Source organism: Cyprinodon tularosa, unplaced genomic scaffold (assembly GCF_016077235.1).
Source record: "Cyprinodon tularosa strain WSP-4 unplaced genomic scaffold, ASM1607723v1 ctg359, whole genome shotgun sequence".
Classification (NCBI taxonomy): Eukaryota; Metazoa; Chordata; class Actinopteri; order Cyprinodontiformes; family Cyprinodontidae; genus Cyprinodon; species Cyprinodon tularosa.
The window spans coordinates 1,746,944-1,818,826 of NW_024039073.1; the positions used below are offsets into that span (position 1 = coordinate 1,746,944).

At 37.3% G+C, this 71,883-nt stretch overlaps 4 protein-coding genes across 5 annotated transcripts in view; 1 reads left to right on the forward strand and 3 right to left on the reverse strand.

Moving 5' to 3' along the window:
* LOC119790256 (monocarboxylate transporter 12-B-like) overlaps positions 1-13,273 on the reverse strand; it is a 23,641-nt gene extending 10,368 nt beyond the window's left edge. Inside the window, exons 1-6 of the mRNA XM_038295728.1 lie at positions 13,115-13,273; positions 10,674-10,964; positions 5,648-5,751; positions 5,212-5,355; positions 3,683-3,778; positions 3,357-3,513 (exon numbers count right to left, since the gene is read on the reverse strand). Of these exons, the coding sequence (XP_038151656.1) occupies positions 3,357-3,513; positions 3,683-3,778; positions 5,212-5,355; positions 5,648-5,751; positions 10,674-10,810 (638 nt within the window). The 5' untranslated portion in view covers positions 10,811-10,964; positions 13,115-13,273. The remainder of the gene's footprint in view (positions 1-3,356; positions 3,514-3,682; positions 3,779-5,211; positions 5,356-5,647; positions 5,752-10,673; positions 10,965-13,114) is intronic.
* A 4,666-nt stretch (positions 13,274-17,939) lies between these two features.
* Positions 17,940-44,215, reverse strand: LOC119790235 (pantothenate kinase 1-like). Of its 2 annotated transcripts, none has more exons than XM_038295690.1 (8): positions 43,381-44,215; positions 32,150-32,296; positions 31,768-31,973; positions 30,738-30,991; positions 27,746-27,922; positions 26,704-26,827; positions 22,861-22,986; positions 17,940-20,962 (listed from the first exon to the last, which is right to left on the reverse strand). In XM_038295690.1, exons 1-8 carry the CDS (start codon positions 43,664-43,666, stop codon positions 20,903-20,905), a joined length of 1,380 nt encoding a protein of 459 aa, XP_038151618.1. In that variant the 5' UTR covers positions 43,667-44,215; the 3' UTR covers positions 17,940-20,902. The 2 variants fall into 2 exon arrangements, with proteins under 2 accessions (XP_038151618.1, XP_038151620.1); XM_038295692.1 differs by lacking the exon at positions 43,381-44,215 and adding an exon at positions 42,699-42,951.
* Positions 44,216-45,923: 1,708 nt separating this feature from the next.
* zgc:65997 (uncharacterized protein LOC794398 homolog) lies at positions 45,924-50,874 on the reverse strand. Its single transcript, XM_038295731.1, has 4 exons — positions 50,509-50,874; positions 47,798-47,975; positions 47,559-47,653; positions 45,924-47,237 (listed from the first exon to the last, which is right to left on the reverse strand). Exons 1-4 carry the CDS (start codon positions 50,833-50,835, stop codon positions 47,046-47,048), a joined length of 792 nt encoding a protein of 263 aa, XP_038151659.1. The 5' UTR covers positions 50,836-50,874; the 3' UTR covers positions 45,924-47,045.
* A 4,673-nt stretch (positions 50,875-55,547) lies between these two features.
* On the forward strand, positions 55,548-63,874 carry nphp1 (nephronophthisis 1). The gene is made up of 20 exons (XM_038295717.1): positions 55,548-55,904; positions 56,151-56,212; positions 56,353-56,413; positions 56,557-56,690; positions 57,271-57,472; positions 57,662-57,763; positions 57,903-58,036; positions 58,182-58,224; positions 58,333-58,420; positions 59,524-59,618; positions 59,737-59,865; positions 59,948-60,022; positions 60,140-60,250; positions 60,378-60,460; positions 60,612-60,688; positions 60,783-60,882; positions 62,440-62,552; positions 62,631-62,704; positions 62,827-62,871; positions 63,026-63,874. The coding sequence occupies exons 1-20, from the start codon at positions 55,839-55,841 to the stop codon at positions 63,302-63,304; spliced, it is 2,073 nt and encodes a 690-aa protein (XP_038151645.1). The 5' UTR covers positions 55,548-55,838; the 3' UTR covers positions 63,305-63,874.
* The last annotated feature ends 8,009 nt before the right edge of the window (positions 63,875-71,883 follow it).

The following is a 71,883-nucleotide window of genomic DNA, read 5'->3' on the forward strand; positions in this document are numbered from 1 at the left end:
ATGGAAACCATATTTCTATTAATTTATATAAGGGGATGTAGCCAAATCTCCAATAGATTCAAAGCTGGTGTTAACATTTAGAAAAGCTATCTTCATGTTATAACACAAATCAAATAAATTTCACTTTAAAGTTGCTGTTATTCTTAGACCACCAAGTTTACGACCTTTCCCTGATGCAATATGCAGAGTTGTTGGGAAAATTCCCTTCCATCAACAGAGTTTCCTCCCCATACACTTATGCAGTTTGTGCATGTGGAATTTGAAGCGTAACCATTTGGGTGTTAGCTCTTTTTTTGTCAGTATCAATGATGCTTACAGCGAGCTGGAGGATGTGTCACTTCAGTTATCCAGCCAAGTGAGGTCTCATAACATATGAAAAAGAATTGAATACTGTAGAACTCTTGTTATTTGGTGCTGCAATTAATGTTCTCTGTGAAAATACTTTGTCCAGGATGGATTGGGTCTGCTACTGTATGTGGGTTCGTTGCCTGTTTCCCAACATTAAGCCTTTATAAATATTGCATAAAGAGAAGGTGACATTAGCATTAAAACATTTTGTAGACCCGACTATTTCCTGCTGTCTGGTCGTACCCTGCTGTGGCAAGAACAGGACAGAGTAAGTTTTAGCGGTGAAGCAGCTCCTGAGAAGGTCTTCTAAAGGACCAACAGGAAACACAACCGTTGTTAATACATTCTTTTAGACTGTCTCCATTAGACTATTTTACAATTTAGAGCAAACTTTGAAAATATTGAAAATAACAAAATGTGAATTAGATGTATTCCATCTATTGGATACAATTAACCCGATGATGCAAAGCATGATGTTGTTACATGTTTAGGTTACATGTGGCTGTAATAAACCACAGATTAGTAATGGTGCGTGGATTTAAGGACTGAGTTGCAATCGGGCAAGTTATATTAAATTTATCAAGTAGTCTAGTATTAGCGATGGTACTTAACAAAACTTGTATCCAAGACCCCAACAGTGGAAACAGCTGATCAGTCCTTCAAGGTAAATGTTCACAACAAAAAACGTATAAGTTTTGGTGTCAGTCTTTGGAGTGTACTCTTTTTAAAAGAAGTCAAGAGAATCATCTCAAGAAAGCATAAATAACATTATGGTGATATTTAGTAAGTTGAATCAAATTTTTGCTGTTTTCATCTTTTCTAATGTAATACTTCCGAATGCATATAAAAAGAAGTTAAAGAAAGCACGTCTCATATATCAGAACAAACTCAGATCCCAGAGAGATACCATATGTCCTAAGCATTTGACGTAATCCCAAATAGACAGCGTTTTGTTTAGGATGGTAAGAGGTGGGGTGTGGGGAAAACGTTTACATCCCCAACTCTCCCTCTCTCCCTGTATTCTCTACGCAAGTTGATCCCGGAAGTTGTTAGCAGAAACCAACAAAAGTAGCAGCTATAAATCTGGCTGTGAAATTCATCTATACATATCAATTTTGGCTCTGTATGGATGCAGTACAGGATGCAGATTCAGACAGATAAAATAGTGAAACAATAACGCACACTGACTACGCCCTGGCTTGCTTTCATATTACTCTCTATTGTTTACTTTCCTGATATCTGTCGCACTGGTGTTATCATCAATGCTAACACAGCGTGATGATGTCACTCTCCAGTGGCACAATCGGTCAGCGCACTGTAATTATAAAACAGTACACCTGAGCAATGCCGAGGTTGTGAGTTCAACCCTCACCTGGAGTATTCCATTAATTCTAGAGGGGAGTGGAGGCCTAGTGATTGGGGCATAGAGCTTGGAATCCTGAGGTTCTGAGTTCAAGCCCCACTCCCACAGACTGCCAGTCTGGGTCTCTGAGCAAAAGACCCTTAACCCCACACTGCTCCACGCGCATCGCACAATGGCGGCCCATTGCTCCCCAAGGGGATGGGTTAAATGCAGAGAGTTAATTTAGATGTTCTGTACTTATGACAGTGTTATGACAATAAAAAGCTGAGGGGGAAAAAAAGAAGCCACACAGCTTGCCAGCTAGGGGTTAGACCCAGCTTTTATAGGCAAGGGGAAGAGAGCCCAATGCTGAATGTTGGCAGGTCAAGCCTTGTTTGGAAAACATGTGCTAACCTGGTGTTTTCAGTCGGGAAGAGGCCCAGATCCTTAGTACAGGTAGGGGGTCAGAGTATTGGGGGGGTTGGCTGATGCTGATAAAAGTTTGGGAGGAGTTGATTCAGTCACAGATGGAAAGTTACTGTTGGGGGTAGCATTTTTCTTTGTGTTTAGGTGTGAGGTGTAGTTGTCCAGGCAGGAGGTGTGAATGGCCATTTATCAAGCTACAAAAATCTAATGGTGGGGGATGTGCAATCCAGTATGTTCTACAGCAGGGGTCCCCCACTACAGCGATGAGAGCCACTGCCATGCAGTTTAAAGATGCATCTATCAGATGTAGGGTTAGACATTTTTTTTATTGTTGTCTGTGCAAAATGTCTTGGTCTGAATGCTTGTGCCTCGCAAAAATGAATGTATAATCAGCTCAGTGGCTGCAGTTTCCTTGAATATTACAATCTTTACATGTAAAGCAGCCTCATTAACTTGCTTTCTTAAAGTCACGAACCAAGACTTATTTTTTTTAGTTTCTGCATGCTGGCAACAGATGAAGAAGACGTTGTTCAGGAAGTCCTGAAGCTGCACAAAAAATGGCTAATAGGGATTCTTTAAGATTCTATAGGAGTGGTCAAGAGTGTTAGTGTCCATTGTGCAGGACTTATCAAACTATCTGTATTTTAGAAGTTTATAAGAGAGATTTATTCTGCTGAAAGAATAGTGATAAATGGAGTTTGTGTGGTTGTTTTTCCTCCACATCTGCTAATATGGCAAATAGCTTTTTTTAGTCCAAACAAGGAAAGATTCCTTGCCGATTAACAAAGCTTATACCATATACAGTACATTGCAGATAAGTGACATCGTAACCCAAGTTTGCGCATCTTGAGGATACCTGCATGTTTCTCTTGTGTACATCTGTTGTAAATCCTAAAAAGAGCCATTGTGCTTCCAACTAGAATCTCTGTTCTGCTGTCTAGCAAGAACTGGCAAGAAAAACCTGCTTGAAGTTTAGGAGTTCATTCAGAGTAAATTAAACTGAACAATAGCAGGAAGCACAAAATAAGGACACAAAGTTCTAGCAAGAAAAGTATTGAGGTTGCCATCTGGGGTGTGTTACAGTAAGAAAAAAAAAACTCACAAATCAGAGCTGTGATTTTTTAGAGTTATATCTAGTGCAGTAGTTTGTGACAGAAGACACAAACTTCCATGCCTTTACTTGAATTTTCAATTGAGGAATAATTCACATGGGAAATATGTAATGTTCCAAAAAACTGACCTTCCAGCTTGGTTGTTTTCCAATGGCCTCATCAAGGCAGCACAGATGCACAGGTTGGAAACAAATCCTCCCAGGATAAGCAGAGCTCCTCTCCAAGAGTAATGCTCGATAAGAAGCTGAACTGCAGGAGCCAGAAGAAAGGTACCAATGCCACTCCCTGAAAATAAGTTGAAATTGGATTTGATGGGATGGTTGGATTATTTAAATGTATACCAGAGAGATATAAAAAGGGGAAAAAAACTAATTCAATAGCTTTGAAACAAATAGGAGCTTATTCAAATAAAACAAACTGAAAGACATATCAAAAAGGCAAGTAAAATTAGTACCAGAAAGAGCGATGCCATAAGCTAGAGCCTTCCTCTCATTAAAGTACCTTCCAACCATGGCTATAGCTGGCGTGTAGCTAAGAGCAAAGCCAAGACCTGTGGAAATTAAAAAATAAGAATAATCAGCTTTAATGGTCATTGCAAAAGTACATTACAAAAACAGGAAAAAATGTCTCCTGCATTAAAAAATTCATTTGGTAGCTGTTAGCAGTTTACATAATTCTCAAAGCAATCTGATTATAAAGGTTCCTCAGGGATCCAGAGTGGCTGAACCAGTGTGGTTTGAACCAGGTACTTGTTGCATTCCAAAAAAGGCAAACCCTTGCTCCAGCCATTAATCTACTACTCCTCTAAAAGTGTTTGGAGTATCACAAGCATAATTACTTAACAATTATTATAGGCTTAGGGCCTCCCAACCATTAACCATTATGCGCTTCCTATCAACCATAAATGCGTACATTTAAACGCAGTCAATTCGACTTTTGTTTCTCTAGAATAAGAATAATATGTCACTGAAAACTTCATCATGAATATATTTTAGGAGTCAAGCAATATTTCATTTCCAGTTGTTTTAGTCTGTAAGAAGGCCATGTTCTCTGCATCCATTGTCAATGCAGCCACCTGTAGCTGTGGCTGTAAGGTCTGCGGTGCATGATGTGACAGCAATCCCTAAACCCGGTGGTGAACACAGGCAGTGAGGGATGTTTTCACTCTGAAGATGCAGTCTTATCAAGCCTTGCTGTCTTTTTTAACTCCTAAAGCAGCAAGATGGTATTGTGAGGCCTGAAATGCCACTGCCCTGTTGGTCGCAGAGGCACAAGTTTGGAGAGGACACAGAGAAAGACTATTTGTAGGCCTCAAAGTGATTCTGGCAAACCCTGTGAAGCTTATGTAAGGGAAAACAGACCTGTTCATGAATGAGGGGAGAATGGAGTGGGAGATTGATAGACAAACCAGTGCTACTGCTGCTATAACGAGGACACTGCACCAGTCTGTTAAGGTGAAGAGAGAGCTTAGAGATAATGCATAGCTCTCGATTTACCAGTCAGTCTAGGTTCCCACCATGAAATTTGGTCATTAAAATCTGTATCATGACAATAGAACAAGATCAGGGATACAAATGGACGAAATTAGTTTTCTGCACAGGGTGGCTGGGCTCTCCCTTAGAGATGAAGAGCTTGGTCATTCGGGAGAGGCTCAGAGTACAACCCCTTCTTCTCAAAATATACACAAAACACATAATTATATAATTTTCAGGTTAGGAAAATGGCTTTTTGGGTGCTATTTTCTATGCATACACTCCATGCATAAATGTGTGCAGTTTGGTCATCAGAATGTGATCTTCATATTTATGAAAGTACAAACAAATTTTTTGGCCACTGCTTGCTGATATTACACCTACTTTGGACGTAGGTTTTCAATATAAATTTTTGTTCTAGAAACTTTGTGAAGATTATGCCCTTAGTGAGCACTAATAGGTAGTAATGAAGGTTCTTCAGTGTGATAAATAATTGTTTGTTCATCCATACCTGTTATTACTCCCAGAGAAGCATATAAAAATTCTAGACTGGAGGCAAAGGAGCTTAGGATCAGGCCAGCAGTTGACAGAAGGCCTCCCAGAAAAACTGTTGCTTTGCAGGACAACCGATTTCCAAGAAAACCACCAAGAGGAGCTGGAAAAATAAAGTATGAGTGGGTTACTGGGATTTTCAATTGCTTTTGATATTCTTCACATATAAGCCTAAAGTGATTTGCAAAAAAACAAAGTATGGATACTTTTAGAGAGACATCTGTTTGTTTGATTCTAACCTCAAACCTCTATATATTTTAAGATGATTTATTACGATACACTAAAACAATTAAACAAAATGTGACAAAATTACCCTGGTGTGAAAATTTTTTCATGGCACTACACGTACAAAGTTTCCATGTGCCTAAATATTCTGGAAGAGATACATGTCTTACCACACAGCATGGTGGTGCAGTCAATAATACTGTGAATCCAAGCAGTGGTGGAATAATCCTTTTCAAAGTACATCTGGAACTCCACAAAGAACATGGAAATACATCTGTTTGAACAGAACACAAGAGAAGAGTTTACATTCCAACCAATTCTACCATTATTTATGTGGTCTATGTTTGGTTTTTTCCTGTTGAAAAAGGCAAATTTCAACAGCTATATTCCTTCCTAACAATAAGTGCTTTTATGTCTTCCAGTCAGACTTCCATGATTGATTGACAGATTGACTTTATTGATCTCACACTGGAGAAAGTCACCTCTGCATTTGACCCATACCCTTTGGGAGCAGTGAGCTGCCATTGTGCGTCGGCCGGGGAGCAGTCTGGGGTTAAGGGTCTTACTCAGTGACCCAGAGTGGCAGTTTGTGGGAGTGGGCCTTGAATCAGAACCTCTGGATTTCAAGCGGAATGCCCTAATCTCTAGGCCACCACTCCCACCACACCTCAGATACTGCCTTGTTAAGGTGTTCAATGACATCAGTTTAAATGCAATCTGTGCAATAACCACACTGCTGGTATTATTAGCCATTAGTGCAGCATTTGACACTGTTGATCAAAGCATTTTATTAGAGCACTTGGAGAACTGGGAGGGCCTTTTTGGACTGGTTTAAAAGCTACTTGAAGGAAAGGGCTTTTTTGTCAGTAGGTAACTTTACACTAGAGACTACACAAATAAAGTGGTATTTCCAAAGGGTCTGTCTTTGTACCCCTTTTATTCAATGTCTACATGCTTCCTTGAACTCACATCTTAATAAACGACAAAGTAGGTTACCATAACTATGCAGACGACACGCAGCTGTATGTTACGATGAGGTGGGTGACCATGAACTCATTCAAATGCTGGGTACGTCCATGGAAGAAAGCAATGCATAGATATGCCAAAATTATCTTCAGCAGAGTGCTCCAGTTATGACAGCTAGAAACCACCAATCAGGCTCGAAAATCTGGTTCTAGTGATGGACTCAGACCTGAAGAGAAGCTGATCATCTCTGAGTGGATCGAGCAAAATGAGCAGTAAAATATGGATATATTCAGGGCAACAAGTTTAGCAGAGTTGGCAGAACTGTCAGCAGCAGCAGCTGAGATGTGAGCAGATCAGACTGTCATGTGGGAGGAGGAGGTAAAGTTCCAGGTTTTCACTGAAGTGTTGATATGTTTTATTTAGACATCCTTTTCCTGCTTCATCCATCTCCCCTACATCCGTCTATGAATGGTTGCTATTTGACTCTCTCAGTTAACCAATCATGCTGGAGACAAATGTTAGAACCATGCACCTCATTAACAGAGGCAAAAATTATAAATAATTATACAAATAAAGAAACAAATGTGGTAAAAAAAAAAAATGATGGTGCAAATAGAATAGAAATACAAGAAAAAAAACAAATTAGCTTTTTTTCATGACCAAAATAAAAAATATTCATTTGTATTTATTTTTATATTTATTTATCATTATTCATATTTTCATCTTTTTAGTTTTCTCATTTTTTTGTCCCTCATACGTTTCCCGTGCAATGTACTTTTCTTTATGGTTTATTCTATTGTACAGCTTTTCGAATTGTCTTACCTCTGAAAAGCAAAATAAATATCAAAGCTGATAAACTTGCTTTGCCTCAGTATCATCGGCCAAAATCTTTTATATTGGTTGTGAAAATAATTTACGCCTTAGAGAACTCTTTGGTCCGACTCTTATCCTGTAATCTCTGAGTTCTGCACCCACTGAACTCGTTCACATTGGTATCTGTCTCAGTTATATAATGGTGTCATTACAAAGGGCATACAAAGCATTTGTTGAATGGCTCTCCGGCAGTAAGGTGATCTTCTCAGTAATTATTATGCCAGTTATTAATCACTGAAAATACAGAGGGCATTCTTTTGTTTACTAACTGTCCTTTATTTTATTACAATGTATTTAGAGGGATATGAGGTTCATGAATTTACAAAATCTTAATCTCAAATGATAGCTCTCTGGATTTCTGACTGTCTATCAAACTTTTTCTATGGACTTTGGCAGGGTTGCAGTATATAATGTCCAGTCCTTGCACCTAACTGTGATAATATAGTGCATAATGTGCTGAAAAATAAGGAGAGTGGATAACAACAGGTGTGTTGTGTTTAAGAGGGAAATCTGCTGCGGAGGTTTGACAAAAACCTTCAGAAGTAGGGGATTACATAAGTAAAGGTGAGGCACAGAATCTGATCATCTGTTACTGTTTTACATATTAGCCCAAATGAAAATGCAATTCATGATTTTTAGGACATTAAAAATGTTGTATTGGTTGTTGGTATTAAAGTGAATTAATATCCATTTCAAAATACATTTAAAAGTGCTGTGGGTAAAAAAATCAAAACATTTTGAATATGTGTAATATTTATTTCTGAGATTATAATGTTCAATAAAGTGCCTGACAGTCTTTGTTTCTTTTTTGGTCTGATTTCCTCTTTTTTTTTCACATTCTGGCGATGTGGCAATAAGAATAATTGTCTTGATGCCAAAGAGAGCTAAACAGATTTTGCTGTCACAAGTGGACCAGTAGGGCTATTACCATAGTGTTTCGCTTGTTTTATACATATAAATTGCTTTATTATAATTATGCAGAGAGTTTTACAGATTATATGGACACTCCAATGTAAGAAGAACAGGAAAGGAAAAACAGAAAAAAAAGAGAAAATATGAAAGAAAGAGGAGATAAAAGGTAGATAATGATAAAACATCTTCAGTCTGTTTCATCACCTGATTTTTTATTTCTGGTCTGATTTCCATTAAACAAGTGTTTCTGTATAAGGCAATATTTTTAGTAAGCTTTGTGGTGTTATCTGTGCCATAATGTTTCCGTATGAGCTGGTGTGATAAGAAAATATATTAAGATTTTAAAAATCCACAGGACTGGGTGGTAGATCAAACAAGTAAAAAATCAAAAAGGTTAACCCACTCAGACAACAAAGTGTCATTAAACGCCTCTGGATTTTCTTCTTCTTTGAAGTCTTTTTATTATCAGGCTTTTTATGGTAACTCTTCCTAATCATTCCTTACCTATTTTTTTATAGTGATTTTATATTCTTTTCTTTATTACAAATAGGGCTTTCATATCAAAATCTTGCCCTTATCATGAACTCATTTAAACCTGAATTCCCAGCATGATAGGCCTATTATTATATATTTTAGTAAATATCTACATACAGTGTTTTAATTTGCACATAAAACATGCAAATAATGAGGTGAAGTTAAAATGTGCAGAGGCATCTTAAAATATATACAGGTGCTGGTCATAAAATTAGAATATCATGAAAAAGTAGATTGATTTCAGTAATTCCATTTAAAAAGTGAAACTTGTATATTATATTCATGCATTACATACAAACTCATATATTTCAGATGTTTATTTTGTTTAATTTTGATGATTACAAATGACAACAAATGAAAATCTCAAATTCATCATATCAGAAAATTAGAATATTGTGAAAAGGTTCAAAATTGATGGCCCCTGGTGCCACACTCTAATCAGCTAATTAACTCAAACCACCTGCAAAAGCCTTTAAATGGTCTTTCAGTCTAGTTCTATAGGCTACACAATCATGGGGAAGACTGCTGACTTGACAGTTGTCCAAAAGACGACCATCGACACCTTGCACAAGGAGGGCAAGACACAAAAGGTCATCGCTAAAGAGGCTGGCTGTTCACAGAGCTCAGTGTCCAAGCACATTAATAGAGAGGCGAAGGGAAGGAAAAGATGTGGTCGAAAAAAGTGTACAAGCAAGAGAGATAACCGCACCCTGGAGAGGATTGTGAAACAAAACCCATTCAAAAATGTGGGGGAGATTCACAAAGAGTGGACTGCAGCTGGAGTGAGTGCTTCAAGAACCACCACACACAGACGTATGAAAGACATGGGTTTCTGCTGTCGCATTCCTTGTGTCAAGCCACTCTTGAACCACAGACAGCGTCAGAAGCGTCTTGCCTGGGCTAAAGAGAAACAGGACTGGACTGCTGGTGAGTGGTCCAAAGTCATGTTCTCTGATGAAAGTAAATTTTGCATTTCCTTTGGAAATCAAGGTCCCAGAGTCTGGAGGAAAAGAAGAGAGGCACTTCATCCACGTTGCTTGAAGTCCAGTGTAAAGTTTCCACAGTCAGTGATGGTTTGGGGTGCCATGTCATCTGCTGGTGTTGGTCCATTGTGTTTTCTGAGGTCCAGGGTCAACGCAGCCACATACCAGGAAGTTTTAGAGCACTTCATGCTTCCTGCAGCTGACCAACTTTTTGGAGATGCAGATTTCATTTTCCAACAGGACTTGGCACCTGCACACAGTGCCAAAGCTACCAGTACCTGGTTGAAGGACCATGGTATCCCTGTTCTTAATTGGCCAGCAAACTCTCCTGACCTTAACCCCATAGAAAATCTATGGGGTATCGTGAAGAAGAAGATGCAATACACCAGACCCAACAATTCAGAAGAGCTAAAAGCCACTATTAGAGCAACCTGGGCTATCATAACACCTGAGCAGTGCCACAGACTGATCGACTCCATGCCACGCCGCATTGCTGCAGTAATACAGGCCAAAGGAGGCCCAACTAAATACTGAGTGCTGTACATGCTCATACTTTTCATGTTCATACTTTTCAGTTGGCCAACATTTCTATAAATCCTTTGTTTTTATTGGTCTTCAGTAATATTCTAATTTTCTGATATGATGAATTTGGGATTTTCATTTGTTGTCATTTGTAATCATCAAAATTAAACAAAATAAACATCTGAAATATATGAGTTTGTATGTAATGTATGAATATAATATACAAGTTTCACTTTTTAAATGGAATTACTGAAATCAATCTACTTTTTCATGATATTCTAATTTTATGACCAGCACCTGTATATACTGGACTTTTTACTATTTGTTAACTGGATGTTAAGAGATCCAAGTTATTTTGCAAACTGTAAGGATGCAGGATGCAGTATTTATTACAAACATGCCTTACCTGGTCACTGCCCGAATGCAGATGGTGGCAAGGAAACAGCCAATGACGACCATCCAGCCCCAGCCGCCCTCTGGTGGGGTTTTGACCCCAGTGGCCTTCTTCCCTTCTTCAAGCCTCTCCCCCCTGATAACTGCCATCACTCCAGAGATTCACAGCTGATGTCCTTCTGTCTGTTTGGGTGAAGCACCTCTTTTCTGGCTGGATTTGTGGTGTAAGAATCGAAACTGTTTGCTCTTCATGTCCTTCCTCCCTTTTTTAGTGCTTCTCCAACCATTTTGACTTCTTGGTGCACTAAAAAAAAAGAAAAAGTATGGAGACAAACCACAGGAAAACATATTATATCTAACATTGTCACCAATACAAAATAGAAAGTTTGTTTTTTGAACTATGAAGGATATAAATAAGGCTTATCCTTTTACAATTTGTGTCTTTAGACCCTTGGTGTTGTGCCCACTCTGCTTTGCAAAATACCTCAAACTTAACCTGATTGCATGGAGACTCTATAGGCATGTTGCCAGGCATAAGGAGTAGGAACCAGGCACAAACAAGAGCCTCATATTATAAGTAATATTAGTTTAGACTAAGAAGCTGTAAAATCAAACCGAAGGCATGGGAATAACAGGAGAACATTGGCAATGACAACAAACAGGGTGAACATACCCCAGTAACAGCAGGACAGGAAAACAAGGGAATGATCTGACAAGGACGCAAAGAAACTAACTGGATTATAACTGATGTGGTTAGTGACCTAAGAACAAAGGGAAGTTTTACAAAGGCGTCCAAAAATTTTCAAAATTCAAAAGCTAGAAACTAACATCTAAATAAAAACCAATACAGGAAGAAGCAAAAGTTGCAACCAAGAGTTAAACACAGAATCAAGTGTGGAAGACTGGAGATGACATAAAAGATGACAATGGAGATGACGACATAAGACAAATAATCGAAATACAAAACAAGTAATTCAAAAACATGATATTGCGTTATGTTTTTTTCATTTTCCTATTTGTTTTTGTGCTTTGTTACATGATCTTAACAAAACTATATGTTTCCAAATACCTCTGAGGCCTTTATACTGACAAGAAATTATGCAAACATAAATTACCCATTAAATGATTTCTGTAGAAATGGTTCCACATAATGATGTCTAGAGCTATCATATTAGAGAACTCGATGTATATGCATATTTACAGTTCTGTGCTTTTTTGTTCTTTCAGATAAAGTCCCAGTTACATGGATGTTGTAATGTGGGAAAATGGGAAAAAAACTCAGCACTTAAATGGGTGTGACTATCACAAACACATAACACGCATCGGAGAATCGAGTGGTACAACCGCCCGACCACCCCTCCCTCACACACACACTCATTTCCATTCTAAAAAAAAAGGTAATAGCTTAAACTTCTGCCTAAAGGCATCGCTATTGTTTTTCATTCCCTTAAATTCATGAAACAAGTAGAAAAAAAATGCTAAGCCAGCCCCTTCAAGAGAACAAAACTTATCTAATTCAATCCTAACTCAGAATTATCCAAAGAATCTTTTTTTTTCTAAAGTAAAACTAAATAAGGTATAAAGTTGGAATAATCCATCTCTATCAACAGTCTTTACCTTCTACAACTTTTTGCTTTCCCTCTGTGACTTTAGCCCAACAAAGAAGAATTGATTCAATATTTTTATCAAATCTAGATACTTCATTTTCGTTTTCAAAAGGTAATTAATAAATAAAACCAACATTTAGTGCTATACAATAAGGTATTTTCTAAAGCCCTGGGTTTTTTTCAAACCAAGAGGTGAAAAGTTAAACAAATGACTAAAATATGTAAGATGACATACTAACCAAAAATATATTTAATATGTTAAAATAAACAAGAAAGGAAAACAGAATCAATTATTCCTGTCATGTTGAAATGTTCATTTCTGTCCAAAGGTTTCTGTGTACTTTTTTCTGCATCGTCATTTATTTCAAGAAAGCTTATCTCTGCGAAGAGATGGGCCTTGAGGTTATTGTGTGTTGACTGACTGCATGTGTGCATGAATGTGACAGCTTTCTCTGTCCATGAGGTAAACTGGCACCGTGCCATACGTTTATCACCTTTTGCTGTATTTTATCTCAAAATGCCACCAGTTACTGTAAACTCAGTGTAAAAGTACAGTATTTGTGTGGGGGGGGGGGGTCTGTTACATGTTGCCGTTTACAGATAGCCTATAATTGCATTTTTAAAAACAAACAGAAAATACCTTCTGCTTTTTATTGCAAGAGACCTTCAAACGTGGAATATTAGAACATTTATTTAGGAAAATATGCCCTTTTTTGTACTTTTAACAAACTGTAAAGAACAAATCAACACAAAAAGAGTAAACAGAGTCTTTGGAAATAAACAGAAGGGCCAGTGCATCACAAAAAGGAGTACAAAAACTAAGAGAAAGCAAGTGAATTGTACTTACATCAGACAACAGCAACTTTCTTCTGCTTTAAATTACAGCCTCATTGCTTCATTTGCTTTTCAGATCAGTCAAACAATGGAGGTGTTTCTGCTTCTGCATGTTCTCCAAACACCCAGAAGGTGTTTAGCAAGACAAACAGGCCTGAAAACCTAAAGATATGAGGGGAGGACAGAGGGGTAGGAGGAGGAGGAGGAGCAAGAGGAGGGTTTCCTGATGCTGGTGTTCCTTGTTTTTGAACACTTTGTTCATTTTTTATATAGAAAAGTCTTACAATTGATGAAACAGTTAGCCAAAACTAAAAATAAAACAGATATCCAGCCATTGATGTTAGTGTCGTAACTTTTTTCAAAAAGTAACAGTTTCAGAAAAGCTATTTATAATATTTGGAAAGCAGTCTTAAAATAATTGCAGGAGGGGAAAAAAAAAAGGAGGCATGTCTAACAATGGGTTAAATCGTCTGTTTCTGAAGTGTGACGATTTGGAGCAACCCTTTCCCTCCTCCACCAGGCAATCAGAACAATCCATTTCTAAACTATAGGCCACAGCAGGTCATTAAAAACCAGATAGATAGATTTAGCTCAAATACCAACAATTTAAAGGTATAAATAGCACAATATTTCAGATTTTTAAAATAAAGAGAAAGATTTGCCTTTTTGGGATCAGTCCTCTATGACGTAACTGTGTCTATTGTTTAGATTCACTCATTCTTAACATTAACGTCAAATGTGGATTTTAATAAATTTTATAAACAGTTCAATGAACTGTGATGGTGTCCTGCCGCAATTTTGGAAGCTAACTCTCAGTACATTTATCCAATTAAACCAGTTTTGATTATTTTGTCTCAGGACCATGATCCTCCATTTGACCCCAACTGTTGCAGTCAAATGAAATAAACAAATCAAGAATCATTAAAGTTTGCTCTTTTGAAAAGATGATTCAGCAGCACCTCCACATAGATAAGCCAAAAGGCAAGGCTGAGGACCTTATGTCAAGCATGGTGTTAGTACTATGATGCTGTGGGACAGTTGTGCAGCTGTGGGGTAAACCCTTGAAAAGCCTCACATTAGATTTCTGCTCGCCCAGATTCGGAATTGTATAATTAAATCAACTAGTCCTGTTTTGCCCAATATGTTTTGCAGAGCAACAAGTTTTAGATCTAGAGTCTTTAGACTTTGCAGCATTGGATGCAGGTCATGCAGATTCCACAACACTTTCTTCCCACTGCCATTAGAGTGCTGAATGTTTTGTAAAATGGGTTATTGTATTGTATTTTATTATATTTTATCATTATATTAAAAAAAGTTTAGAACTGTAAATTTACAGTCATGTTTATATTACTGTTATATATATATATATATATATATATATATATATATATATATATATATATATATATATTTACCATTTTTCAAGGCTGCACTTTTAAAAAAGATGAAATTGTCCAGAGAGCTGTTCCAAACCGAATTTCTTTTTGTTTTACATTTGTGTAAACAAAATGAGAAATAAATCTGTCTAAGTCTAAGGTCTGTCCTTTACGATGTGATGATCAACTACGTCAAGTGTAGCACTAAGAAAAAGTTAAAGATTGATTTCTATTGAGACACAATTTATTACTGAATTAGGTTCCTTCATTTAAATTTGCTAATACCTAATTTCATATTAGTATTATGTTTTGCTTTTTTGAAGTAAGAACTTGTAATATTGTAAATATGGCTGAAAAGATGAATCAATTCTTAAAATAACAGTTGACGAATTTGGTAATGAAACTGAAGAGTGAAGTGATACACAGAGTCTAAAACCTCTCATTTACAGAAAGAATATCCTACTTGAAGGAGTTAATAAGACAAAACTATGTATATATTCATTCAAATAGCTAATAGAGTATTTTATAAATCAAAAGAACATTTAGATTGATGACTAAAATAATAAATAATGCAGATTTTGTCTTTATAAGATACATTACTAACAAAAGTTATTTGCTTTCATACGAGTTTAAGAGGCATACAATTCTTAATCCATAGCATTCAACATCATGTCTGTCACCTCTTTGCAGCGATTACTTCCTCCACTCTTCTGGGAAGGCTGCCTATAACAGGTTTAAGTGAATTTTTAACAATTTTCCAAAAGCACATTTGTAGGTCATCTTCTTGGATCTTGAAGCCCTTGTTCTCAATCTTCACACTAATTAGTCCCAGGTATTCTATTGGGTTGAGAGCAGGACTCTATGCAGATCAGTGTTTTGCACCATGCTCTGTGCACTGATCAAGCAATGTTGGAACTGCTCCAACAAGATGTCCAAACCGTCTTTTAATGGAAATACGAAGCCACATTTTTAAACATTATACACTTGATACTTTTACTGAAATGTCTGTGCCTGTTAAATAAACTAAAGACTGTAAGCCCTCTTAAAAATAATTCCCTTTTGGTAACAGCCAACAAGACTTGTCCATCAAATTGCCAGATGAAGTGTGAGAGAATGCGTGCTTCACCGCTGCAGTAATTTCTTTGCACTTATTGTGTGGGTAAGATGCAGCTGCTTGCCAAAGGAGATCTAATGTCATGAAGCAATCTATACATTGTTCTTCAGCTAATCTGGAGACCACTTGAAATTGAAAGGGTTTTATGAGTGACACAGCATGAAGTTGGTGCCCTATGAGCCTAATGACCATCAGCTTCCACTTAAAGGATGAGTTGCTGTCCTTCCCAATTCATTTTTTTAAATACCACTGACTGTTAAAGCAAAAACCTATTGTCAACGATTATGGTCTTATTGGCTTTCTTTTGCATTTTAAATGATTATGTATAAAACAAATGTTCTTGTTTGAAGTTATAGCACTGCTGCCTCAAAGTAAAAATGTCTTCCAGTTAAGTTTTTTTAATCTAACTTCTGTTTTAAAAGGTAAAAACAAAAAACAAGGAAAACATTCTTTCAAATCCAGTTTAAGTTTAATTTTGTTAGAAAAAAAAAATCTCTTCACATTAGTACATACGCATTGCACAAAGGCAAGGAGCCTCTTATCGTCTTGTTTGTTTCCACGACTAAATCCTTTCTTTTTACCAGAAGTAAAAGCAGCAGCCAAAACTGACCCAAACAACCAGCACTGGTTTTCACAAACCTTTCCAAGACCCATTAGGGCCAAGTTGAACAACCTGCACTAAAACCCAGCAGACAGAAGGCAAAGCATCCTGACAGGAAAACACACCCAAACAGGTTGGATTACAGCTCTGTCATCATTTTTCACTAACTTTTCAAACTGTTCCAATTCTATCTGTTCATGGATTATGAAAACATTTGAACATAAATGTAATAACTGGCATAAATACACAGAGAACACCTAAGTTACAAGTGCTTTATGACTCAACACGTAGATATAAAATAAGTAAAACTATCAACTCAGCTCTTTCAAACTTTTGGTTCAATGCATCTTCTGTCTGCGTTGGGATTTCGTACAAAGTGCAGAGTTGCGCTTGGAGAAACCAGGCTCTGAACATTTAGAACCACTTTAGCAACAGACAGATTGCTGGTGTTATAATGCGTCATATTAATTTTTTTTATATCCACAAATCTCTGTACAATCAAATACATAAAGGTGATCATCTTTGTCCCGCCAGTCAAGCATTCAAAAGGACAGTTTAAAGGCAGGATATGCTTAAGCAACAGCATGTGAACAGATTAGAAACCTCTCAGAAACATGACAGGAAAAACATCGAATCAGGCGAGTAAAGACAATAAAAGGACGATCAATTGGTCCAACCTAATTCAAAGATCCCATTTCCCCACCTTAATAATTAAAAAGCTAATCTCACCCCTCTGTTATCTCAAAGATCCAGCTTTATCACGACTTAAACACTCAAAAATAATCTAATCCTTATAACATGGATCCAAATGAACATGAACAACATCCTGTTACAAGCATTAACAGAAACTCAATCAGGTCTCACTAAGGATTTGACAGGAAGGACACACTAACTGGGTTGCATATAAAAAGTATTTACATGCAAGTCAACTCTTATTATCTTAAGAAGAGACAGAGCAAAGATGAGTTAGTTACTGCATAGGTTTTCAGTTAGAGTTCATCATTACTGAACATTTGCAGTTCAGCTATGGTACCAATAAATGGTCCCAGCAGAATATGGACCCTAAGCTTTGCAATGTCCAAAGAAGGAACCTTCAACACACCCATGCATCACTACAGGTACATCCAAAATACTAAAAGCATCACAGCTTCCCAACATCTTTTAGACGGACTTGGGACCAATTTGGATTGGTAAAAAAAAACTAATGAAACAAATCAGTAGAGGCTGGAAGTAAAAATGGCATTTGTCATACAGGGTCCATTTCAGAAACTTGCAAAAACAAAAGTTGCAATGTGACATCAAGGCCAAGGCTGAGAACTAAAAATAAAAAAAGCACAAAATGAACCATTCATGTTGATCCTCTGTTCAGGAAAACAGAGATGCGTTCAAATTACTGCAGATCACAGGATGTTTGGAACATTTTTTTTACCTCAACCATTTAGGTTTTCAAAACAATCACACAGGTTCTGTTTCGCCAACCAAAAAAATAAATAAAAATAAACCACAAAAAACATGTTTTTAAATCATAGAAATCAAACAATTTGTACATAAAAGATCAAAGCTCACACCTTATATGATGTTCCCAGTGTTTTTCTGTAATGCACAATTGTTGTTTTTTCAATGCTTTTTTCAGATTCAAAGAAAACTTCAGAGGAACACATTTCTACAAAGACATATCTGCAGAAAACATTTCCATAATTTTCAGATGGAGAATATTGTTTTTTTTCCATTCCCATCCAGCAGGTGAGTGTTAAAGATAAGGATTTAGTGAAAAACCTAAGATTAGTTTTCCCCTTCACCATTCATTTCCTGCATGTCTGATGTGTCTCATCCAAGTAACCTTATTCCATACCAGTAAACAATCAGATTAAGCTTTTTCATTGAATTACTTACTTAATTTATGTTGATAAAAGAAACTTTGCTTTACATCACATTTCCATCTATTTTGGAATGAAGTACAGGACAAAGTATTCCTTAATTATTTGTAAGGGGCTCATGAGACTATAACAAATTATGCTTGACCATCGGCTGATGATTTAGGTACATGAGACACCACTGTCAGTTATGAACTAAAGCATGGCTGGTTTGTAATCTCCTGTAAAAACTAAATAAAAAAATTACTAAAAACTTGAAAGGTCTGCGATGGCGAAGGGGAAAAATGACCAGCATCCTTCCAATTATTAAAAGCTGAATATAATCCGTAACACATAAAAACAAACAGAACACAAGCACTTTTAAACCCCTTTAAAAGCTTGAAAATGAAAGAAGTCGAAGGGCACAGAACGGCAAAACCAGGCTAACACGCAGGAAAGGCAACAGATCAGGGTTTTCAGGTAAACAACAAAAAAAGGTGGCACAGACCCCAGCTTCATCTACAAACAGAATGGTACCCGATAGACTGAGGAGTCTGTCATCATCCAAACATGAGTTGGAACAAGGCGAACAAAGGAAAAATAAAATAAAAAGTTTGCTGCGTCATCACAGCAGGGTAGAGCACATTGATGGTTCAGCGTCAGGTGATGGCAAACACACCTCATCAAAGTCCTGCGCAAATATCGATGGGTTTTCACAGCAGTCTCTCCATTAACACTTGCACAAGTGAAGGCGCTTAAGAGTTTTTAATGCAACAGGCTGTCAGTGAAGTCTATTTCCCTTTCTCAAATTGTAAGTTGTGGATTGAGTTACTGCGGATATAATCAGAGTATGTGGGGAAAACAAGGGAACAACATAGCAGCAAACATGTTATTTAGTTGGGTGGGGGTCAAAGTGTAGTCCAAGTCTGTGTTAGATAACAGCAATCACTCATTTGTGTCGATACACAGAATACCTGCTAGGCTAACAAGAGAGAACACAATCAGGGGATTATTAGTGAAGCATGGGGTATGAAAACAGTGAGGAAAAAAGGCAATGATACAAACAAAATCTAATTCTGGGTGGAAAGTATGTAAACTGTTTTTTTTTTTTTTTCATAAATTCAAAGTCATGAAACCAGTTTTACAGTGCAACGTCTTAATCAGCACAAAGAGATGAAAGGTTGTAAAGGTCCAAGATTAAACAGTGATGTGTGCTAGCAGCCTGTCTATGACATCACAGGACGAATTCATAAAATATACGGTATTGGGCTATTTTAGGAGCAATGGGATTACTGATGGTTTTATAAATGAAGATCTTTACAGCATAACTGGAATGACAGGATGACAGTTATGTGCCAACATGGAGCAGTTATTAGTAAAAACGCTATAGATTTTTAAAGTCTAAAATAATTTTATAAGATGGCAGAGACAGCTGCCTGTATGAAGCTCAGAGCAACACATAAGAGTAAAGTAGTTGCTGTGCACTGCTGGCCAGCTGACAGAGGCTTTGAAGCTTTCACCTCTATTTGGAAAATATTTCCGGTTGCAAAAGCAGACAGCTCAACTAATTACCCAGCTAATATCAGCTCCTAACATTCGCAGCGCTATGTAAAGAGCACAAGGGCGAAATTTGATAATATGAGCAAATGGCACATAATACACCTAAATTTAACAGGGTTTTACTTACAAATGTGCTTCATTAAATAACATCAATACATGTTTTCAACATTACAATTGGAATAATCAAGAGTAGAATGGCCAATTACTGATAAAATACCTGTACCTGAAAATAACAGAGTCTGAAAGGATAAAATTCACCTGATTAATTAAAATTTCCTTGCATTACTTTTTTCTTCCTTAGCCAGTGAAGTGCAAGTATATCTTGCATAATGGGGGGCTTTAATTAGAAAGCATCAGGATCTGCATCGTTTCTATTTTGTTTTATGTTCAACAACAGCTTAAGTGATGAATTTCTAATGAGGACATCCCTCTGCACAAAAAAACATCAGAGTACCGCACTCAGATCTACTGGAAAACAAGGCTTTGGTCCCGTCATAAAGGACTGAACACATGAGGCTGGGGATGCATGCTTGGCAATACGGCAGAGTTGGTGTTAGTTTACAAGTAAGGAGACACAGAGAGGACAAAAACAAAACAAAACGTAAAGGCAGTGTGCAGAGGAGCAACACAGATGTCAGAACAGCTTATCTGCTTCCCATTTGACAAGGAGGTTGCAGATGAATCTCTACAGGGTTTGGCTTCAGTGCACTCCTTCAAAGACAGTAGAATGGTGCATGACTCTTTGAGCAACATCAGGTTAGCAAACTTACTTCCCAGAGTTGCATGTGGTAAAAAAACTGAAAGGTTTTCCGGGTGAAGAATGACGTCTTTTATGTGCAGACATCCTCTTCTGAACACAAGCTGCAAAAATAGTCACCTTTTTTTAATGCAGGATGTAATGCTACAGTAGCTATACACACAAACGCAACGCCCCCACCCCAACCCTCCCAGTAAAACCCTAGATTACTAAAATACTTTGTTTCTGCAGTTCCTGATAGCAGGAACAAACAGAAAACCATAAATTAAAGATCACAATATTAAAACTCTATGATAGAGGGAAATCTGGGAACGATTGTTAGAGGCCATTTTTATGTACAAGAGTTAAATTATTAAAATGGCTTTTCTCAGAATCTGAGTCTCTCTTAGTGTTCCTTTAGAGGTCTCCGATTAGGACCTTTCAGTAGTGTCATGTGCTAATGACGTCACAGCATTTAGAGTCGAGGACATTGTGGTGTTCACGAGAGAGGCTGACATAGATTTTTCTCCAGAGGCGGCGGCTTTGGCGGCAGAACTTCCTTCACAGGTCCTCCGATGTCTTCAGCAGCTCCATCAGTGCTCCAACTGCTCCAAAATAACCCTGAAACCAAACAATGGATGCATTAGGACACTTCTCGTACAAGCTTTAAGCAAAAAAGGCTGTTTAAGCAAGATAAAACGAAAAGCTGCAGATATGTGGAATCTAAATGTAGACTGAGAATTAAATTCAATTGAGAAATACTTTATTGATGGTAAAGGGAAATTAAATAAAATGTACAATTTTAGGATTTTAAAATCTTTTCTGGAAGAGCAACTACTAAGTAACAATGTTTAATAAAAGATTTAATATGAGAAAATATTGAAATTATGTATAAAATACTGCTGCTTTTTTTCAAAGGAGAATGCATTTATTTATAAGGGATATATACGTTCGTAATTACTACATACCTGTCCACTAGTCAGTTTTATAAATTTCTTTTCTTGTATGTAGATTTAAATTTTTTTCTTAATAGAAATTATTCATGCTGGAAACCTTGGATTTATGTTTTCATCCAAAAGGTTGGTTTTTGGTCAAAAATTTGTAAATTAAAAATAAGTTTCTAATCAAAAATAAATCTGTTAAATAAAGTAGAACAGGTACTGCCATGTCAAGAAGGATTTCTACTGTATTAAACCCCAAAGTTGCGAGTAGCGAGATGGAAGCTACATTGTAAGGCCTCCTTTCCATTCCCCTAATTTGTAGCTCCCTGAACAGATTCTACATCTGATTGAAGAAGAAACTGTGGCAGACTCTTTCTAAAAACGGCATATTATTTATATTATTAATATCAAATCATATTACTTGCTGTTGGAGGAAATAGGTCTGTCCACTTTAAATGTCAGTTAAACTTAAACTTGCCAGGAGTATAAATCATTTTGGGCTTAATTGCATCTTTCCAATCTGGCACCAAAAACTGGCCCTAATAGAGCAATGCTTAAATCTGAAAGAGTATCTATGAAGGGAGATAGAGCAGATATAACAGTTGCCACTTAGCAATTGTAAGATATTGATTATCAAAAGGGGTTTAAATAATTTTGGACAAGAAATGTCATATTTAATTGAAATAAATTATTATTTTTTGCCAAAAGTCATACCTTTCCAACATAGAAAGGTATGACAGATGGGTATCTTGCAATATCATCATCATATTGCAAGATACCCATCTGACAGATAACATGATCAACATTTAAAGAATATTTTAAATCCCGACCTGGGATTTTTTCCCCCAATTTGCTTAGTTTAGAAGGATTTTTCTCACAAACATTTACATAAATAAATAAAACAAATTAAACTAGAGCTAAATTATGCACACATTCTATTAGACTGAATCTGCAGACTTAGAAAGTGGGATACATTTTCTGCTGATCCATGTTCTATGAACTATGGCCCCCTCTCTTAGGACTGACCACCAATTTTAACTAAAAAAAAATAACCTTCAGTTATTTGCAAATCTAAGCCGAATGTAGATATATTCAAGCATTAGAACATGTGTCTTTCTTCACGTCCACAGTAAGGTATCTTTGTGAAGGGGCTAAACCAAATGAGGTAGTAAAGACAATGTCTTGTTCTTTTTTAGTTGTTGACATTTTTTGTAATGAAGTTGGGGCTTATGGTGCCGTGAACAATAGAACATTGCTTGGTTAAATCCTATTTTACCCAATGTGAGACCTATAGCACTGAGAGCTTCTGAAGTATTGCTTTGATTAAAAAGTTTATCAAAAGTCATTTTCACTGAAACTAAAAAGTAAAATGGCTCCAAAAAAACCCTATAATAACTGATTTAAAGCCTCTCCATACCAGTCATGCGTTATTCTCTAAATAAACGATATGAAATATTTGCTTAGTCTCAGATGTAACACACATTAATGCTTATAGTTAGATTCACTATAAATGAAACCCATTTATTAAAAAAATAAATAAAAATTAAAGTAATGTAATTTTTGTTGGGTGGTACTGACCTCGTGCTCCAGGAAGAGGGCTCTCAGCTGACCTTTGGACCAGAAGTCCATAGCATAGGCTAGCAGCTTTGTGGATAATGTGTTGATCCGAAGGAAGTTCCCAACAAACACCACTCGCTCAATTTTCTGAAACAAAGATAAACATGGAGAAAAATCTAATAGCAGGAATAAGTCAATGCAGTTACATCCCGAAATTAAGAACTATATGAACAGAAGAGAAAAAATCTCTTAACACTGAATAACAAAAAAGGACAATCCTTTTTTCCTGATTGTCAAAAAAATTTCAGAAACCTGCAGTAGCTCTTTTATCCACATGGTGGTGCTGAAGAGCTGATGTGAACCTCAGAGTCTGCCTGATTCACATAATCCTAAATCTATTGAAATGATTTTAAATATTTTTTTCATTTTGCAGCAGGTCTGCATGCAATGATAGCCCTGTACAATGCTGCTTGATCGCCATGCCACAAGGCAACACTGTAAAGAAGCTCACAGCATGCAGAAGGACTCCTAAATGAGCTCCTACTCCAAAGAAACGTCTGCTGAGCATGTGCCCTTATAAGCCACCTTCACTGAAATATTACAGCAGGGGTGTCAAACTCATTATATATCGGCCCAATTCAACATAATCAGGTCTTTAAAGGGACTGTTGAGTCAGAATAAATAAAACCTGTAATTTCACCATTTGATTTATACAGAACACAACAATGGTATAACAACTTTATTTCCAACTATTTTGCAGTTTTAGATACTTTGTGCACTTCTTTTTAATGACATTATATGCCTGTTTTACATCAAGGGCCAGATAAACTGCTTTTAACCAGCAAAACCCAATAACTCTTTTAATATAAGCTTTAAACTTTTCTTTTTTTTTTCTTTTTTGCAGCTACTTCGTTAAGAATGTGAAAATATTCTCCCAACTGCAGATTTCCATGCATGATTAAAATCTTGTGAGGTGTTGAACTGATTGTAGTCTTGGAAACAAATTTTAGCAGAGGCTGTAAGCTCAATGAATGTAATATCTTTATTAAACTTTAAAAAATAATATTGTTAATATGATGAGTGAAGGTTCGCCAGAACATTATTAAAAACATTCAACGCAGTACTTGAGTCAGATCAGCCTAAAACTTAATAGAGGGAATAAAGTATATTTTATTTTATTAACTGATCACCCTAAAAATAAATAAAAAACATAAAAATCCTGTGCACTGTGGCATTTTAAACAGAGTTGGGAAAATGGTCCCAACTCCCAAAAGAATTAAAGGTACACTATGCAACCGGTGTTGATTTTCCAGCGAGACTCCCCCCAGAGGGCGAAAGTAAAAGTGCACTGTCGTAAATATGCACAGCTGTTCTCCTGGTTTCTCCGTCAAGCCAGGCGCGGTGGTTTTGAGCTTAGCAGACAGGCGAACGCAGCGAATGACTAATGCTGCGTTCACACCGCAGCTGGCGCGACAGAAGCAGCGAGTTTACATGCAAAGTCAATGGTTGACGCGCGTCAAGGCGCAGCAAAAGGTCCCGCGGCGCGTTTTGAGGCAGCAGGCCCAGCGCGTCTGAGCAGCTGAAGCAGGGAGAGAGACACAGCGCTGATGATCAGAGGCTATGATCTCTCCTCCTAAACAGTTTATTGACGCCTAAATTAACTTAAAATGCAGAAATCTGCCGGCAGAATATGCAGTTTGGATTATTTAGATCAAAAACACCTACCAGCTGCCGCGGTGAACCGCGAGGACGTGACCTGGCCAGAGGCTGCTGATGAAGGGGTTCCTTCTGTCGGCGCACCGCTGGTATGTGGGGGTCTGAGCGGCTCCGACAGAAAAAATATTGAAGGCAGGATAATAATCTGAATGAACTGACGGCACTGATTACGTTTTCAGGTGTATTTTCTCATTTAAACACATATTAAAACTACTTTATTCCCACTGATCACAGCAAATATAGCTGCAAGGCAGAGAAAGGATAGTGAAGCTCCGCCCAACGCGCGTCAGACACACTTTTGCACCGCACAGCCAGAGCAGCAAAGCTGCTTCAGCTGCGCGTCAGAACTAACTTGCACAAGCAGCAAAAATGAAGCAGCAGACGCGATTTTGCTGCGTCCGATGTGAACGTAGCATAACTGCACAAAGATCACCACTGTGCTAGCAACGAGAATGCTTTTAACTGGGGGGTGTAGCAGTTCTCGGCCGTAAAGCAAGACTGACTCTCACGAGACTTCTGAGCCTGTGGGTGCGGGTCGGTGCTCCTGCAATTGCAAGTGCAGTATTTCCCCCACAGACCACCAGGGCGGCCGAGAATACCTTTGTTCAACCTGAAATGAATCATTTAATCATCCAAAACGTTATGGAACACATTAATTAACTGAAAAATGTTGCATAGTGTGCCTTTAAGAAGCGATCCATGATTTCCAAAAAAGATAACTTGCTTTGTTTTTTTTTTTAACAAGATTGTGGTGAGCAGTTTGAAACAGAGGTTCCAGGAATCGTCACCTGCTAACGACCAGATGTGCTGCAAGTTGTTAAAATGACACTGAAATCAGGCCTTTGTGCTGAATTTCAATGAGCCCAAGGATCAGTTTCTGAACGCATGTACTGTCTTTTCTGCACATATTGGTGAGAAACCTGTCTGTTGGAGGATGTGGAGTTAGTGCTATGACAGTTATGGTGTAGGTACCAGGTCTGCTCAGGTGGTCAGATCTGCTCGAGTCCTACGCATGCCACTTACGTTGCGCTATATGAATGGCTGAATGTTGCCACATGATGCTAAACATTGTTGGTTGTCCAGACCAAAAATGTTAACATAATGCAGCGGCCTCCGTTTGGCGAGTCGGGAGCATCTGTAGTGATAGTGTGTCTAGTGACCGACAAAGTTTTACCTGAATGATAACAAGGATGAAAAATCTTTTTAAAGGACCATGATATAAAGGAGGAGAGCTGGGTGGTGCTGTGGCTAAGTGCGCTCAGTATCTAACACATTAGCATATTTTAGCTCAGTCAGTTAGCCACATTAAGCTACATGACTTTTAACTTTGTGTCAACAACAACCGTTTGTTTTCTACAAGTAGAATAACCATTTTCTTGGTCCAAAATCTCTATGAAAGTAATTTTTAAGATTTTCCATTTGTCCTTCCCTGCCTTCAGATCTTAATAAAAAGAATAAGGAGCACTGAGACTTTTTGTGTCACCTTGTTAAATGGCAGAGGTCAGCGTGACCAAGGAGGCAGTGCTACCCTTTAAGAGAGAAGGATTTTTTTTCTTTTGGCTGCTTCAGATCGCAGTTAAAATTTCAAATAATATCAAATATAGGTAATAATAAGTTGGGACTCCAAAAGAGATTTGGTTCTAAGAAACGGGTGCAATACAGTTTGTCCGATGTCCATATGATGACGCTATAAGAAGGGTCAGGGCTCCAAGCAGATCTGGTAGCTACACCGGGAATGAACGCTTGTTTAGGTGTCCTCTACCCCACACATATCATACTTTGATGAAGACTCACTCAGAGTTGTGCGCTCGAACCCAGGAGCAAATACGCTCTAAGAGCAGACAGAGAGAACAACCTCTGAAGGCAGGGGTGGAGTGGCCATAAGAGGGGGGTCTATCAGGCTGGTCACATTCATTTTACTTATACCCCATTAAAACATTTCTGTGCAGGTCCATAGTGTGAAATGTTATTTAAAGAGTTTGTCCCGAGAGATCTCTTTTCAGGGAAAAGAACCGCAGAGATAGAGCATCAGGGTGCATACACAGAGCCTATCTTTAACAATAGCCATCCCCAATAGTTTTAAAAACGTGGAAGCAGGATTTTCTGTAATTTAATTAGGAGGAGACTTGCATGGTTGTGTATGTATACCTCATTGAGAGCACACATGCGCGCTATGGATCCTATGTTATTGGTGATGGTGATCAGTGTGGCTCTGGCCAGGTCTTCCTTACTGATGCTGTCTCGCTTCTCTTTGCACATCATGTGACCAAAACTGTAAAACAAGAGGAAGTAAACCAAATTTGAGCATAAATACAAGAATATAGGCTACTGTAAAAAAAAAAAAAAAAAAAAAAAAAAAAAAAAAAAAAAAAACAGGGATAGGTTAACTTTCCTACTAGTTGTTAGTCAAAACTTGAATTGCATAATTCTACAAGTGCAGCTTATCACCAAGTGTTTTGCTTCAATAAATGACAGAAAGGAACATCTTAACAGCACACACTGGTGATAGTATGATAGCATGATAAAACCTGCTTTCTTTGCTTTATAGATTAACCTTTGTACTGAATTAAAAGTTTACGAATCATACACAGAACCCAGGATAAACTGTTGTGTTTATGAGATGGTTTCCAGATATTAATTAACACAGTGTAATCTGATGTTTGGATAATCCATGCGGTCCAATTGGAGTCATTCCTATTGTCATTCTGTGTTTTGAGTAACCTGAAGTTCAACAGGTTAATAGTCAAGCGGACATAATCAGGGTAATGATACAGATTAAATCACTAAATAGAACATCTAAGAGGAGAAAAAAAAAATAAGTTTAATGAGATTTTAAACATAAAAATCTACTAGGAGACATGGTTTTGGGTTTAGTTAAAGTTCGATAAATGTTAGAGGCTTATCTTTAAGATATAATCTTGTATATAATTTTTATGCTAAATTTAAATTAACTGCAAAACTGGGACTGGTAACGATGACATAACCCATTTTCTTTAGGTTAAATCATTTAACACAAGAGAACCATTAGAATCACAGGAATGTGAAAATATGTAGGCCACTGCGTCAACGCAGAAACAGCTAACTTTTCTGCATCGACTGGAACCTGAAAGATCAGTTTGTGTGAATTCATGTCAGCGAAGGAGCTGCTCAGCAGCTTTGAAATCATCTGTGACGACAACATTAGGCCAACCTGGAGGCGACGGCAGAGCCCTGGAGGCCGAAGCGTTCGTAGTCTCCACCATAGATGTCTTTCACCAGTTTGTCCACGTTTGTGGAGTCACCCTTGCTGGCCATTTCTAACGCCTCCTCGAACGTCTCGCAGCCCGTCAGAAGACAGCAAAGGCCGAGGAATGTTCCACCTCCCAGACTGAAAATGAAAGGGAGGAGAATTTGTTACATTTATATAATAAAAGAATGGGGGGAAAAAATATAAGTCAGTTCAAGAAGGCAGAAAAGATTATTAGAAGGCAAATAGAAAGTAAAGGGAGAAGTACACGGATCAATAAAATGAAAAAAGAAAATATTAGAGATATGCAGCATAACTTCTTTTGTTTTCTGCTCTACATTTCTTCTGATGTTGTGCTTTGATCTAATCACTGTTAATGCTGTAGCCAAAACAATTTCCTGGGTGACGGCTCTACAAGGCAGTAGTGTGCAGATTACTTAAAGGGTTTTTATAATAGATCCCTGATCCAGAAACACAAAAGTGCTTGCAAATAACTTGAACCCAAAACTAGTCCAGCAGCTGAAGGTCTTTACCCCAAATAGGTTGGTTTAAGGAGTTTAAGGTAATGCAGAGATGCTGCTTTTTTTTTAATTGTCCTTATTCTGATGGTGCAAAACACAAACAATATACCATGCAGGCATCGGTACGAATGCCTGTCCATTTCAGTCATTTAGAGTATCAAGATAAAGTGAATCTGGTCAGGAAACTTAATCGCAAAAAAAGAAAATCATACCAAGGGTTCATCAGACGCAATGACATTTCTTTCACTTTTATTTGAGGATCTGAACCACTAAGATAAGCTTCAGGATTTGTGCCAAACACTTGTTGAAGGCTCCGTTTGTATGGATTGCAGCGTTCCATGGACGGTGTCATTGTCTCTATTGGCATCTCTTATCTTCCTCTCAAAGAAACTCTATATATTTTCTGCAGGGTTTATGTCAGTCTGTTAGCAAGCCAAGCATGGTGATACCATAGCTACTGAAGCAGGTATTGTGGCTTCTGGCAGTGTGGGAAAGGTGCAAGTCCTGCTGGTAAATCAAATCAGCCTTTTCATGAAAAGCATCAATAGAGGTGCTCTAAACATTTGAAAGATAAATTTTTTCACTTTGAACTTAATAAAACCCAGAAGAAATTGCTCCTCAAATAATTGTTGTCTGTGAAAACACACCAATAGAACTCCAGATTGTCCCTCTCCACTCTTCCTCTAAACTCATGGACCTTGATTTCCAAATGAAATGTAAAAATTGCACAAGCTTAAGACAATGAGCATGACTGTCCCAGCCAGTGTCCCGCATGCCTCTGTGTGCAGTGTCCAAACTCCAGCTGCAGTCCACGCTTTGACCCTCCCTCAAACCCTTTAATGGCCTTTGCCTCCCTTTCCCCTTAAGGATTTGGTAATCTCTGTTACATTTGCAGCTCTTGCACCATACTTTTTCATTAAACTCAAGTCTGCACTCTGAACAGCCGGCTTCTTTACGAATGAACCTTTTATGGCTTACCATCATTGAAGGATGTCAAACACAGCCAGAAAACTGCCAGCTCAGTTTATTCCCATGCAAGTCATAAAATAGCAGTAAACAAGTCCGTGTCAGAAATCATAGGTCTTATGTAACATTCCAGCTTTCGTGAAATTAAATTGTTTAGCAGCTGCATGCCATACCAGAAACAAACTTGAAATAAATGACTATATTTAGTAATGAATATGTAATATTCATTTTATTTTTTAATGGAATTACTGATTTTAATTAGTTTTTTTCCCTGCCATTTTGTATTATTTATTGAATAAAGAAGCCCCTGCTTAACTGTTATCATAATTACCCTACGGAGGAGTTGACGAACAATCAGTGATGACACAGAAACACACATTTCTTTTCTGAACTCTGTGGTTTTGATCTCACCAGCTAAACAACACCACAGCTTATGTGGAGGTTGGATCAACGCTGAAGTTATTTCTGACATTGCATCTGCATATTATGGTTGACGCTCCCTCTCTCTCAGACTTTGACATTTGAATCCAGTTTGGTATCAAGTACATGGAAGTTGAGGACTGTGTTATTTGGAATTTAAAAGCTGACATATCTGGTTAATCTACTATGAAAACAGACATCAGCCTCTATCAACACTTGTACACACCCACTAAGCAAATCAAATACTTCAAATACTTTAGTTTGGAGTAACAAATGACTAACTAACAACAGCGAGTGGTTTCTTTAATGTTTTCATTGCTATACCATAAAGTAACAACATCTATATTTTAGTTTAAAAGTTCAATTTATTTAAATAGCATTTGTTTGTTCTAGATTCATATAATATTCTACTTTTAAAAAGGCAAAAGAGAATTGTTTGTCTATGTACTGTTTCAATGTGTTACAATGGAGTCTTAGGTAACCTGAGCTGATGGAAGGTTCCAATCACAATAGAATCAAAAAAGTAGAAAAACTGGTCTCCGTTTAAAGTGCCTGGCATTCTTGGAAATTTCCTGTGAGAGTCGAGGCCTAAACATGATCTGCAAGGACAAAGAAATCTTCTTCTCTCCCTGGGATGCCAGAACTAAATGAACAATCTGTTCTTGAATCCCTGCTTTGGGAACTTTTTTGACAGCTTGTTCTTCTGGGCGGAGCCTTTGAGGCCTTCCTAGGTGTTCTGGACTTGGGTTTTTGTGATGTACCAAATGTCCCGGCCAGAAAGAACTGCAGCCTGTTTTGAAAGATTGTTATTTTTTATAATTATTTTGTTGCAGAGAGAATATGCTGGCCTAAATTGACATTACTTCAACACTGTTGTTTTTCCTGTAGATTTTCTATTAAAATAATGACCTTTTGTGTCATTATTACTAAAATGTTGAAAAAACATTTTGCAAAATATATTTCCAGACTACAACTGTTTAATTTTCAGTAGCAGATGCTGTGATATACGCCTACAATCGCCTGATGCTCATCAAGCCAGCTCTCCTCACCTTGTCCCTGTTACCCGTTTGTAGTCGTTCTCCGAGTAGACGGCCAGTATAGAGACCCCGGAGCCGATGTTGACCAGCAGCATTGGAAAGGGGTTGTCGAGGTTGCAGGGCTTTTTCACACAGTTGTGAGGGTCTGACGGGTTCTGGAAGTAGTAGCACTCCGGGTGTCCATTGAAACCCACTCGGTCGATAAACAGTAGACCACGGATGAGACAGTCCAGCTCATCCAGCTTCAGCAGCTCCAGGTCTGAAATCTGCGATAAACACAGAGGTGGGTTAGCATTTCCTGAACAAACAGTTTTAGTCAGTGTGAAGACTATTTTAGGCAGGTTGCAGGACAGATTTCACATCACAAATCTTAACTTTGCACAGACAATTTCCCAGATATCTTTTAAAAAAACTACTAGTTGTTTATTATTTGTTTTTTTCCCCCTAACATAAATGTGAAAGTTTGTGTGAATTTACGATAGAAATTGTCTAAATGTTGCAAGCTTTAAATATGGAACCGGCCAAAAGCAGGAAAGGTGGAACAAAAGAACGAAATGAAAGGGAGAAAAATGGAACAGAAGGAAAAAAACAGGTAGATAGAATGATAGAAAAATAAATTGATGCTTGGTGAAAAAAAAAAAAAGAAATGGTTGGTAGATGGATGTTCAGGGACGGCTTTTAGAAGATGGACACTAAAGCTAAATTTGTCCATATTTACTAAACTTAAATTAAATTTACATGGAAATCTTTATCCCGCATTGCAGGATAACATGCTGAATTTAGCCTAACTGGCCAAGAAGAAAACAGATGGCAGATCCAAATATTCTCTGAGAAAATATGTTCTAATTAAAAAAAATATCTACATCTTCTGGGATGACACAGACCAAAAGTAAATGGATAAAAAATATGATAAAATGAATTCGATAAATTAGAAATGTAGGTGAAGTCAACGTGGCCTTGTTAGGATCATCCAATAAGGCAGCAAATCAAATGACTTTGTTGAAAAGAAAAAAAAGGTTGATTCTTAAAACGCCACACTGACCGTTCTGAAGTCGTTCTCAAACTTGTACGCCCCGCCTCCCGTGGCACACAGCGTTGTGTGGAGGCTGGAGAAGTTTTTGTCTCTTCCCATCTGAATAAACCGGGGCATGGCCTGGGTAGGGAAGCGGATAAAGTGCAGGTTTCCTGTCCGGCCACACATGGTCAGGTTCCTCAGCTCCAGGTGGACGTCACGGACACCTGTTTTACCTGAGAAAAAAAATAAATAAATCACCTTTTTATTCCCCAACAGAGGTTATGAGCTAACTTGCAAATTAAGTATTTTGGATTGATTTTATAAAATTAAACAAATGACTCAGCTTTCTGAAAGATTTTCACAAAGTTATGAGCGTTAACTAGCTGAATGTTTGCATGAGCTTATATACCATAGGCCACATTTGAGGTGAGGTAGCGGCGGATAGATTTGAGGTTTTCAACTTCTTCTTGTTCTTCTTCTGCAGTGATGTCGACTGGCTCAAAATACACCAGCTTAACCAAGGTCCCTCCGATGTCCATACCAAACCAGGGGAAGGCTGGAGAAGACAAAAATATGCAATTAAATTAATTGTTTTTAAACAAAATATCTAATGCTAGATATCTAAATGGCAAACCAGCAAAGTTCAATAAAAAAAGAATTTTATAATTTGAGGAGTGTTACGTTGAAGCGGAAAAGATTGCACCGTTTTACTGTAATTGGACTGAAACTACAAAACAAGTTATCTTAGCAGGGGAAAAAAGCCTCTTTGATAAAACAAAAAACATCAATTGTCCATGCTATAAAGTATGAGCAGAATAACGGTTCTTTTCAGTTGATGCTAGTTAAACTACTGTTTATGCTCTGAAAACATTCTAAATGACTTCGTTTCGAGTAAATTATGGACGCTACCCACTCAGGACACTTGGAATACATTGGACGAGCAGTATGGAGGAATATTGACACGTTTTTTGTGGACTTTTATGGACCTTTCTGCCTCGGGCACCATAGACCTCCATTATTTGAATGTCAGCAGACAGCAAGAAGCCTCCCAGATCTCCAGATGCATTTGAGATATCAAAAAAGTACTCCAGAGTGTTGTTCAGCATGGGGGTGAGTAGAAAATGAAGGCTAATCATGTTTTGGGTGTACTATTCCTTTAAAAGTAGCCATGTTCTATGGTGGCTCATTTAGGACGCTACAAGATGCAGCAAGATGTTTTGTTACCATATTATCTTTTCAAAGAGATTAAAGCTTGTCAGAGTAGGAAACGGTAGATTTTCAGAAATCTCAAAGTAAACCTAAGGGGCTGCTAACTTTACAAGGAACACACAGACTTCTGTTTGAAATGTCAATCACACAAACAACAGAATTACATTTAAAAAACAGATGAAACTATGCAATCAGGTTACCTTTGTCTTGAAATAAAGAAGGGAAGAGCTTTGTAACACCAATCGCTTTAAATCTCTGGCTCACTGTTTAGTTTTAATAAATAAATGTTTTAAAACTTGGTGTAGCTGTTTTTCATTAAATATTTTTTCTTTCCAACATTTTATGTAGGGGTGGGTATTGCCAAAGAAGTCATGATTCGATTCGAATCACGATTCACAGCCCACGATGCGATTCTATCACGATGCATTACGATACTTGAATTATTGCGATGCATTGCAATATTTTCTCCTCCATGTTTTGTTTTTTAATGACTTGGCACAGTATCCCGCGGCCGGAAATGCTTGTGACACAAGGCAGCGTGCGTCAACACATTTGCAGCGACATCTACTGGACTGAAAGTTGTATTACACTTGTTTTTGGCTGATGTTCGCCAACCATTCATGCAATTTTATTTATTCATTTTTTTAAATTAATAATCGATTCTTGGCATCAAGAATCGATGCAGTAGATCACGAAAATTAGAATCACAATGCATCATCATCACGATTATTTTGCCCACCCCTAATTTTATGTGTGCAAAAAAAAGCAAAAAAAAAGTAGCTATCATTTTTGTTAGAAAAGAGTGAATAATATAGGTGGGGTCTAGCAAGTTTTCAACAATTACAAGTAATAAGTCACAACATCTGATCTTTTCATCACTAAATGACCTTAGGTGTAAATTGGTCTAAAAGAAAAGCATGAATCAATGTCAGCCATAATTAGTGTAAACTGTATGTATGAAAAAGGAAAAAAAACACTAGTGTTGTCTTAGGCTGCGGCTGCAGGAAGTCGGTGCTAACAGCAGCTAGAGCGATTACACAATTTTCTTTTTGAGGTAAATTGAGTTGAAGATTGAGTGACGGGAAGACTATGCAATCTTTCACAAAGACAGGCTGGTAAAGAAATAAATAAAATAAAGCACATCTCACCAAGAGGCAATGTTCCCATGGAAACAGGTACCCTCCCTTCCCCCACCGTCTCTCATACACTCTCCAACCTTCCATTTTCTCTTCCACTTAGCTTCCCCTCACGACTTCTGCAGTTTATGCATACCATCCATCTTCCACTACACCCCCACCCCCTCCACTTGACTCTCACTATTAAAGTGAGGTACTGTTGGCACTAACACGGGAGGAGACCCAAAACTGCCGGACATAACTGAGACACTGAAGATGAAATCATCTTAAGCATCACTTTTATCTTCAATACTACTCATATCCACAGATTAAAAAAAAGAAATATGATCCGACTAATAGAGGTTTAACCCTTATATCAATGCAAGTTCTTTCACAACTGCAGCTGAGAATTAGACAAAAAAAAAAAAAAAACTTTTCTAATCAATAAATCATATATGATATTTTACCACTAATAAAAGAAAACTTCCCAATTACAAGCTGGTAAATTTGAGAGGATCCTAGAAAAGTGCAGTTTGCAGTTTTTTCTGATAATTATGGAGCTTAAAGTATTACAGAGAAATCCTCCATACTGCCGGTCAGCTGGCTATATGGAGACACCTAAATTTTTGCAAAACAGGAATAACATTTTGTTTAATAAGAAATCAAAAAATGTTAGTTACTTTAGCAGGGTTTATCTTTTAAATATGTAAATAAAAGAAACAAGCAATTTCTCAATAAAATGTGTTTCTGCCTGCATGTGGTCCACTATTTTTAGCAAGCATCACCACTGACCCACTTCTGTTTGTACAGGCAGTTCAACAAATAGCAAAGTACTGGTTGACACAACTTTGGAAAGATAGTTTTATAACATTCGGCATGACACAGTTGACTTAAGGTTACCACAGGCCAAATTAAAGAGGGTCTCCCGCTACTCTTTAAACTTTAAAATCTTAATATTCTTTTCTACCAGTGCTGCACTGAGGTAAGTAAAGAGGGAATAAAAAGAGCTGAGTCTGACCTCTGATAGAACTAAAACAGTTGGAGCATTCAGAAATGGGGTTTTAAAACAACAAAATGCATGATTTCTTTTATTTGATTAAACATATATCATTGTGTAAAGAGGCATTTTCCAACAACAGGTACAGGTGTCCTGAAGTGCACCAGGTGGACCATCTCTCCAAGAACTCTATTTAAGTTCATGCCATGTTGATTTTGCGCAGCCAAAGGTCTCTGTAAAAAGGAGTAGGGCTGGGGAGGAATTTGTATCTATGTGGGTGAAAGGCGTCCAGACACACACCTGCATGTCCACATGACTGCAGAAAGTTTACACATGCTAACAGGACAGCAACCTGTATTGCCATCATTTGTTAAACTTTAATTGTCCTGTTTAGATGATGTCCTGTTCTGGTTCCAAGGCTCTGATACGATAAGAACAAACGCCAAAGTGCTGCTGAAGATTACACTGATACAGCAGCACGAGCTGATAAAAAAAACTTTTCTCAACTTAACGAGAAGTTTTGTCCTCAAATAATAACATTTTCTCCATTGAGTAAGTTTATCGCCTTTTCAGGTGTAATTTTACAACACTATGTATTGTTCTTATTTGGTAGTAGAACTATGAGAAATCTAAAGCATGGCTACATTTTGTTGTATCTTCTCCTAATGTGTGGCTCCACAGTTGAATATTAATTTGTACATTTAAATTATAAAAGGGCATATTTAAAAACCAAACATTTGCTCATTAATTTACATAATAAGGTAATGTGCTGTAGAAAAATCCAAATAGGTGTAATTATTTCCTTCTCACTAGCTCCCACCTTTTTATAGCTTGCCCACAAAAAAAAAATCATAAAAAATGCCATTGGGTGTAAGACTGAAACAATCAGATTAATGGTGATTAATCAATTATTGAAATAATCATCAAGTAATTTAGTCATAATTAATCATTAACTCTAGTATAGAGACGCTAAAACATGCTAACATGTTAGTTAACAGAGCAACCCACTTAGAGCAGTAATTATACTAAAATTGTAAAAAAAAAAGAAATAAATAATTAGATATATATAAACATTTTGCATTTAAGATAAAAAAAAATTATTTCGTCTGTTGATATGCTTTATCCAGCCTCCTCTAGTGGAAAAGTAGTTTCAACTGGTTTGATTTAGTAAAAAGTTTTCTTTGGCTATCCGATATGTAATTGATTAATCAAAAAATAATCAATAGATTAATCGATTTGGAAAAATAATTGTTAGTTGTTGCCCTAATTGAATGGTAAAATATTACAAATCTACGGTGGCTCTGAAGTGCAAACTGCAACTACAAATCTAAAAGCACAACTACATTAAGGAAAACACAATTACATTAACTTACCGGAAAAGGTAGGTTCCCATAGGGAAACATGAGACATCGGTGATTGGACGACGGAGCCGTTTGACCCTTGAACCGGAAGTTGCGTCGTCTGAACATTCCAGCTCCTTTTAAGTGTGTGTCTTCAGTGTACGCAAACTAACTGAAATTTCGTGATTAGTCTTGAGCATATCCAGTATCACCTCGGACGTATGTCCTGATTCAAAATATTCCTGGATAACGGCAGCTACAGGTGCTGGTCATAAAATTAGAATATCATGAAAAAGTAGATTGATTTCAGTAATTCCATTTAAAAAGTGAAACTTGTATATTATATTCATACATTACATACAAACTCATATATTTCAGATGTTTATTTTGTTTAATTTTGATGATTACAAATGACAACAAATGAAAATCTCAAATTCATCATATCAGAAAATTAGAATATTACTGAAGACCAATAAAAACAAAGGATTTATAGAAATGTTGGCCAACTGAAAAGTATGAACATGAAAAGTATGAGCATGTACAGCACTCAGTATTTAGTTGGGCCTCCTTTGGCCTGTATTACTGCAGCAATGCGGCGTGGCATGGAGTCGATCAGTCTGTGGCACTGCTCAGGTGTTATGATAGCCCAGGTTGCTCTAATAGTGGCTTTTAGCTCTTCTGAATTGTTGGGTCTGGTGTATTGCATCTTCTTCTTCACAATACCCCATAGATTTTCTATGGGGTTAAGGTCAGGAGAGTTTGCTGGCCAATTAAGAACAGGGATACCATGGTCCTTCAACCAGGTATTGGTAGCTTTGGCACTGTGTGCAGGTGCCAAGTCCTGTTGGAAAATGAAATCTGCATCTCCAAAAAGTTGGTCAGCTGCAGGAAGCATGAAGTGCTCTAAAACTTCCTGGTATGTGGCTGCGTTGACCCTGGACCTCAGAAAACACAATGGACCAACACCAGCAGATGACATGGCACCCCAAACCATCACTGACTGTGGAAACTTTACACTGGACTTCAAGCAACGTGGATGAAGTGCCTCTCTTCTTTTCCTCCAGACTCTGGGACCTTGATTTCCAAAGCAAATGCAAAATTTACTTTCATCAGAGAACATGACTTTGGACCACTCACCAGCAGTCCAGTCCTGTTTCTCTTTAGCCCAGGCAAGATGCTTCTGACGCTGTCTGTGGTTCAAGAGTGGCTTGACACAAGGAATGCGACAGCAGAAACCCATGTCTTTCATACGTCTGTGTGTGGTGGTTCTTGAAGCACTCACTCCAGCTGCAGTCCACTCTTTGTGAATCTCCCCCACATTTTTGAATGGGTTTTGTTTCACAATCCTCTCCAGGGTGCGGTTATCTCTCTTGCTTGTACACTTTTTTCGACCACATCTTTTCCTTCCCTTCGCCTCTCTATTAATGTGCTTGGACACTGAGCTCTGTGAACAGCCAGCCTCTTTAGCGATGACCTTTTGTGTCTTGCCCTCCTTGTGCAAGGTGTCGATGGTCGTCTTTTGGACAACTGTCAAGTCAGCAGTCTTCCCCATGATTGTGTAGCCTATAGAACTAGACTGAAAGACCATTTAAAGGCTTTTGCAGGTGGTTTGAGTTAATTAGCTGATTAGAGTGTGGCACCAGGGGCCATCAATTTTGAACCTTTTCACAATATTCTAATTTTCTGATATGATGAATTTGAGATTTTCATTTGTCGTCATTTGTAATCATCAAAATTAAACAAAATAAACATCTGAAATATATGAGTTTGTATGTAATGTATGAATATAATATACAAGTTTCACTTTTTAAATGGAATTACTGAAATCAATCTACTTTTTCATGATATTCTAATTTTATGACCAGCACCTGTATGTTTGGGGTGCCGACAATATCCATGTTTTCAAAAGCCGCAGCAGGCAGAATGACTTCCGGTTCAAGGGTCAAACGGCGCCGTCATCCAATCAGCGATGTCTCATGTTTCCCACTGTAATTGTGTTTTCCTTAATGTAACTGCGCTTTGCTTTATGTAGTTTTGTTTTTCTTAATGTAGTTGCACTTTGCTTTATGTAGTTTTGTTTTTCTTAATGTAGTTGCACTTTGCTTTATGTAGTTTTGTTTTTCTTAATGTAGTTGCGCTTTGCTTTATGTTGTTGGGATTTCCTTAATGTAGTTGCGCTTTTAGATTTGTAGTTGCAGTTTGCACTTCAGGGCCACCATACAAATCCCTCATAGTTGTGAGGTCTCATTCGAAATATTACATCTACTAGTGTCTGGAGATATCTCTAAACATTTTTTTACACAACTTCAGCTATTCAACATGTCCAAAATAATCATTTTTAACTTAAAAAATGCAATCTTTAATATTGTATATCTGGTGTATAATTCATAAATAAGCACCATCTATTCAGCCTTCCCCTAAACTTCTAAAACTTAATTGAAAAGCTAATCTCATTGGTTAAAAAAATATGTAAAGCAAATATATCCTTCCAGCTGCGTAAAGACTACAGTGGACTGGACGTTTTTGACGTCTTCTGGATACTGAGAAAGGAAGGATTTTGGGAGCAAACACATTGGTGAATAAGCCCACCTGACCTAGAAATCTAAAATGGCAGAAATATGTCTGTAGAAAAAGGAAAAATTAGCTTTTAAGAACTTAATTTTTACTCCTTCATGGGGAAAAACATGCTTTGGTCGATTATTAGGACATTTGTTTTTATTTTATGGGAAATAAAACTGGATATTTCTTTTCTGTGGAGTGTTATGGACAAAATGAGCCAATTTAAAACAGGATAGAGCGTGTTTTGAAATGCCAGAACACAAAAACAAAGTAAGAAATAAAAATGATAAATTCTAATTAAATGACAGATTATTAGTAACTAGTGTTAGTGGAGTATCGTTGGCTTATAATTAAGTTGATAATCATTTTCTTTTGGAACACCTGATTATAAAGATTTACAACATGTTGGGTTTTGTTTACAAATAAATTTAGTGTTAAGATGCGGAACAAAATGTGAAGGTAAAGCGTCCCAAGGCCGGGTGGTGGGAGCTAAGGGGTTAAAGTCTTTTATTATTAATAAACTGGTTTCTCCTGAGGATGGTTATTTCAAATAATTAAATTATAAAATAAACAATCAAAATGAATCATACTTTAATTCCAAAATATGTCAATGATAAACGTATTACTTAAAATATATTTCAGCCGTAGCCAATAATATACAAATCACTCAATAATAGTTTATCCAGTTTGCATTTTAGTCTACAAACTTATCAGCTGGTAGAAAGGAGATGACATTTATTTCATTTTTACAGCATCCTATGGGTGCACTGATCAATCCGGCACAGGTACCCAGACTTAGGCGCTCTGAGCTTCTCATTTGTATCTCACAACAGTATCTCATGAGCAGCTAAAAAGTATTTGTAAAGTAAGTACTTATGTACCAAGATTTTCAACAACAACAAAAATGAAAAGATCTAAACATTGAGGAAATTGGGGAGAATGTTTGTTAAGAAAAGAAAAAATAAGAATCTGCCAGAAAACCTGCAATCTGTGCTGAAATATCGTTGGACAAAATTACATAAGAAATAACCTGAGAACAGGAGGATGAGTTTCACTCAGAAAAACCGGTTGGATGCAGATTGTTTTTGCAAATATGTTTTTTTTTTTCTGGGAGTTGTCAAAGATTGAACATTTTCCTGACTTCTAATTTTAATAATCTCAAATCTGACCTAACATTACTACAATAAAAAAGAGACTTGGTCTACAACTCCATTATAGACAGTAGAGGACCATTGAGTTATTTTTAACAACAAAAGTCGACTTCTGAACAAGCCCACCTCTGTTCACGGAGTTTCAATTGTGGCTCCTTTTTAATACCCATGAGCTTCTTATCTAACAAAAGGTGAACTGTATCATAGAACTCCTTTTTGTTTTCTAGAAGTCCTTCCAATCAAATGTGTCCTTACAGCCACACCCTAAAGAAACCACTGTTTCACTGGTACCAAAGCAACTTGTATTTCACCTATTTTATCTATCATATTATCATGTTGCTGTAGTATTTTTAATAAAGTCACTGACCAAAAACATATTTTAAAACATTTTTTTCTGTTCACTCTTTCCTACATCATTGCTCCAGCTGATCAAAGTTTGTATTTGTAAATTCACACATGTCAAAAGAACCCACTGAAACCTTTCCATCAGACTTGGACTCTGGATTTTGGTCGGTCTGATGGGCTCAAATAAGAAACCTTATCATAAATCTCCTCCACTGCATACAGTGGATTTATGGTGCTTGTGTAGATATTCTGATTTTTCCAAAACATTTTTATCTTTTTTGTCAGTTAAAAACATTTCCCTCTTTTCTTATCCAAAGATAGTATGCTTGTTCTATGTTTCACTAATACTTACAAAAACAAAACTCAGGGCTGATAAGTATGACATGAAGTTTAAGTTTTCTCATCACATAATGATGGTTGCAAATCATTTTGGTAATAGTAAAAAAAAAAAGGCGTCTGTAAAATGGCGCTGATAAATGTGTTCTTAAGATCAATAATGATTATGACAAAGTATAAAAATAATTAATGATATTTAATATTACAGAACTTATATGTCGGATCAGGCAGTGTTCTTGTATTGTTATCTTACTTTATACCGCTATAAAATTAAATATTTTAAATTAAACATGCTGTTAAGTTCTTATAGAGTGAATAATCTCTTAAAATCCCAGTTAGATTCAGATTTGACATACCGGTACTAGAATACAAACGAGGAATACGTCAGAGTGGGTTACCCATTGTTTAAACCAACTAAAACCGCTAAGAAAGAAACAAAAGTGAAAAAAATCCAATCCCAGAGGGAACCACATTCCGGGGTCAGCACTCTGTTTGGAAAAGCTTTCATCCGGGTATATCAGAATGACTGGACTCTCTCCGAAGATAAGTCAGCCATAAACAGAGAATCTCTACCGGACCTTTTAATGGTTACAGGGCAGATACATCTCTAACTACGTAATCAGACATAACCCATCTAGAAGGCTGCTCAGCCTCTGGCTCCTTTGCAACATGTTCTCCCTGCATTGCTTTACTTTGCAGAGGTCCACTTATTCCTCTATCTGTTATGATAAACATAATAAGTGCTTTAAAGGATGCTTCTATATTCATATTTCTTCCAAAGTTGTTATTAATATATTAGAAGTTACTGCAAGTTATGGTGAAAGAAATACGCAGCTGTGGCTGCTAAAGAAACAAAAAAAAAAAAGAAAAATTCGAGGGAGGTGGGGTCAAAGTTATTACAACACTGGCTTATATAATTGTGTAATAAAGTAAGCACAACTAATGACTTGTGAATCAGACTTTCAGATGGTTTTATGCTGCTGCTCCCATCATTAACTCATATTTACATTAAAACTAACTTATTTGGGTTTGTTAGATTTATAATATATATCTTAACTAAGATTTCTAGCTTAATTTATAGGTACCATAAACAGATCGATGTATATAAACAATGGTGAATTAAGTCTATAAACAGTTCTTGTCGTGTCTGCATTTTATGTTTTTTCATATATCAAAAAAAAAAAAAAACTTTGATTGATGAAAGCTGTCATAAATGTATATCTTATTTTAACTTTCAGGATTTTTTTAATGTTACCATTACAAGAGCTTTGCTGCTGGTTGACAGTCACCCCCCCCAAAAAGCCGTCAAATGTTACAATATAAGGCCAAAACAAACAAGTGACAAGCTATACCTAATCATCCTAAGGCTAAACTGTTTGCTCACTTTCTCCTACACTTCAATTTAATTTCAATTCAACTAAATTAGTTGTAACTTAGTAGAAATATGGGAACAAACAATCCCTTAGGCAACTAATATTTGTAAGGTTATCTTTTATGTATGCTTGGTACTAGAAAATAAGAAATGACTTGTTGAAATTGGCTCTAAATACCCAAACATTTCTTTGAAACCATAATAATACCCAATGCATTTTCTTTCCACCCCCATCCCTGACCAAAACAATTACTAACAGATGTAAGGAATGCAGTATGGCTGACTAACAGACTATTATCACAACACTATCCCTGTATCCCAGTACGCTAGTATCTCTGCTGATAAATCCACAAAGCAAGAATGAGTTTAACCATAGATACCCATGTTAAACCAAAAAACAGTCGCTAGAAATCTTGACCATAGTAGAATTAGCATTTTGCATGAAATGTGCAACACTCTTGAAACACAACTTTCCTAAAAAAACAATTATAAATCGTTTTCTTATTACAATGAAGCAGAAACTAACTCACTTACCGGGTTTCTTCTCAGTTATAAGCTTCATTGTTAGGCAAAATGTATGCCCCTGAAAGCAAACAAACGATTTTCGGGATACTTTATAAACACTGCTTATTAAAGGGACGAATTAAAAACGCGACTCTCTGTACTGGGTGTTAATGAAGACTTCACAAACCGAAGAAAACAACCGGTTTCGGCATTCTGGGCTAGACATATGAACTTTCATAATACGATCATCACATCTTCCGAACCACTTGGTAAGGATAGGGGCGGTTCCCTCCTCATTCACCCTTCCTATTGTAGACAAGAGTCGAGCCCTGATTGGCTGAGACAAGCCAGGCCCACTTATCAGGAGCTGTTTCACCACCGGAAAGCGACCAATCAAAGAGCTCCAAATGCAACCTGAGGGTTGATAAACAGTGAAAGAGGTCTCCCTGGTGACGGCTAGCTGCTGGACGGAGCTGTACAGTGTCAGAGCAAAGGGAGGTCCATAACATTGCTCAGTTAAAAAAAACACACAAAAAAACAATAACAAATGAAAGACACGACACATAAAGTAACGTAAGATATAAAAAAAAACGAATGGTTACTCCCAATGATTAAAAGACGGAATGAAGCCGGTTGCAGTGACACAATCGTGTCAGAGCAGAGACATTGTGAATGACAGTCAGTGACACAGACTCCATTTTCTGTCACTTACGAGGTCTGTTCCTTTTCACCGACTCCGTCCTCCTACGCAGCCGGGATCTCTTTGCTGGGGACCCGTTGCACTCTTTCTCCTCCCCCCGCTGCAGATGATGCATTTCAAGCGCATTGCTGCCGCTGCTGCTTGGTCCCGTTGTCAAACCGAATGCATTATTACAGGAGCAGCCGCCGTTAGCGGTTACCACCACGAGCCCATTCAACCCCCTCGGGCTTTGTCCATTGTTGACATGGAAAGGTCCCGCCGATCCCTTCTTGTCCACCAACGATTTAGCTTTATCCATGGCAGGCGTTAGTTTATCTTAGCATCTGCAGTAAACGGACGGGTTTAGCCTTAAGCTAGCGTAGCTTAGCTTGCTAACACTAGCCCCGTTTGATAGCAGCTGAGAATGCCGCGCGGGTAGCGAATGCCGTAGTTACGCTAAAATAAAAACATTTCCCCCCCTCTTTTTTGTTGTAAAGCCGTTTTAGTTTAAATGGGAGCACTAGCTAAAACGTAGCGTGTCCTTTGAGGTCACGCGCGGTCATCCCCCCCCTGCAGTAGCCTGTGTATTTGTGTACATATATAAGAATGAGTAGCTTGGCTGTTACGAAGCCCGAACCCGTCCACCTCCCTCGACCGGTTTTATCTTCTGTGGGGGAAAATGACAACACATACACTAATATACAGACGTTGATACAAAAGAATGGGCTAGTCCAACGTAGCGACTATTCTCCACCAGATTAAGAAAGCAAAGCACGCGCCTTCGGACAGCTGTTGGCTATTTATTTATAAGCTTCGCTCTCTACCTCATTCCCCACAGGCGCGTGACGTGCTGCTCAACGCTGCCATGCAGTCTGAGAGCAACAGAAAAAAATGAACCGAAGTAACCCCGAATTATACCCCCCCAAAAATCCACAAACATGTAATTTTATGGATTACCCATGGAGGGGGTGCATTCTGTTAGACTGGATATCAACGGGAGCATTAGATAACCTGTCACCTCCAGTCGAGATACAAAGGTCAAACAACAATCTCAGCTTGATAGAAGAAAAAAAATCACTTAAAAAAGATACGTCTGTGCCCGATTTAAAGTTTGAGATGTAACAGCTTCCTATTCATATGTTATATAAAAAATACAAATCTGAAAGGTGTGGCATGCCAATGTCTTAAACCCCATTTAGTGTGATACTCCTAAATACGTTTTGGAAAACCAATTATTTTTATGCTGGTGAAGGTTCTCAGTCATCCAGGTCATAGTTATTCAAAATAATAATAATAATAATACAAAAAAATCTACTGGACTTGGATTCCAAGGTTAGAAGATGTTTCGCTTCCCATCCAGGAAGCTTTTTTCAATTCAAAATGTCAGGAATAGCGTTGAGTTTGAGGTATTATACAGTAGCCCAACAATTTTTTGGGGGGACCGAACCCCAGGAATGACAATTACTTTTAGTTTACTATTGAGTCAATCTGTCTTTAGATTGATCTCAACTATCTGAGATGATTACCTACTTTCTGGTAATCATCTCAGAGGCCTATGGACGTCCACAGCGCAATCGCAGAATAGTCACTATTGGAACCTTCATGGAGAGGTGGAAATTTGAAAGTTGTTGATATAAGCAGCTTAATATAGGGCATTTCTAGTGGTAAATATATTAGATGTGGCAAGAAAAACTGGAAAAAAAGCATAGTGGTTTAATTTGCAATAGTCAGGGAAAAACTTCTAAGAACTGGGAAAAACTTTTTAAAGAAATTTTATAGAAGCATTGTATGTATTTCTCCTGATATAAACTTAACAACGTACTTATAAATGTGTTAATTCGTATGTTAAATTTTTTATTTTTTTTTCAGTCATAAAGATATACATGCAGTAAAGTAATGTAACGCCTTTCTTTGCAGTCACCTAACACTAGCAAAAAAAAGAAAAAAACTTTAAATCAAATTGAGGCATTCTTAATTAAATAAGCTTAATAGGTGTAAAATGAAATAATAAAAAAGACAGTGAACACTGAATACAGGAATCCACACACTGTTAAAAGAGTAACTCAGAGAAACATTAAAGGAGAAAACTGGGTAAACAAAATGCTGCCCTCTTCTGGTTAAAGAAGGATAGCGTTACATCATGATGGGGGAAAAAAACCCAACAACAGTACGGCGAGCGTTACGGGACAAAATGTCTTCCACGATGTCCGCATCACCTACCTTCTCAAGTGATGAGGTTTGTTTACATAGATAATTTTACAGATAGTATTTCATTAGTCTGTGTGTTCAGTACCGTCTCAGTTCATCTCTCTCAACTTGCCGTAGTTACTTTCGAGCGTAATGGGCGATCTCGCAATCGCTAGTTTGTTGGCTCTGCGCTTGCCGTAGCGCAAAGATGTCTGCCTCCATGGCTGCGAGACCCGCTCCTATGTAATTATAAATAACGAATTCTAAGGCAACGCAAATATTAAGGTTAAGAGGCTGAGCTCGTAGATGATGATAAATAACATAGTTATGTATAATATATTAAATTTCTGACTGTATATCCCTCTAATTATTACACACTGTAGCTTTAAAAAGCAAAAAAAAGTAACTTTATCATTTTAAACAGAAGGTAAACAAAGGTGTTGTTTGAATGAGTAAAAAGTTGGAGCCCCCCCACTCTGACAGGTAGTTCTACATTATCAGGTTAAAGTAACTCAATACTCATCTTAAAAACAGTCATAGTTGCATAGGAAGTGTCCTATGTGCAGGGTTTAATGTTCATAGCTTTGATCCCCATGTAAGAAGAAGGCTAGGAACTACAATTTCATAAGCAAGGAAGATGGAAGGGAAATGAAACTGAAAAGGAAGAAATCCCAATGATTAAGGCAAGTAACAAAAAGTCTACTTGTACTTCTGTCAGTTTTGATCTGGGGGGAGTCATTTATACACAAACTTTTATATAACCTTTATTTGTGAACATGTTCTTCTAATGTACAGAAAGCAGAGATGCAGTCGGCCATTACATCATCAGCCAAATAACCAGAAATGAACTAATACCAAAGGGTTTCCAGGCTAGAACAACAACATGGATTGATGAAGATTATCTCCCCCAAATTTAAGTTCTTACTTTTAATATTAAGGGACATATGATAAGAAGCCTCCAGCATGCATTTACTGTAGTCTCCTGTTTTATATGGGAAGAAGGAGGTTCTAGTTTTCTAAATAAAAAATCTGTCCATCATGATTTTGTATTGTAAATTACACCAATTTTTCCACTTAACGCACCAAAAATACCATTAGTTTTTGTATCAAAATTTAAGAACAATTGTTCTAGAATATGCAGAAATTGCCTTAAATTGTTTAGATCTTGACTTTTCTGAACAGTTTAGGTTTGAGATCTTGAACTCTGAAAGTTTCTGGATATTTGTTCATCGTGCCAAAACAGTTTATAGCTGACAATGGAAGCACAAGTAATCTATAGAGTTCCTATATCTTAGAGGTTGACCTTAATGTTGACGATCACAGTAATTTTGACTGAACTGACTTTGGTGTAGACGTAGAGATGGTGACCTGATAATTATTCTTTCAAAAACCTCCAGTAAAGCACTTGTAGTAGTTGTGTCAATAGTAAAATCCCTGCCTATCTCAGCATTATCTGCTCAGAGAATCGGCACACTAGGGTGAAGTCACATCTTTGATCCCACTTTATGATTCTACCAAGGAAGCTCGGCTCCGTCCCAGTTGTACGCCTTTCCTGTCTTTTCTATGCTTAGTGAATTAATGATGGCCATCAGACAGTTCACAGAGTGTTCAGCACTGAACAGCTTGTCATTTGGCACGTTCTTGTGATACGGCCGGGAAAGGTCCGTGTTGACTGTTCCTGGGTGTAAGGACACACACACCACCTGGAAACGGTGAAAAAAAGACGGGTTAGAATAAACTTATCCATCAGAGGTAAACTGATACTACAGCAGTATCCTTAAAAGCTGCGCTCAAAATGTGAATTTTTAATCCTTTGCATGAAATTTCAATAATAACTGGTTGGGTTACTTGTGCATAAGCAGATAAAGGTGGAGGACGGTAAAGGCATGCAATATATGTTGGAAAGAGCCTTTATATAAACCCTGAGAAGTGTTTTGTTTGTTTTGTCCTAATAGTAGGAAAATCAATCATCTATTTAATATCAAAGTGAAGTAAAAGGCTTAATTATGACTAAGAACTGTTACCTTAGGTCGACTGCGCCCCAGCTCTATGGATAAATTCCTTGTGGCCATGTTGAGAGCTGCTTTAGACATTCTGTAGCTGTACCAACCACCAAGTCCTAGAGAGAAAAGTGAGAGGGTTGAAGGAAGAAGAAGAAACATACTTGATATTTCCCACAATCTACATGTAAGGGCATAAAGTAAAAAAATTAAAATAAAATACAAAACAAAAGGCTGTGAACCATGAATCATTAAAAAGATACCGTTGTCTCCAATGGATCCGACTTTGGCCGTGATGTTGACGATGATGCCGCTGTGCTGCTTCGCTTTCTCTGCAGGCTGCTGACCAAAAGCACCGCCGCCCTTCTGAAGGAGAGGGGTAAAATATTTGGCCATTATCAGGGGGCCCACGGTGTTGGTGGTCAAGGTGGTTATGATGCCCTGAGAAGGTAAAAAAAAACATATTTGTAAAGGTATTTCTAAGAATAAATAAATGATAGTACACAACTAACAGTAAAAAGCTATAAATTGTTTTAACCTCTTACCAAAGTGGCTAAGTTATCTTCCACTTTAGTCAAATAACAGCCAGAAAGTTGTATGATGGAATTTTATGTAATAAATCAACAAAATCAAGAAGGTTTCAGAATATTTTACTTTAATACCTTAAAATAAAATTCCATGAAACAATTTGCTTGAGAAGTCCCCTATTAAATAATCCTTATCAGCCTATGGCTGTGCCGGTAACCTCTAACCCCTCAATCACTATATAGAAGACAGACTTTCTAGTGGACTCAGTTAACAGACCCCAGATCACCGCACAGTTCCTGCGCCATCTTTGTTCTCTCTTGCCTAAAAAAACAGATCCCATGATGCATAGCGAGGAGAGCTCTTGCAAAGCATTCTGGGATATATCTGCTTGTCTGGTAACCATGGCTGTGAACTACTTTTCGAGGTGCATTGTGGGAGATTTTTAGTCCACTACTTTTTCCATCCACAAAACATTTGGACCCTCATAAAATGGTGTAACGACTATATAGTGCTCTATAGAGGTTAGGGCGTATGTTCGGACACACTTGGTGTGTATTTATTTTTTTATCCCAGGCAGGTTAGTTACCAAGGAAGAAAAACCAGGACAGGGTAAAGGCAGTTAGGGTTTATAAATGAATGAGTAAATCTAATTTCATGTTTTTAATGCTCTTTTAATGCTCTTAGAAATAATTTTAATGCCAAAAACATAAATATAGTAATATTTGTCGAAATTTGCATTTTCCCCATTCTCTAGCTTTTTCTCAGCCTCGAGCTTCTTTTCCGAGCATCCAGCTTTACGATCAACCGGGAGCAGTTCTGCACAAATATATTGCAATGTAATTTATCTGATGAATTTTAATGAAGCATTGTAAATGCCCCGATAATCACATTTAATGAATTCTAATGCCAATTAAGGCCTTAGTTAAAAAAATAATAATTTAATAACTTTTGATCATTTTTAATGATCCGCAGAAATCATGAAGTTGCAATATTTAAACACCTCAATCTATCTTAATAAAAGAAAAGGTTATAGGCCCTTAAAGACCTTTGGCTTCACATACAAAACATTTTCCAAACACATTGTGATCAACTTTAAGCCCCTGTCAAGAAATGGGGGATCGAGTTATTCTATCAATCCGATGCTGCAAATCCACCAGAAAAGTCTCAAACCGTAAACATATATTTAAAGACACATAACACAATAAAACTGTTTTTAAAACTGGCTGTGTTCCAAATGAAAGTAAAGTGGAATTCATTTTTAAACATCCAAACATCTATGTGTTGCAGAAAACTAGCACTAAACATAGTGACGGAAGTGTCATGCTGTGGGACTGCATCTTCAGCAGGGCAAGGAAAACTGCTCCCAGCTGATTGGCTGACTTGAACCAAAGGTCGTCCTGTTCTATAGATAACTGCAGGGCACACGTTTTAGATGATTGGTTATAAAATAAAGTGGGGGGAAAAAACAAACAAACAGTTTTTTATTTTCTATTTTAGAATAATACACTTATTAGCTTTAAAAACATTTTATTACAAAAAAGTTAAACTTTGAGATGAAAATTTAATTAATAGAATAGAAAATCCCTTTATTGTCCCAAAATGGGGAAATTGTGGTGTTATTTAATTAAGCTTAAATTATCATGTTGCATAAGTGCTGTCAACTCCACTGTTCAAATAGATATTGGGGTTGGCATAAACAGCAATACCCCATCTTACCAGACATTTAGCCAGAACATTTTAATAAGGGTAGTCAGGCAATAACCAATGTACACTGAGGGGTGGCCAAAAGTGAATGCCAGAACTTCAGGGTCGATCTACACTGTTCCAAAAGGAAAATCAACAAGCACAACATCCATATTCTCTAAATACAGACAAAATATACTTTCCTACAGCCTTTGCTAACAAATAGATACAAATATTTAAACATCCAAGCCGTCTCAAATAAAGGTGTAGTGGCCAAATTCATTCAGTTTTATTCATTTTCATTACCTACCTACTTTTATTAATAATCATTCCAGATACAATTAATATATATGTTCTAATATCTACAATTCATGGATTACTTGTTATTAAAATATGTTATTTATCTCTGATTTCAGTGAAGGTTCCTAGATGACTTACAGAGACATCATTTTCTCCTCCAATATAAGACAAAATCTGTATTGATCATATTTAATGTTAGTATATTAATGTGCATAATTAACCACAGTGTTTTAGTTGTCAGGTAAGTGTTACAAATAGAAAAATTTAATGTTAAATTCGTTACAATATTCCACTTGAGAGTATTACTGCTGCCACTGTGTATTAGAGGGAAAGAATGGTAGGGTGGGCACCTCTGGCCCCCCATCTAGCTCCGCCCCTGCATCTTGCACCAGATATTCAGAAAGCTGATTGATGCTCTCTTCAAAACCTAATTACACCACATCAATAGAAAAACTCAGTCTACCTGCGCAGAAACATCCCTCAGACTAGTTTCTCCTTTCCCGCTAGGATGAAGCATCGCCGCAGAGTTCACCATCAGATCCACGCGGCCGAAGTTCTCCTTCACGCGCTCGGCTGCTCCGCGGACGTCCTCCTCCCGGTTCACGTCCAGCTTGAGGATCGTGACTCTGCCTCGGTGTTGTTCGGCGAGGCCCCGCAGCTCTGCCGCTCCATCTGGGTTTCGACACGTTGCTATGACCGAGGCGAGGCTTTTATTCTTTAATACATGTTTGCAAAATTCAAGCCCCAAACCTCTGCTGGCACCTTGAATTAGAGCTACTGGGGAAGCCATGGCATGAGAAACACCTGCTCACGTGACTGAACTAGTATTGTTGTTGCATTCAAAGTCATTGCACGGCTCGTTTTTTAACAATTATTAGTCTAAACGAAGACTAGTGGGATTAAATATCCCTTACAGATTAGCTGCTTTTGACCAACAGGTCAATAATTATTAAATATATCATAATTAGCATCGTTTGTATTTTCAAACTTTATGGAAAATGAATTATTTTAGAGGAATAATAAAAAAACATGATGTACCTGAAGGTAACACGTTTCACAACAAGAACAATACGCCCTCTGCTGGTGACTTTTAAAAGCACTTACACAATTCATTGCGCGTGCTCGTTATGAATTACACAAAAGCAGAAAAACAGAAACAAGGAGGGGAAAACAGGAATACAGAGGATGAAAAGTATATGAATTAAACGTGATTTATATAAGAATATAAACGTAACTTTGTGCTTTTATTTATCTGTATTTAATTAAGTAATCCTAGAACCTATGTATCAGAAACTGCATAGACATCTCTGAAAATGACTTAGACAAGTTTTATTGTCATTTTGTATGCACAGAGTGTATGCAAGACGAAATTTCGTTTAGTACAGCTTTTCAGACAGTAAATGAACATTCACAATCCACAAAGTGCAGCATTGATCAAATGTAAACAGTGTGGGAGAAAAAAACATGGTGCAAGGTGCATTGATATGGAAGTTCAGAGCATTAAAATATATGGTATATATGCAGGGGCGGAGCTAGTTGGGGGGCCAGGTGTGGCCATGGCCACCCTGAGCCAATCATTGGCCACCCCTGTGGCCATCCCTACCATTTTTTCCCTCCAGTGGAATATTCAAAACATAATAATAATAATAATAATAATAATTTTTTTGTTAAATATGCACATCAGTATACTAACATTAAAGATAAGTACAGATTTCATGCTCTTTCCAGAGCTACACTTTGTGTTATATATGGGGTAAAATGATAAAATGATGTCTCTTCAAGTCATCTAGGAGTCTTCAGGGAAATAATAGATAAATGACTATTTTAATAAAAAAAACTTCTTATATAATCAATTTATGTAGCTATAAGCACTTGTAAATATAAATTTTATGCAGAATGATTATAGATAAATATAGGTAAGAAAAGACAAAGAAAAAGATGTTCGCCCCAGAACTCAAACCTGAAAGAATTTTATCCACTATACCTTCCATCTAGAAAGCATGGATGTTTAAATATATGCGTCTATATGTTAGCAAAGGCTGTAGGAAATTAAAGTTTGTCTTTATTTTGAAAATGTGGATGTTGTGCTTGTTAATGTTCCTGGTAGAACAGTGTAGATTGACCCTGAGGTTCTGGCATCTATCCACTATCGGCCACCCCTCAGTCTACATTGGTTATTGCCTGGCCACTTTTATAAAAATGTTCTGGCTATGCCTCTGCATATATGCAGTAATCAGTGGCACGGGAAGGGGGGTGCTGTGGGGGCTGCAGCCTCCCTCGTCATAGCATCAGCCCCCCATGATGGGGGGCTGTGGGGTAACATAATATTGTACTTAAAAACATGAAATTATTTATGTATTTATTTTTTAAAAGACTGTGTTTGATATGGGATTAAAATGATGGGCTGTGTATAAGATATAAACTAATGATTCATTATTTTAATATTTCATAAAAAACTAGGCTACTCCCCCTTAAAGCTACAGTGTGTAATTTTCAGCGACATCTAGCGCTCAGACTGCAGACCGCAGCAACATGAACGTCTCCCCCCCACCGCTTCCCCCCCCCAACAGTACGGCGAGCGTTACGGGACAAAATGTCTTCCACGATGTCCGCATCACCTACCTTCTCAAGTGATGAGGTTTGTTTACATAGATAATTTTACAGATAGTATTTCATTAGTCTGTGTAGGGTATAGATTTCATGTAGACTTAAGATAATAAATATACCCGTTATTTTTTCTACGTCGTTGTGACGTTTTGGTGAGCTGCTTTGCATGGTGATATAAACAGACGAAGTAATTGTAGTCATTAGTTTAACAGCGAGATTGTGTTCGCTGGAAGAATATATATTCCCCGTTTACAGAGTCCAAGTCTTGTTTGTGGCACGGGGGTTACAAGGCGAGGAAGAGGGAAAGGAAGAGGGCAGAGAGGCCGGGGTGAGCGTGCAGCTGGGGCCAGGCGAGAGAGGGGAGCCAGCGGGGTGAGAGCAGAGGAAGAAAGGCTTGAAGATCTCCAAAGGAGCCGGAGAGAAGTAACCGAGGTATATATCCAGAAAATTATTTTACAGAAAATTACTGAATCATTACCTGTGAAACGTCAGGGACGTTGCTGAATAAGTATACTGGAGAGTAACAGCATCATCACGCAGCATGTTATTGTTTTAGACAGGTCTGAGCATCCTGTACTCCAAAAACTGCAGTGATATTAGACAATTGTGTGTGTAGGATTAATTACCTGTCCAAGAGAAAACTGGCAACTTGAGCGTCACTTTGAAAACCTTTTTCCTCCATCAGTGACTTCCATCGTGTAAATGCCGTGCCAATGTTGATCCGTGTTTTTTGTCATTTCTTGTCACGCTTGCGTTTATTCTCGTCGTGTTTCCGCTTCTTAGATGACGGGGGTTCGGTGTCCGCCGCTTTTCGTTGTGATGCAGAGTAGGCATGATCCTCAATTCGTCTGATGTTTGGCCACACAGTGCCAAACAGTTTGCAAAGTCACTCACGCCTGCCGCCTTGTTCACCTTTCTTGTTACTGAGGCGCAGTATACCTGCTTCTTCTTCTTCTTTGGTTTCAGTTAGACTAAACGCTTCTCAGGCATAATACTGCCATCTACTGTTCAGTACCGTCTCAGTTCATCTCTCTCAACTTGCCGTAGTTATTTTCGAGCGTAATGGGAGATCTCGCAATCGCTAGTTTGTTGCCTCTGCGCTTGCCGTAGCGCAAAGATGTCAGCCTCCATGGCTGTGAGACCCGCTCCTATGTAATTATAAATAACGAATTCTAAGGCAGCGCAAATATTATGGTTAAAAGGCTGAGCTCATAGGTGATGATAAATAACATAGTTATGTATAATATATTAAATTTCTGACTTTATATCCCTGTAATTATTACACACTGTAGCTTTAAGTGCTTCCGCCACCTTACATTCGTTTAGGCATGGCTAGCAATAGGCAGCAGAAACGTATTTCTGACTATTTCGAGGTGAGAAATGGTTTTAATTCCCCTATACGCTAGAATAAGGCTGCATATCACTAAATATTATGTCTGTATTAAGCTATTAAGTGATAAAATATGAAATTATTATTTTTTTTTTGTGTGTGTTTTTTGTTTCAGATATGAAATCATTCCCCATATCCATAGTCGAATGGACTTTCAAGATGTTCAATGCTCAGTTTAGGCTATATTTAGGCCATGTTTCATTCAAGTATTCCTGTTCCTGTTGATTGCAAGCTGTTGTTTGTTTTCAATTCAATTCAGTTTATTTATATAGCGCCAAATTCACAACACATGTCATCTCAAAGCACTTTACAGTTCAACCAGATCATCCAGTCAAATTGATACAAAGTTTTTATGGTTCCTTGGACCCGTTTTAAAACCCGAGGAGACTGGTCCTTTAAAGCGGTGGCACCCCGTCTTTGGAATGAACTCCCCCTGTCCCTGCGCTCTCTGGACTCGGTGGACATCTTTAAAAAACAGCTAAAAACACACATGTTTTCACTAGCCTTCCAAAGCACATAGCCTGTTGTTTTATTCCCTTATTTATTATAGCTTTTATTGCATTTTATCTGTTTTTACTTGTGTTGTTTTTATGTTATCATGTGAAGCACTTTGTGACTTTGTCTGTGAAAAGTGCTATACAAATAAAGTTTACTTACTTACTTAGTTACTTTTCTATCTAAGGAAAACCAGTTGATTGCATCGACTCATTGACTCAAATACAATCCCTCACAGTAAGCATGCTTGTAGCGACAGTGGAGAGGAAGAAACCTCCAGCAGAACCAGGCTCAGTGTGAGCGGCCATCTGCTGAGGCCCACTGGGGTTCAAGGAGACGGAAGCAGAGACATAAAAAGCAGCTGTAAAAGGCGGCCCCGTCCAGGAAACACAGAGCCAGGCAGACGATCAATTTTGAATGATTAAAAGAGAAGATATAAAGTTTAAAATGTTCATGCTTTGTTCCGATGCATTTTAAATGGCAGTTTTTGGCGACAAATGTAGGCCTACAATACTATGTTAAAAACGTCAGCCACAGCCCTCAACATAATGACGTCATGTGTTTTCCAACCCAGCCATCAGCCCCCCTCGCTTGAAACAGCTTCCAGCGCGCCTGGCAGTAATTTTGGTTTGGTGTTATCAAGATTGAAAAAAGTGGAATGACAAACCAGAGTAGATTAATTAAATTTAGGACAGTTACCCAAAGATAACATTTTAATGGAAACATAAACAAAATAGACTACAGATAAAAATTTGAAAGAATTTCCCGATGTTAAGTGTGGTACCTTTATGTCTATTATTTTCACACTAAAGGCACTTAAAAAATCAGTCCCACGGAAGAAGTTTTGATAGTTATTTGTAAGGAAAATGTTATTAAATTAACCATAAACTGGCATCAACTAAAAGTACGTCTCAATACGTTACTTAGTTTTATAAGAAAGCTTTTGGACAGAGAAGTGTTGAGACCACAAATTGATGTTTGGCAATGACAAATTCAGCCCACTAGATGGGAGTAACGGCCAGTGATCGTTCTGTGGCTGCGAGCTGGGCAAACAGGTTATTTATATTTGATAACACGCAAATAATGATCACATGCGTAAATAATATATATACATATCTATGTATAAGTTATATATGTCTGAAAAAAAGAAAATAGAAAGGAACAAAGCCAAGAGTAAGGTGGCCGCAGACAGAAAATCCAAAGAAGAAGTCGGTTGCCTAGCGACGTCTGAAAGCATAGTAGCAGCTAGCAACTAATCTTTCGGCTAATGTAAGGATTTCTTCAATCCAAATAGCTCTTAAATGCCTCTGAAAAGAAGAGGACAGCTGCAACTCGTCCAGGGAGAAGTGGACGAAGTCAAAAGAAAGGTTTGTGCCAGAAAGACGTCTTAGTTGTGATCTTATTGCTTGTTTGTTTCGGGAATCGTTGGTTATTAAAAACGAACTGTCGTTAAAAACGCTAAAGTTGTCTTTAATGTCACAATCGAGTGCAATTGAAGAGCAGACTTAGATATTTTCTTATATAAGTCTTAAATATTTTGTGAAGTAAAAGAATCTTGTGCAACTCAACCTTGGCACATTCATGTCAAAGTCTTATTGTTTTACTGTAAACAGGTTGACGATTTAGAGAAGGAGGTGGAGAGCCAACATGGATCTAAAGAAGAGGCATTTCAAAGGTGAACTGTATTAATTGACCAATGATATTTATCATATATATAATTTGAATCTAAACTAAAACGTTATCTAACCCGTTTTCGTTTAGGCTTCAATAGGTTTTCATTTTATGTTTGCTTAAATCCAATTATTATTTCAATAGATATCAAGAGCTGCAGCTTTCTGCAGAAAAAACTCTAAAGACTCTACAGACATTAACAAAGGTATGCATGTGCTTTGTTATCACAAAAAGAAAGAATAACCATGTTTTATGATATTTTATCAGCAATCATCTGTAAAGCAAGCATCCCACCAAACAACCTTTGTCGTTTTAGCTTTAACCAAATGTATATGGTCTGTTCTTTAGGCTGATGAGCCGGCCCCTGTAGGAAATTATGATCAGAGGAAGCTAGAAGAGGAGGTACGCCTGCAAAATGTCTTGAAGCGTCTGGTTACCTTGTCTCTGAAGCTTTCACCACCAGGTCCCAGCTCTGAAGTTGGGTAAGTTCCTATCACATATGAGGTGTTAACAAATTAGAAATCAAAATCAGGACTGTCTTGTGAATTGTATTCAGTAAAAACTGCTTTACTTAACGCCTCCAAAGAAATGTTGATGTCTTCAGAGGAGAAAACTGTGAGGGTTTCGGTATTTTGAACCTTAACCTGTGATTAACTGCCTTTCCAGGATGCACTATACCCTGCTCTACCACTGACCGATGAAAGTAGTGAATATAGAAATTAGTTTGGGATGATTGTTGGTAGGAATGACCTCCTCTTGTATTTACCTCTAGAGACAAGCTCAATAAATAAAAAAATAAAAAAGGAAATGTCATGGCATTTTCTGCAGTCAGATCGATTTGGATTTGAATGTTTCATACATTCACATTTTGTATTTGTCTGATTTGTTTGATAAGCTGTTTTTTGTATTCTTCTTTTTTACAAATGTAATTGATAAAAAATGTTAAGCATTTTTCTTTTGATTTACTTGAACTTTTTTCTGATTTGTATCCGGAAAAAAAGCACATGATGAATAACATCCAGTCCAATGCCCTTTTTTCCATTTGTTTGTTTAATTTTGTAGAAAGGCTACAAAAAACGAGGATTCTGACAATATTGATGATGACAGTGATGATGATGATGATTCTGAGAAGGACAGCGACAGGGATGGTATGGGGACTGGAGGTGGGAGTACATCTGAAAAGCCGCCATCTCAGTCGGGCCCTGAAATGTACACAGTCCTCAGTGATTTCAAGGCAGAGCAGGAAGGAGATCTGTCTGTTCAGGTAAAGGACCACACTCCTAGCATGTAGGATGTTAGGGCAGAGGTGAAATTCTTAGCAATTCTTAGAAATTTTATAAAACTTAATGCAATGTCTGTGAAGTACTTTCTGTTTGTGCTATTTCTTTCTTTATTGTTAGGACTTCCTTTACTATCGTTATGGCTCATTTCATTATTGTTTGTAATGTTTCAGAGTGGAGAAGTGTTAAAAATAATCAAAAAGGCAGCAGATGGATGGTGGCTGGCTCAAGACACCAAAGGGAACAGAGGAGTTGTACCAAAAACCTTCCTTAAGGTACTGGAGGAAACTATTAACATTGAACTGAACATCATAATTCAAAATGTTTACCAAGAAAATAAGAAATGTTTGCAGTTTTTTGACATGTTTGATGCTTTTTTAAACCTTTTTATTATTTTATTTTTAACGTTGTTAGATCAGTTCTGGTGTTAACGATGAGGATGATGAGGAAGATGATGATGAAGATGATGATGAGGAGGATGATGAAATCAAGCAGTCAGAACAGGAGGAAGAGGAAGATGAAGATCAAACTGATGATGGAAAAGAAAGGTTTGACTTCATATTTATCCCGGTCTTCCTGGTACTTTTCAAATTACTGAGATATTCTTAAATATGTACGAATATATGGTATAAAACCATCCATGAGCAAGATTCATTTCTGCTTATTTATCTGGCATTTATTTATCTTTGACAGCAAAGCTTCCAACTGGTCAACCGTCCGAAAGGCTCTGACTGAGGTAAAAATGGGCACATACTGAAAAGATGAATAATATTATTAAGTCTTAAGATGAAAACTTGTTAAAGTGCTTATAAATGAAATGACTTTTACTATGTGTGTGTGACAGATTGATACAACAGACGTGCTGTCGGCAATGGGTGCCATACCTTCAGGATTCAGGCCATCAAGTCTAACTAAACTTCTGATGGAGGAAGGTCATTACTCATCTTATATTACCTTCTCTTCTGCATATAGTTTTTCTATCAAGTTGTAAGACTGGTTTAAGTCAGGATTCATTATCTTTTTAGAAAATACTAAACTCCTGCACTGTTCTCTCAAGTCAAATGAACAGACTGATTAATCCTGATTAAAAGGAGGGTTATTAGGTTAAATCAACCCATCCTTTGGTTTTCACCATAATAATCATGATTCAGTGTTTATAATCAGTTATACTTTAGAAAGACTTAACCTTTATAGACCAGAGTTAGAGTGGGTATGGGCATGTTACATTAGGCTTCTCTGTTTTAAGCCTTGTTCTAAGAAATAGAAATTGAACTGAATTAAAAACCAGCACAATCAAATGAATGAAATGCCTAAAATCCGGCTTTAGTTGGCGGCTTTAGTTTATTTCATTTATAATTTAATTCTGTTTTGGAAAAGAAAATCTATTTAATTTCTATGAATATAATTTAATGTTTTTACTATAATTTTTTTAGACCTTTGCAATTAGATTTTACTGACATGCATTAAGGCCATAAACCCTAGAAATCTGGTAGGTTTTCTAAAACGCATTAAAAACGGTTAATGTCAAGTCTAATGAACTGGCACATTTAAAAACAACTAATTGTCATCATTTGATCCAAAATCATTCCAGATAAAAAAAATATTTCTCTCTTTTATTTTTAGATGGAACAGTGCAAATTAATCAACATGAGTTTAAAGGCTAATTTCCATCTCTAGTCTCAGATTATGAAACTCAAACATTTTTTTTAAACCATGAGTTTTTATTCTAAACAAAAATTTCACTTTTACTTTAGCTGTTTAGTGAAAGCACTATGTTCTGTTATGTTTTGAAATAACACAAGGGATTAAAAAAAAAAAACTAATTTGCCAATTCGTTAGTACAAAATGTGAGAGCTCAAACTCCTTCGTATGTGTGGTTAAGTAGTTCATGTTTTTAATAATCCATCCTAAAGCTTTAGCGCTGCAGACTGATGGAGGGTTTGAATAATGAATAATAATACATCCCTCACTTTTTTTTTAATTTATATTTTGAATTAAAACAATGAAACCGACAACCTTTTTTGTCCTGTTTAAGGTGAGAGATACAGAGGAAGTCATTATATTCAACCTGAGCTCAGCCAATCACAGCTGTCCTTTAAAGATCTCTTTTTAGACCCGGACACTGGCAAGGTTAGCATTCCTCTTTAAGTATATATGTGTGTGTGTTCCTGTGAAAACTAACTTAACAATTTCTTTTGGTGTAACATCTGCTCACCTACAGCTCCTGTTTATTACCTTTTTTTTGCAGGTCCGTGCTCGAGAGGTTAGGAATTGTGTTTGTTTTAATGTGTGGAGCTGCAAGATGATTCCCACACCTGGAGTGGGAGTTCAGGTCCTCAGTAGACACATCCGTCTGTGTGCCTTTGATGGAGCGCAGGTATCAGGCATTTTCTCTCTTACATATGTTTTTGTTCTTCCTTTATTTTTTTATTCAAACCAGGCTTTGACCTGTTTTCCAGGTTTTGAGTAACATCCACACAGTCAGAGCATTATATACCTCCAAGAACCCAAAGACGTGGAGCTTCTCCCCGAGGGTACAAAGAGACTCATGCTGCCTCATCGAAAAAAAAACAAACAACTAGGTCATGTTTAACTCGAGCAATGCTGCTAAAAAAAACAGTTTACTGTTATCTCTGTTTTACTTTTATTAGGTGACCAGCATCCTGCCAACTATCCTGGATGGAGACTGTTTCCTTCGCTGCAGCTCTTTGTCTCCCAATATTGGGATTCTTTTTGAACTTGGAGTCACTTTTCTAAGAAATGTAAATAATTATATGAGACTTTAAAAGCACAGGAACGTTTTTTTTTTTCTTCTTTAATGTAACATGTTGTAAAACTGGACAGTGTAGTTTGGAGCGCATTAATATGATGGGTTGTGTGTCTGATAAGTCGACAGGTGAGAGAGGAGACCTTAGCTGTGGCTGGGCCTACCTCAAACTGACCGATGACGGCGGGAATCCACTCCCAAACAGGTACAGAATCAAGAGAAGATGCAGGAAATCTTTTTTAATAAATTCTTTGGGATCCAGTATAAACATCTTAATATCTTTAAAAAATGCAACCTGAAATTGGACAATTTTTTAAGCCAGTATCAATCTTTTTAAAATATAATCTCCTGTATAGGACATATGAACTACCAGTGTATGGAGGAACACCTTATGAGAAGGATGTTATGTTGGAAGCAACAGCTTCAAGAAGATGTAAGAAAACAAAGCCAAATTTTTATATTGTAACAAATGACGTGAAAGAAAAAAAGGCAAATGGCTCATTCTTTGTGTTTTCTGTACTTCCAAGCTCCTGGTGGTGTTTTTCAGCAGATGCTGCAGGCCCGACGGCAGCCAAAGCTGATTGTTAAGTTGAAATCGCCTAACAGCCGGACAAGGACCCAGCTCAGGTAGGGGGATCAGGGAAAAAGAGCCAGGCATTAAGCTTCAGCAAATACAGCGGCTTATGTAATCAATAAATCCTTCCAATTTTCAGTCAGACACATTCCTGGCTCTGCTGGGATTTCCACATATGGGCTGCAAGAGATAGCAGAGCAGTTTTAGATACCAGATTTTTTTTTCTTTCTGCATATTATTTCAGATTAACTTTAGAATAGCTGTGATTATTTTCCTCCTGAAACATGTCCTGCTATATAAAATATAGGCAACACAAGTCAGACACAACTGGAAATGTATTTAAAGCCTGTTTGGCTGCTGTCTCAACACAAATTCTACTTTTCTATTCTATTTTTTACTTGGCAGCATCTTTCAAGCTTAACTAGGAGGATGTTGGTACAGATTTTTCCCATGCATGCGATAGATTAAAATGCTGGAAGGCAGAATTGCATTATAAAAATGGGTTCCAATCATACTGTGGCTCGCATCTATAGTCTGCTCATTTACTCTGATAGCTCTAAATACAACTTTGTATTATCAATTACCTTTAGAAGTCAGCCAAAATGATGAAAAATCAACTCAATCTGGGTACCAGCTGTTCTCCTAAGGACTTAAATGTTTGTCAGAGAACATTAGTAAACAAACAGCATTTTAAAGAATAAGAAGCACACCAGAAATGTTTGGCAAAAGCTTGTGTAGATGTAGAGTCGGGTGAGGTATTCTTTGAGCATTTCATGAGGGTGCATTTTCTGTAAATCAAAAGAGTCACGCAACTGACATGGCAGACATGGCCATTTGCAATGTCAGCTAGAAGAATGCACATTTTGAACGCCATAAAAAAAATCTGATGTGATCTGAGAACCATGTAGGAACAAAGCAGAGGAAATGCTGGGCTTATATAAAGATTAAACTTCTTGGTCTGCATGTGGAATTGGTGGCAAAAAAACAACATTGCACATAATCATGAAGATTCATAGTGATGACTGAATGGTGCTGTGTGGATGGCACTCTTGAAAAAGGACAGGGGAGCTCAGTTGATGTGATGACAAATAGTGCTGAATACACTGCAACATGAAAAAAAAAAAAGTTTTGGAGTTCACTTTTAAGTTCCCCCCTGCTTAACATTTGCATAGGTCATGCACTTTTATCAGTTATTAGACAGACATATTGACTGTTTCATCATTCTTATGGATATTTTCCTACCCCAAAAGAAATAAACAACCTATATAGAGGTGTATATGAACACAATTTGACTGGGATGCTGACACAGTGGAAGCGAGATACTGATCTGGTCTGGAACTAAAAATAAGCTAGCTGGAAAGCTTTAGCTTCAAGTTGGAAATCATCACCGCAAACCTACTGCTAGTTTTTAGAAGAAACATTTTTAAAAACAGTGATAGAGGTAAAAGTAATCATGATTCCAGTGGACCGTGATTTCTTTGCAGGAAAATAAACATCAACCAACAAATAAAATCAGCACAATATTGAAATGTTTGCTTTTTCATGACAGGTTGTAGAACAGTATGAAAACCTGTTCTGGTGATTAGTGACACCTTTATTTTCCTCTTCAGTCTTCTACCAGACACCCTGCTGTACTGTCTGAGCTGCGTCCACCTGCTGGCTCTGTACCGACAGCTGCTGGCCGACACACTGCTAATGGACAGACCCACCATGCAGAATGCAGGTAACGCTCGAAAGACCTCAGTCTGATAACAACAAAAGGCAAACAAAACAACCAAATACTTAATTGTAACTTTCACAGATCTTATATGTAGCCCAATACTTTCAACTTTCCCTATGCTTTTGGACCAGACAGACCTGCTAGATGCCCTCAGGGTAAGAACTGAAGGGATAGTGGTTATGCTTAGTTAGTGTAATCAAATTCTGTTCATTTCCTAGAACCGAAGAACCCAAAACTTTACTTTAAATGAGTCTGTAAGACATCCTTTCTTTTTCAGAGTGTCTGGCTGGAAGCTGAGACCAGCATGAGCAGAGCCCAGAAGGTGATAAGTTATGATTTTAGGAGAAGAAAACTGAGGTCTTTATGTGTAATAGCAAAACTAACCTGTAGGGGATGCTGTAGATATGTGTAAGTCAGTAATAGAGAAATCTATGTATGCATAATTAAATCAGTTGTATGATTCTGTGTCTTTACAGAGAGACTTGTCCTATCTGAAGCAGGAGTTTAGTAAAGTCTACCTGTCATCAGTTTATTTCCTGCTACACTCACCCTCACTGCCCTCCTATCGCTGGGCTGATCTGCCCTCAGAGGAGCAGCGGGCCAGAGTCATCTACACGACCTTGGAGGACTTGAAAAACCACCAGCCAACCACTGGCCAATCAGGTGCTCCGGGAGTTTTTTTTGACTCCTCTCATTCTCATCTCGCTTTTGATATCCAGGAGCTGACCTTTGATCTCCTTAGTGCGACACGCTAACAATACCATCATCTCTGTGACTGAAGCTCGCTTTGATTGGAAGGGCTTAAGGTGTGCGGATGACGGCCAGCTATGGCAACCTCCGGAGTAAATTATAGTGTTTCATGGTCGTGTACATAAGACCTTTAAGAATGTGTAGCATTTTCAACATAAGAATAAAGTTTTTCTGTAGCAATAATTCTAATTGTCCATTCTAAAATCCGCCTTATAAATAAAAGGAACATCAGTGAACGAGAAATGAAATCATCCATAGGAAAAAATGATTCAAAATGACATGGTAACCTCCAGACGTGAATGTGTTGAGATGATTTCAGAAATCCATCAAAAAGTCACAGAGTAAATGGTAAGGTTGAACCTTGTTGCTGCACCTGACTTGCTTTAAGCTGAGGGTTTGGTTCAAATGGAGGTGGGGTTATGATGTTTGTGTCTTTAAGTAGTTTCCTGTGAGTCCCCTACATGAAAATTTCTCAATGAAAATAAATTCACCTGAAAATTAGCTTAAAAAGTTCTTGAAAATAAAAGAGTGTGCTAAAAAAATACCTGTTTTAAATCAAATCATGTGTACTCTTTTTTTTTTTAAATAAATAAATACAATAAAAATAAGTAAAGCATTTTGCTTTAAAAAGTTACTTTAGTTTAATTTTTTTTTTATTATTGGTTTGATCTAATACAGCTTCTGCTGGTATCAATTGTTGGTTTGTTCCAACATACTTGAGCTGCTCACAGGGAAAGGTTATTGAGAAGCTCCAGTTTTCCCCACCCATTAGTCCAACATCAGTTATGTAGGTGTGTGTGTGTGTGTAGTGTAAAGTTACAAGACCGCAGAATAGTGTTTAGAGTTAATAATCAGTTGGCAATAGGTTTTTTTTTAGCCGGGTATAAAAGGAGAGAAGCTGTGGGAGGCTGCTTCAGTCTGAGCTCGAATGCTTAAGCTCATACATCCAATGTTATAACTAAAAGGTGTACTATGTGATGTTAAAATGAAACTGATTGATTCATAATATATGAAAAAACATTGTTTTTTTTATAGATATTTTAGTCCTTGCCAGATATTAAATTATATACTTTTAATTTAAATGGCAGGCAAGAATGAAATGATGGTAAAAAGGAAAAAAAAAAAGTTTTTAATTTTAGAATTGGCACTTTTAACACAAAGCTGAGGTTAATTTAATCTGAAGAAATGTTTAAACATCGTCATGCCTATCTCTGAGGCTTTAGTTCAAAGCCTGAAGTGGTTGAACTGTGTACAGACACGCTTAGAAATAACAAGCCTCTCTGAGTTTTACTGTTTCCATGTGGGTCTTATTTCACATCCTGTATTTCCACATTCCATCATTTTTTTTGTTGTGGTGATTTTAGTTTGGTGCTCTTTGTGATTGGATCGAGTCTAATTCAAAAAGGTTAATTTCACAATAAGTTAAGAATAACAAGAACCAATAAAAAGCCTTCAGAAAATCTACTGAATTACTTTCCTGTAATACTTTTGATTGTGCAATTCATCAGTGCATTTTTACTACTATTACCACTGCATTAAATACTTTCATGCTTGACACACAAAACCACTTAGATTAACTATATTTCATACATTTTATTGTGTAATGTTTAAGTAATCCATCTGAATATTACGGTGAAATTGTCAGGAGAGGAGGGATACTTTTAGAAGACAGGAGGCCTGTTTAGTATTGTCACCTGGAAACATTGAGACGCCCTCACCCAGTTCTCTCTTTGTGCCTCCAGACAAGCATTGACACTGAGAAGGGGGCAGAATTTCTGGAGGGTAAAAAAACAAAACAAAACAGAGGAACAAGGAAGTCAACCCTTTAAAATAAGTTAAAGGATGGAAAGCAGATCCAAATATTTATATATTTAATATTTATCTATCAAGATATGCTGTTGGTATAATTTTCAAACTAACATATGATAACATTTTCAAATATTGTTGGTTGCTTATAAATCTTTAGATTAAATTAAAGGAATTAAAAATTTGCTTTAGCTATACATTTTATATGCAGCACTTAAGTGACTTAGTTTGTTTTGTTTACATTGTCCCTGTCAAATAAAGATTATATGACATGAAAATTAAATGTTTCCATATCATGTTCATGATCTATAAAAGATTTGCATTAATAAAACACATGTAAAGCTAATTTTCAGACCAGGGCCAATTCAAAGCGCATATCTGAGCACACATTCTTGGAAATATCCACCTGTTTGGTCCTGAACAATATTAGAATCTATTTTTAATCATTAAGTCCAGTTTATTATCTACCTTCATTTTTTTGCAAGTAGACTGTAGGTCACAACAAAGGGTGGCAAAGCATGAACCGTGAACCAAGCTTTTAAAGCTTCATGTTCCTTTTTCTGATATCTTGCCTTAGATATTAAAAAACCCCACAAATAACTCATATTTTGTGGACAAACTTTTTTGCAGGGGTCAAACTAGTTACAAAGCATTTTCCCCTGAGGCTCACAAGGATATAGCAGAGCAGAAATGTGCAAACAAAAGGGGTTTTTACCATCATGCTAACATTTGATTTGTCCCACCTATTCTTATCTGCTAATCTTTATGCCTGAGATCATAGTGAAAATGCTTTGAGTTGAATATTTGATTGTTTTTAACTGATGGAATGCACTGGGTTTTGAGAATGGACTTTCCATTGACACAATGCATTCTTTATTGTTCCCTGTGGATGAGTGTTACACTGCCAAGCGACACCCGACTCCAATAAATATCTATTGTATTTTTCACAGAGCTGGCAAAGTTCCCATGGCGGTGTCTGCATAACCATGTATGCCTGGTTTGTAACCAGATCCAAACGCGAGGAACTAGTCCAAGGTGTACCTTTTAAAACACCTTTTCTTAGTATGTAAATAGACCAAATATATCATTTGATAATATCATCTAAAATAGATCAGAACATTTTACTTATCTATGTCTATGAATAATACTATTAAACCTTAAACAGTTTTGTTTAATAGATTACATAATGTAATTACCTTGGAATAAATATTATAGCTACAAAAGATTATTGAGAAGCTGTAGCTGTCTCATAATGTGGTGTTTTATTGAGTTGAACTGATTTTCACTGTAATTTGCTGTTAACTTATGATTAACAATTTCTGAACTGCTTTAGAAACTCCCAGCTTAAGTTGCCATTTTTGACTGAATTTCTCTCAAATGGATGTTGGAATATTTTCAGGGATATGTTCAGACAAGTCATTAATATCCCTTAATATTTATCAACAATGGCAGGATAAAAATGTGAAATATATACCTAGTCTAAATATTTTCCAATCACAGTTACTGTAAAGAGTTTCTTTGTAGAAACCTTTGTAAAAATAATTGCCCCAAAAAGATGTTGAGCATCAGATCTACTGTACAACATTTCAGTTAGAATTTTAGTTATGTTGAGGTTTGGTTAAAGTAAAAAATGTTCATGGCCTGATTTCACTATAGTGTCTGCATGTTTTAGTTTTGGTATATCTGTGGCTATATGGTATTATTCAGTCACTTAATGAACAGTTAGTCCATTGGTTGAAAAAAATTGAAAAACACTTCTTAGAAATTATAAAACTCAATAGCTTACAACAGCTCAAGGTTATCTATGTTAGCCTGACCACAAGTGTTCAGTTCAAACCTCTTACTGCTTTGACCTTAAGCCTCATAGCAACACAAGAGGCTCTCTAAACAAACCTGAGTGACCTTAGCAAGCCAAGGGCAACATAAGTTGATTCAGGGTGTGTCGACACAGGGGAACTAAGCTGATTTCTACAACTAAAAATCCAAGTAGAAGAATGCATATACACACTTCTGCAAAAAATGACTACTTATATTGTAATATATACCTATCTATCTATCTATCTATCTATCTATCTATCTATCTATCTATCTATCTATCTATCTATCTATCTATCTATCTATCTATCTATCTATCTATCTATCTATCTATCTAATCTATCTAATCTATCTAATCTATCTAATCTATCTAATCTATCTATCTTATCTATCTAATTTATCTATCTAATCTAATCTATCTATCTATCTAATTACATAATCCTCACTAAAAGCATGGCCCGGGGCATTTTTGTTTTTGTCTTATGGGGAGAATTCGCAATTTGAAGTTTGGCCACGGCCACATGCTTTGTCCATGTAAAAATGGTTTGATAACTTTTGATGCCTTACGCCAGGGGTGTCAAACTGGTTCCAGAAAGGGCCGTGTGGCTGCAGGTTTTCTTTCCAACCAAGCAATAGCACACCAGACCCAAGTCATCTCATCAAGTGAGTCCAATCTGAACATGATGACCTGATGAGATGAATGAAGTCTGGTGAACTATTGCTTGGTTGGAAAGAAAAGCTGCAGCCACACGGCCCTTTCTGGAACCCGTTTGACACCCCTGCCTTACGCTTTAGGTCTAGGTTCAGTCAGAAGTTTATAGCTCAAAAGCTCTCGTAGGAGTTCGCTCAGAAATTAACACGAAAGTAGGGATGTAGAGAAATTAAGAAGAATTAAGCCACACCCGCCACGTATTGGGCCGGATTCCTGTGTGGGCTTGGGCCAGATTCCACCATAGCCATTTTTGTGCAGATTCAATGATCTATGTGCAAATGAGAGACAAATGTATGGTCATGGCGAAAGCCTCACTTTATACCATGTCGCCATAGTAATGCCATTTAACTAAAACTCTGTCTTCCTTAAAGGAAGTTAGACAAACATGTTTTCTGTCTTTTGAACTAGTTTCAAGTTGATGATATCTAAAAATATCAGAAAAGGACATTCCCAAGTGAAAAAAAGTAAGTTTCTCCCCTTAGGGGGCAGGGCTTTGAGGATGTCATCATTTGACCAGCCAGTATCATCCAGCTACCAAAGGGACATGATTTGGATTTTTTTGGGAAAAGTTATTGCAGTTCAAATTTCTTGAAAAGTTCAATATTTCAGGGCCCGGCCAAATCCTTTAAAAAACTAAAAAAGTCAAGCTTTTAATTGCTTTTAATCTCTAATGCCTTAAGTGCATATTGACCAAGTTTGAAGCTAATATCTCAAAATACCTTGGAGAAGTTTGTGAAAGTTGGACACAAGCGAAAATTAAATGTGGCCAAAAATTGCACTTTGGCCCAAGATTGCCAACTTAATGTGGATTTTAGGGCATAAATCCAAGAGACTTTTTTCACGATTTGGGGAGATCTACCTATCTGGCTAATTTCAAATGCCTACTTATTTCAGCCTATCTCTGTGTATGGGGCATTTTGGAGCCATTTGGCCATGTCCATCTTTGATTCCATTAAAATTTCACACAGGGGACAAATTTGGCAAAGTTTTTTGAGTTTTCGTGCACAATAAGGTCCACTAAAATCCATTCTTAGAGGCAGTAAAATAATAAGAAACTTTTGAAATACAATAGGCCTTCGCATCGCTTTGCCGCTCGGCCCTAATAAGATTGTATGTGATTTTAAGAAATCCTTTGGAAATTTTAGGAAATATATCATGTACTAAGCCAAGAGTTACAGTTACATTTACTTTTGTCTTGCCCATGACCAAAATCTAACAAATTAGAAAAGATTCCCAAAGGAGTAAATCATGATAATTTATTTAAAATTAAAGTAACTCCAATTAGGGGAAAAGTCAAAAATGATTAAATGTGGTTTATTTAACATAAGATCTCTTTCTTCAAAAAGTCTGCTACTTAATTACTTAATTTGTGATCATCACATTGATTTATGTTGCCTTACAGAAACCTGGCCACAGCAAGAAAATTATGTGAACATAAATGAGGCAACTATCTCTCGTTATTTATATTTTCACATAGCCAGAAATTCTGGGCGAGGAGGAGGAGTAGCAATATTTCAGCCTGACTTACTGATTACTCCAAAGGCAGGTAATAATTACAACTCTTTTGAACACTTAACCCTTAGTTTCCCTCATCCAATTTGCAAAGCAAGAACACTTCTTATTTTTGTAAGTTTGTATTGTCCACCAGGTCCTTACTCTGAATTTTTAGATGTTTTTTTCTGATTTGGTGTTAAATACTGACAAAGTCATCATAGATAGAGTCTTTAGAAAATTAGGTGATTAGTCAGTGTTGGGGTTTTATTTTCAATTCCCTTCCAGGTTGGATGCCACATTAATGTTGTGGATTTATATTCTATTCCATTCCCGGCCAGCTGGGAATTTATATATCTACTTTAAGATGTTTATTTCCCTCCCCGGTAGGGGTGCTCAATATCTTATATTATTTGGGCTGTCATATATTGTTTATGAACACACGTCCTACTAGCTGTATGTTAGAACAATAAATGAAAGAGTGATTCGATCACTAATCATGGTACAGTTAATTCTGCACCTACATGGAATAAATTCAGCACAACTTCTGTTCAAAATATAAGAGTTTATTAATAAAAATCATTCAGCTCCAAGTCAAACATATAGTCAGTTTAAAACTCAACTAGAAATAGTGAAACTCAAATAAACTAAACTACTATGTACAAAGAGGAAGGGGAAACATGGTTGAAAACAATTTAAGGCCCCGTCCACACAAAGCCAAACCCTGGCCTAAACGCACACATTTTTCACCAAACCAGCCTCTCATCCATACAAAGCCGGCGTTTCGGGGTCTGAAAACGGTCTTTTTTTATTAAGCCTTCAGAGTGGGAAGATTTTGAAACGCCATTTTCGCGTTTCCATCTTTACGGTCTGACCGCATTTTTTTTTTACACGCATGCGTCATAGCGTCGCCTCTAAACACGCATGCGTGACACAGTGTCACAACAACAATGGCGCCGTACTGTGTTGAATGGTTGCTGCTCATGCTACTCACCCTGCTGTCGGGCTTACAACAGAATCTTCTTCTTCTGGAATATCTCCAGGAAGAACAGAGCAATATGCTGACATAGTTCAGCACCTGAATTTGACTGAACCACGAAAATGGACCCGCAGGACCATTTTCCGGTTTGGTTGTTGTATAAATATTACTGCGCATGCCCAACATTTCGTTGCCTGTTTTCGCCTACTTTTTGCTTTGGCACCACAGCGCCACTTACAGGCCTGGCATACATTTTGCAGCGTTTTCATGCATTCGTGTGGTCGATCACATTTATTTTACGTCTCCGTCTTTACGACAAACGTTTTGGAAAATATTAGCGTTTCGTGTTCGTTTTGACTTCGTGTGGACGGGGCCTAAGATGGATCTTGTTTTTCAACATTGGTCACACCTCTGTGGGAGTTCCTGTGGCTGCTTTTGGAGGCCTTGGCTGAAAAGGGGGGGTTGCAGAGATCCCACAGCTGCTCACCCACCAAAGCTTTATACTCTTCTCTGGTCATCATGTCAAGATGAAATATGGTCACTGGTTCCCAATATCCAAAAACCATTCCATATGGCACAACATCAGTCAGTTAATTTGGATGGGATTAAACTGGTTTCAGATAATAAAGTAAAAAAATCTTGGTGTTATTTTAGATCAGGACCTATCATTTAAATCCCATATCAAAGAGGTTTCTAAATTTTCCTTCTTTCATCTGTGGCATATTGCTAAAATTAGAAATATCTTGCCCAGGGGTGATGCTGAGAAACTAGTTCATGCATTTGTTACTTCAAGGCTGGTCTATTGTTACTCTTCACTAAGGAAGTCCACAAACTGTAGTTAAAAGCTTTCAGCTAAACCTAACTGTTGCAGCCAGAGTTCTGATGAAAATTAAAAAGAGAGATCATATCTCTCCTATCCTAACTTCTTTTCATTGGCTTCCTCTAAAATCAAGAATAGAATTTAAAATCTTCCTTTTCATATATAAAGCCTTAAATGACCAAGCTCCATCTTATATCAGAGATACGATTGCTCTTTATGTTCCCAAAACACCACTTTGCTCTCAATCTGCAGGTTTACCAGTGGTCCCTAGAATTTCTAAATATAGAACGGAAGGCTTTTTCTTTTAGTTATCAGGCTCCTCTCCTGTGGAACCAACTACCAGTTTAAGTCCGTGAGGCAGACACCCTGTCTACTTTTAAGGGTAGTCTTAAAATGTTTCTTTTTGATAAAGCTTATAGTCAGAGTGGCTCAGGTTATCCTGAGCTATCTCTATTATTATGCTGCTGTAGGCTAAGGCTTCTGGAGGACTCAGGGACGCCTTTTTCATTATTCTGGTTCAATTCTCTATTATCCCGTTTTACAGAATCTGTTTGTTCAATCTCTAATGTTATGCTCTCTCTGTTTTTTCTCTTAGTAGCTTTGCCTAGTCTGTTCTTGTTTGGCTGTGACACCACCTTGGAGAGAAATATCACCTGTGCTGCTGCCATCAACACTTTTGTTTATAGATGCTGGAGATCGATCAGTTTTTCAGTGTAGTCCTGTTTCTCTGACTGTGACTAACTGGATGTGCTCTCTTCATCCTCTGACATGTGATCTGGCTTGGAGCTCATCTGCCTGGCTGTGTTTTTCCTAAAAAAACAGTCGCCTTTTTATCTCTGCTTCGTCTCCTTGAATCCCAGTGTGATCAGCCATCTGCTGGCCAATCACACTGAGCCTTGTTCTGCTGGAAGTTCTTCCTGTTAAAAGAGTTTTTCCTCTTCACTGTTGCTACAAGCATGCT

Coding starts and splice junctions, on each gene's coding strand:
- nphp1 (XM_038295717.1), top strand. CDS start 55,839: ATGCCTCTGAAAAGAAGAGGACAGCTGCAACTCGTCCAGGGAGAAGTG. Junction 56,414..56,556: donor CTCTACAGACATTAACAAAG/GTATGCATGTGC, acceptor TCTGTTCTTTAG/GCTGATGAGCCGGCCCCTGT. Junction 60,251..60,377: donor GAGTCACTTTTCTAAGAAAT/GTAAATAATTAT, acceptor GTGTCTGATAAG/TCGACAGGTGAGAGAGGAGA.
- zgc:65997 (XM_038295731.1), bottom strand. CDS start 50,835: ATGGCTTCCCCAGTAGCTCTAATTCAAGGTGCCAGCAGAGGTTTGGGG. Junction 47,976..50,508: donor TGAGGGATGTTTCTGCGCAG/GTAGACTGAGTT, acceptor TTACCTTCTCAG/GGCATCATAACCACCTTGAC. Junction 47,654..47,797: donor CGGATCCATTGGAGACAACG/GTATCTTTTTAA, acceptor TTTTCTCTCTAG/GACTTGGTGGTTGGTACAGC.
- LOC119790235 (XM_038295690.1), bottom strand. CDS start 43,666: ATGGATAAAGCTAAATCGTTGGTGGACAAGAAGGGATCGGCGGGACCT. Junction 32,297..43,380: donor GGTGAAAAGGAACAGACCTC/GTAAGTGACAGA, acceptor TGTCTTCTCCAG/CCTTCCCCTGGTTTGGTATG. Junction 31,974..32,149: donor CACCTCAAATGTGGCCTATG/GTATATAAGCTC, acceptor TTTTTTTCTCAG/GTAAAACAGGTGTCCGTGAC.